Genomic DNA, 72,089 nt, shown 5'->3' with positions numbered 1-72,089 from the left:
GACCCCCAAAATCTAATCAGTTAATATTTACATCATTATACATATCTGTACAAAGTTTGAATTAGATCCCTTTAGCCATTCTCAAGTTATAGACCTATTACAGACTTTGACCTTAACCTTTGACCTCTTGAACCCAAAATCTAACCCGTTAATCTTTTCATCATTATACATACCTGTACCAAGTTTGAATTAGATAACTCTAGCCATTCTCGAGTTATAGACCTATTACAGACTTTGACCTTTGACCTCTTGACCCCAAATTGTAATCCTTTAATATTAACTGCATTATACATAACCGTACCAAATTTGAATTGGATCACTTCAGCCATTCTCAAGTTATAGACCTATTACAGACTTTTACCTTTGACTTATACAACAAACAACAACAGGCATTTTAAGGCCATTTTCCATGCAAGAGCGGGGGTTAGCCTTGCGGTCCCCATGACAATGTTCTCCATTTTGCCCTATTTTCTGCATCTCCCCTTATTAACCCCCTTGCCCGCATTTCTTCTTCGACCATCTTTAGCCAAGTCTTTCTCGGTCTTCCCCGTCCTCTACTTCCTTCTACATTCATTCCCATCACTCTTTTCAACCAGTCACTTTCATCCTTCCTCAACACATGACCAAACCATCTCAACCTGTTTCTCTTCACAGCATCCATCACAGGCTCTATTCCCATCATCTTTCGCAATTCATCATTTGTCTTCCTCTCTCTCAACGATACTCCACACACCCACCGAACCATTCGCATTTCCACCCTTTCCAGCCTTCGTTGCTGCTCTACGTTCATTACCCATGTCTCACTCCCATAAATCATAACACTTCTCACACATGCAGCATACACCTTTCCCTTCAGCTTCAATGACACTCCCCTCCTCGTCAGCACGCCACTCAGTTCCCGAAACTTCTTCCATGCACATCTCACTCGAGCCACCGTTGCCGAGTCTGATCCACCTTCTCCATTCAGCATGTCTCCAAGGTAACAAAATGTTTTCACACCTTCCAGCTTCACGCCATCTCCAAGATCCAACTCAACATTTCCTCCATCTGCAGCTCCCTCTGTGCACACCTTACACTTGAATGTAGCTGCCACACTGGTTAATGACCCTCTCAAACCACTACATTTTATGAACCCACTCAGCGCACATTGTACATTGAATGGAATTCACTCCGACACCCTTCCTGCACACAGCACACGGCCACTTCCCAGTTCTTTCCACCTCACCACATGCTTTACCACTTGCCATCACCTTCGTTTTTCCGATATTCACCTTCAGACCTTTTGTCTCCATACATTCCTTCCACTTGTTCATCTTTTCCTTCAGTCCATCCATACTTTCTGCAATCAACACCAGATCATCTGCATACAACAACTCCCACGGCAAACCCTCCTTTACGTCCTGAGCCAGCACCTCCATCACAGCTACAAATAGTAGTGGACTTAGTACCGACCCCTGATGCACTCCCACCTTCACCTCAAACTCACCACTGTTCCCGTCCTTCGTCCTTACAGCTGTGCGCGCTCTTTTGTACATTGGCATCACTACTCTGATCAACCATTCCTCCACTCCTAACTTCCTCAATGCCCATGTCACTACTTCACGTGTAACCCTATCGAATGCTTTCTCCAGATCAACAAACCCAAGAAACAACTTCTTCCTCTTCTCCATATACTTCTCCTGCAACTGCCTCACAATAAAAAGTGCGTCTGTCGTTCCTCTTCCTGGCATAAATCCAAACTGCATTTCATCAATCTTCACTTTCTTCCTTATCCTCCTCTCCAACACCATTTACAATACCTTCATTCCATGCTCCAATAACTTTATCGCTCGATACGAGCCACAGTCCAGAGGGTCACCTTTCCCCTTGTATAGAGGGACGAGGGTACTCAGTTCCCAATCCACTGGAATGCAGCCTTCTTTCACCACCAGATTGCAGATCTCTGTCATTCTCTTCACACCCCAATTTCCCGCTGCCTTCAACATATCTCCCACAACTTCCGTCGGCCCTCCCGCTTTTCTACTCTTCATTGCTTTTATCGCTTCCTCAACTTCCTTCTCGGTTATCTTCTCTGCCGGTCCTAGAACTGGGTTACTCTCTATGTTGCCATCCCATTCATTCTCTGCATTCAACAGTATTTCCATATATCTCTTCCATCCTCCTTTAATTCCATCTGGGTCCACAACGATTTGTCCCACTTCATCCATCAAGCAACTCACCCCCATCACATCACACCTCTCTTTCGCTATCTGCTTTGCAATCCCGAATACCGCTCTCTGACCCTCTTCCGAATCCAAGCGTTCTCCGAACATTTTCCTACATGCCTCCTGTGCCTTTGCTACCTCTTTCTTTGCAGCCTTCTTGGCTGCCTTATAACTTTCATGCTCTGCTTTTTCTGCTCCCGTACCCTTCGCCTTCTGCCACTTCTTGAACTTCTTCCTCTTCTCGTCAAGCCTCTTTCCAACTTCATCATCCCACCACCATGTTTCCGAGTGCCTCGGTGGTCCTTTTGTCCATCCACCTACCTCACCAACGGCTCCCAACAGACTATCTTTCATTGACATCCAACCACGTTCAAACTCAACCACATCATCCTCTACCCTACTCAGCCTCTCTTTTAATGCATCCCTTACTGTCACCTCTTTCAACCTCCACACCTTCATTCTCGGTTGGTACTTCACCCGCCGAGCTCTCCTCGCACCTTTCACCCTTATGTCGCAGACAACCAAGTGGTGCTGTGAAACAGCCTCCTCCCCCGGGATCACCTTTGTGTCCCGGAAGTGCCCCCTATCTCGCCGACGCACTATCAGGTAGTCAATGGTTGTCGTCGACCCACCTGACGTGTATGTAACAAGCTTATTATCCTCTTTCTGGAACTGAGTATTACAAATCAACAAATCAGCTCCATCAGCAAACTCCAAAATCCTTTCACCTTCTCAATTTCTCACACCATATCCGTAACCCCCATGAACTCCCTCAAAACCGTCCATACTCCTTCCCACATGTCCATTTAGGTCTCCTCCTACCACAACAACTTCCTCATCTTTCACGTTTTCCATCAGCTTCTCTATAGCACACCAGAACTTGTCCTTCTCTTCATCGCTCCGACCAACCTGCGGAGCATATCCCGAGATGATGTTCACCAAGAGCTTTCCAATCATCATTTTCACCATCATCAACCTATCACTAACTCTAGTCACACTCACCACACTGTCTACAAACTCCTCAGAAAACAGGACACCAACACCATTCACGCCCTCCGTGCACCCTTGCCACTCAAACTTGTATTTCTGTCCCTGCCTACCCTTCACCATTCTCACACCACTTCCCTTCCATCTCGTCTCCTGCACACAACATATGTCCACTCTTCTTCTGACCAATACTTCCACCACTTCTCCTGATCTCCCTGTCATTGTCCCTACATTCCATGTCCCAAATCTCAGAAACCGATCTTCACGTCGGGCATCAGACGTTTCGTCGTCATAAATGGAATGATTTCCACCCTTGCTTCGATCGGGTTCCCCACCTTGAGTTTGACGAGAGGGAGTGGGGTCCCCCACGGGGTACTTCGGGCTGTACCCTGCCCATATGTAGTCGTAATTGTCATGTTTCTCTTTTTGAGGCAATGTTTTTATGGCCGGATGCCCTTCCTGACGCCAACCCTTTTAGTCGCCTCTTACGACACGCAGGGATACGGTGTACCTATTCTAAACCGGGGTACACACCGGGTTCACCTTTGACTTATGAGCCCAAAATATAATCACTTAATCTCTACAACATTATACAAACCTATACCAAGTTTGAATTAGATCACTTCAGCCATTCTCAAGTTATAGACCTTTTACAGATTTGACCTTTGACTCCAAAATCTAATCACTTTATCTTTACATCATTAAACATACCTGTACTAAATTTGAATTGGATCACTTCAGCCGTTATCAAGTTATAGACCTATTACAGATTTGACCTTTGACTCCAAAATCTAATCACTTTATCTCTACGTCATGAAACATACCTGTACTAAGTTTGAATTAGATCACTTCAGCCGTTATCAAGTTATAGACTAATTACAGACTTTGACCTTTGACCTCTTGACCGCAAAATCTAATCAGTTCATCTTTACATCATTCTACATAAGTGTACCAAATTTATTCAGAACCCCATCACTGGTTCACAAGTTATTGTGGTAACAGTATTTTACCTAACATGACCTCTGATCTTAGGCCTTTGACCTCGTGACCCCAAAATGTAATCAGTTGATCTTTCCCTCATGATACATAATTGCACCAAGTTTGAGTAAGATCCCTTTAGCCGTTCTCAAGTTATTTCGGAAACAAAACCCTATCACGGACGGAAAGACGAACAGCAGCAAGGACAACCTGAAAACATAATGCCTCGGGCGACTTCGTCGATGGAGGCATAAAAAGTAATCGGATTCTAGCTTTTGATTGGTGAACCAATTGGTGACCTAATATGCAAATACAGACTTGGCATTTAATATGGAATTTTTTTTTTTTCTTGACTTGGGTTTACTTTCTTAACTCAGTATATCAATCTGGTGAGTTTCTTTTACACTTTGGTGAATTATTTGTGAAAAGAACCATGTCACTGATTGTCTGTCACAGCAAGAAGTCAACAACAGGATTATATCACAGGTGGAGTGGCAAAATGTACGGACAGGTGCATTTGATGATTGGCTTCACAGTCGGGTATACAAGGGTTGTTGCGTTCTGTATTAGTGGAAAACAACTGCTGCACGTCTCCAAAAGTTATTGCCGCTTCCTCTGGAGATGGTTCGTCAACTCGACAATGCTGTTTGTCATGGAGTGGTGGCTTTACGAAATTACGGCATGAAACAGCGTGCTATTGCTCGGCAGTATGGCATCACTCAAGGTCAGGTGTCAAAGATCCTGAAACGAAATGCTCAGAGGGGTGTCCCTACTCCAATACCGAGACCAGGACGTCCCCTCAGAACCACAAGGAGGGATGATCGCCAGCTGCACCGGTTAGTCCGCAATGGCCGTACCAAGTCAGCTAATCGGCTTAGGGCTGAGTGGCAGCAACTGACAAATGTGCCTGTATCCAGAAGGCTAGTCAACCAACGACTGGTTCAAGCAGGCTATCGTGCCAGGCATCCCCTGAGAAAGCCACGCCTGACCAGACAACACCACCACCGCCGATTGCAGTGGGCCAGAGAGCACCGTCAATGACAGCCAGGACACTGGAATCACGTGATCTTCAGTGACGAGTCTAGATTTCTGGTCTATCGTCAAGATGGCAGCGTCCGAGTGCGCAGACAAGTGCATGAAGCCTACAACAAAGATTGTATAGTGCCAAGAGTCCAAGCTGGAGCTGGTGGGATGACCGTTTGGGCCGCTTTTCATGCAGGGGGCAAAACTGACCTGGTTGTTCTGAATGGAAACCTGAACCAGTTCAAGTACAGGGCCATTCTGGAAGAAACATTGCTTCCATTTGCTCGTGCAGCCTTTCGAGGAAACTTCGTCTTCCAAGATGACAATGCACGGCCTCATCGTGCTCGCATGATCCAACACTTTCTTGCTGACCGTGGTGTAGAGCATATGGAGTGGCCTGCCATGTCCCCGGATATGAATCCGATGGAGAACTGTGGGCAGAATTAACACGTCAAATCGACCACTTGGACCAGCAGCCGACCTCTGTGCGTGAATTGCAGCAGGCTATTGTCACTGCATGGCAAGCGATTCCTGTCCAAACCTTGGCAAATCTCGTGAACAGCATGCCTCAACGTGTACGTGCTCTCCTGAATGCTCGTGGGGGTTACATGAAGTACTGAACTGTAATTTTGCTGTCCGTAATCCCAGTCATAATTTAGCTTTTGTTTTTGTTGAATTTTTTTTTGCTTAATGTGCAAAATAAAGAGATGCTTCTGGAAAACGTACAGAAGTTTAACACAGTACTGTCCGTGAATTGAGTTCGATATCAGTTTACATCACTTTCAAGGATCAATTTATTTGCTTCGAAATGTCAAATGTGGTTTTTGTTTCTTTTAAAGGTCACATTAACAAAATCTAGAATAATTTCAACATAATTCCATTGAACTTGTGGTTCTAAGTCATCTTGAAAAGTAAGTTCACCCCCACAAAAAAAAATATTCCATATTAAATGCCAAGTCTGTAGTTAAAATTTCAGGTCCATTGGATGAAAATTGAGGATTTCATGTAACGCTGACCTTTGATCTTTTGATCAAATTATTAATTTGACGTCTCCATATTATCATAATAATGCTTTGTTGAAAATTGATGACAAAACTCAAATGGTAAAATGAAATTCTGTCAATTGGATGAAAATTGATGATTTTATGTGATGCTGACCTTTAACCCTTTGACCTGTTGACAAAATTATTAATTTGTCTTCTTCGTGTTATCATAGTAATGCTTTGGTGAAAATGTGATGACAAAACTAAAATGGTAAATTGAAATTTCACGTCAATTGGATGAAAATTGATGATTTTATGTGATGCGGACCTTTAACCTTTTTGACCTGTTGACAAAATTATTAATTTGTCTTCTTCGTGTTATCATAATAAGGCTTTGGTGAAAATGTGATGACAAAACTAAAATGGTAAATTGAAATTTCAGGTCAATTGGATGAAAATTGATGATTTTTGTGATGCGGACCTTTAACCTTTTGACCTTTTGACCTTTTGACAAAATTATTAATTTTCCTTATCCGTGTTATCATAATAAAGCATTGGTAAAGATTTGATGACAAAACTCAAATATTTAAGCAAGTAAGGACAAACACACACACACACACACACACACACACACACACACACACACACACACACACACACACATACACACACACGTGATTCCCAGACCCCGTCTCCATCTCCTGTTTTTAGGGAAGGGATCTCATAAAGGACACAGACGCCAGGCACAAATAACTAATGTAATGTGTTAAATGAGTTGGTGTAAAAGACGCTGCTTCAACGGCAGTAAGCTTCTCAAAAATTTTTTTTCTGTAACCTTTAAAATCGTTATTTTATTAGTCCCCTATTGGTTTCACCAGAGGGGACGAAAGGTTTGCTCTCCGTCTGTCTGCCCCACCTGTGGTTTTCCAGACTTTCCGGCCTAACCCTTTAACATATTCAAATGAAACTTGGTACATGGCTTTATTATGTTAAGTTACAGAAAAAGTTTGAATTTCAGGGTGTTTCGTCAATCTTTCAGAGTTATGCTCTCTTTGGACTTTGAAACGATCACACAGGGAGGTAGGGGACATGTTTTGCAAAGCAATTTTCCCTCTTGTTTCAATTGAATTATACACTTGAACATTGCAAAATAGTCCGGCAGCTAAGCTAAATATAGCATAACAATTGTGCATTTTGTGAGGAAAGCACCAAATTTGGCACACTAGTAGACTATCATATTATGAAAAGATCTGGATATTGGGCCATCTCAGATTCAGAGATTTGATTTTTCCAAGATTTGCAGATTTTGCAGATTTGCAAGCTGAGATTGCAACGCCAGGGACGGCCGACTCCTTCCTGCGAGCTGCCCACGTCACCCGCACAAGAAGAGCTCATCAAATCACTGCAGCGGCACTGCACATCCTGCAACACCGTGCGTATGGACGCCACTGTATGACATATGCTGATGATGCAGAAGACCTGCCTGAGTTCGAAGACTGGTGTCACCAGAGAGGAGAAGACATTCCCAACTTTCAGTACTGGGCAACTGTGCTGGAACTAGAGATGTTGGTACTGGTCTACGTGCGTTCTCTGCGGCAGGCTTCATTCACGATGTACCTTGATGCCCTGATGGAACTGGTCCCATGGTTCCATGCCTTAGACCACACACACTATGCCAGGTGGGTCCCTGTTCACCTGAGGGACACGGTTGCACTCCCAATGAAGCACCCAGATGTAGCCAGAGAATTCAGGGCTGGCAACTTCACTGTACAGAAGACGAAGAAGGTGTTCTCTTCGATCCCAATCGAATCGAAATCTTGCAAAAATCAAATCTCTGAATCTGAGATGGCCCAATATCCAGATCTTTTCATAATATGATAGTCTACTAGTGTACCAAATTTGGTGCTTTCCTCACAAAATGCACAATTGTTATGCTAAGTTGCCCCACTAAAACACAAATCGCCTTTCTGGCACTTTCAAAATCTTTCCGTTTTATCAGTACTTGGACAAAACATTTCGGCATTTTACATCATCTCGATCAATCAAATGTGCGCTCATAGAACCTTCCCATGTCATATTTTCTTAGAAGACTGCATGGAGGTAAGGTGTCCTATGAACTCTCTAGTTTTGTACTTCAGCAATTTACATTTGATTTGTTTTTTATATATCATTTATTCGTTCAGATATTGACGATATAAGCACATAAATCCAAAATCCTACAATTGAAAGGATATGACAATACAAAACTAGAACGGCACTCAGTAGAGAGCATACCCTCCGCCTGGTTGGCCATATCGCTCAATGGTGAAGAATAACTTTTTTAAAAAAATCTTCACCAAAATTGAATCGATTCTTCCTTGTCACATACACAACCTGTCCAACAAGTTTCGTCCAAAACGATCTATAACTTTTAGAGATATCCTGCTATGTATCGTTTTTGGCTCGATCTCACAATGGTGAAGAATCACTTTAAAAAATTTAATAATTATCATATCCGAATCCATATTCAGATCTTCACCAAATTCGAATCGAATCGTCCTTGTCAGACACCCAACCGGTCCACCAGGTTTCCTCCAAATCCATCCACAACTTTTTTGAGATATCCTGCTATGTATCGTTCTTGGTCAAATCTCCCAATGGTGAAGAATCACTTAAAAATTATACTAGCCGGATCTGAATCCGGATCTTCACCAAAATCTCATAATTTCGTCGTTGTCACACACGCTACATCTCTGCCAAATTTCGGCCGAATCCGTCCACAACGTTTTGAGATATTTTGTTCACAAACGGACAGACAGACAAACAGACAGACAGACAGACAGACAGGGGTGAAAACATAACCTCTATCCACCTTATGTGGTGGAGGTAATAAAACGGACAAAAGTACACTTCCCACAATAACATGTTGAACCGCATAATGGACAATGCTTCGGCAACCCGTTTTATCCGTGCATGGGTGTCCCGTATTTTATTTTCCTCAGACCTGGTCATCCTGAATGAATCCTCACAATCAGTGGCACAGCTCAGCACAGTTGAGATTTCTCTCCAAAGATATACCTGACGGTTGGTATTGGTGGTGGAGAGTTCTTTTGGTGTACCATCGACATCCTTATAGGTATTTTCCCATGACACCATAGCACTTTTACCATTGCACTAAACCCCACTCACTCTTTGTCTATCTTCCACTACTGGAGCCACCATATTGGCCCCAGCAGAGCTTGCTTCAACACCAGAGTTTGAGCTGACCCATAAAGATTTCAGTGTGGGTAGTTGAATGCACCTTCTATTGTGGAGGCTGAAAATGGTCTTCTGTGTTCTTGCCAGCCTTGGCATTATGAGGCAAAAATATAGACTTCTTGTCCAGCCATTAAGGGAAATGCAGGGTCATTGCATAAGCTTTTAGTGCAGTTGTTGCTAACAGAGGAGGAGCTGCAGGTGAGAATTAACATTCGCTGGATAGATTCTTCTGGTTTTGTTCTTTTACTTGAAGAGTTGTCTCTTCCATGTGCAATGCACTCCTACTGCTGCAGAGTACTGCAGGGAAGGGCAGTGGGGAGCAGAGGGGTGACAGGGTGGAAACTATCATGTTCTGAATGGGGGATGATCTGAGATGGTGGTAAACAGCTGGCTGAGACATTTGTGGGGAAGTTTGTCATCAAAAAGTTCAGAAGGGAGGAGAAAACCGGTCTCAAAGTTCACAGATTGAGTCGGTCAATTGGAGTTCTGAAAGTCCTTTGCTGAAGTGCCACAGTTGGTGAGATAGGTACCAGGACCCAGCCATTTGGCATGGTGACAAGTGCAAATATAACACCTTACTCCTTACTGCAGTCTCGAGAAACAAGGACACGGGCGGGGTCTGCGAGCAGCAAATTTTGATTGGTTGTGATGATGTAAATGCCGCTATATTTTGTCCAAGTACTGCAAAATGGAGTGCCAAAAAGACGATTTGTGTTCTATAGTTTTCAAGTATATAATTCAGTGAAAATAAAAGAAAGATTTTAAAGGTCGTAAAATAAAAATTAGGAAGTTTGCTGACACCATTGATGACACCATTGATGACACCATGACACCATTGATGACATTGATGACACCAAAAAAGACACCATTGATGTAGTGTCTTTTACACAACCTCACTTAACACGTTCCATTCGTTTTTCGTGCCTGTAGTTTGTGTCTTTTATGGAGTTTTTGAAGTTGTTCCTCCATTATAAACAGACGTTTGTACACAGACAGACAGACAGACAGATAAAGTGAACCAATTCCTTCACCCCGTTTTTGGGGTTGCTTCGAGGGGGTGTGATGAGGGAGAAGCTTTGAGGATTTGCAGTGAAGAGGGATATATTGGAGGGATGCTGAAGAGTGATGCATAGAAGAGTCAGAAGGATGTTGTCTTGCTGGAGATGTGGGGGAGGGTACTGACTTGGAGGGGTTCAACACCATTAAATTATCTGAAGGGTAATTGATTGTCTTGAGCAGGTTGTCGTCCTCTGTGTTGAATTTACTCTCTTCTCCGACATGAATTTACGACGCTAATCCTGCAACAAATTCATCTTTATGTGCAACCTGCCGTTTTTATTGATTAAAAAAAAAAATGTTTTGTATACAGCGTCAAGGCTCGTTTAAGAGCTAACACATTACACAGGAGAACAGGCACAGACCCATAAAACATACAATAAACAAGAAAAAGAGCAATCAGAGATTGCAAACCCTTGCCAGGATGTATTTTCAGTGGTTTTTAAGGCTTTTGTGTTAAAACAAATATGACGGCCGAACCACGTGACCGATGACGTCATCTTTTTTTTTTCTAAACTAATTTATTCCTAGATTATGCTCAATAAATTTCATCTTGATTGGATGACGTTTTGAACTTGTCGAATTATGATGTCATAATGGAGGGACCTATGACATCATCATTAACATATTTTATTCCCTATGGAGAGTTCTTTACAATGAGCCATGTCTCAATTTTTTCTATTCAGCGCTTTCCGAGATATAGAGGTGCAAAGTTTTTCGATTTTTCCAAGATGGCGGCCGAACCACGTGACCGATAACGTCATCATTTTTTTTTCTCCACCAGTTTATGCCGTCACGGCGTTCAATAAATTTCATCTTGATTGGATGAAGTTTTGTACTTGTCGAATTATGACGTCATAATGGAGGCACCTATGACATCATCATTAACATTTTATTCCCTATGGAGAGTTCTTTACAATGAGCCATGTCTCAATTTTTTCTATTCAGCGCTTTTGGAGATATAGAGGTGCAACGTTTTTCGGTTTTTCCAATATGGCGACCAGACCACGTGATCTATGACGTCATAATTATCATAAAAAAATTACACAGGTGGAGTTGCACCTATGGTGAAAATTTCCTGTCAATCGGACCAACGGTTGCAGAGAAAATCACATTTATTCTGTGCGGACAAACAAACAGACAAACAAACAAACGGACTCAAATGCAATACCCTCTCTTCTGGCGAGGGTAATAAAGGGGGCGGGAGACAAGAGGGGGAGAGAGAGAGAGAGAGAGGGAGGGAGAGAGAGAGAGAGAGAAAGAGAGAAAGAGAGAAAGAGAGAAAGAGAGAAAGAGAGAAAGAGAAAAACAGAAAAACATGCAAGCAAAACAACGGTTACACGGTATAAATCAAATTGACACAGCTCGGAATTTCAGGAAATAAGTTGGAGATTGAAAGAGGTGGATTTAGGGGTGTTTTAACAGGGGTAGAAAAGATCAAGGTTTTGGAAGGGGGAAGATAAGAGATGGTGGTGAACAGCTGTTTTAAAGACCTGGAGGGAGAAGTGGGATTGAAGAGAGTGTGGGAGTTTGTTCCAGAGGCGGGAGAAAAGAGGAATGAAAGAGTGAAGATGAGCAGAAAGTTTTGATTTTGGCAGTTTCACCATAAGAGGGTTGCAGGCAGATCTTGTGCGTCCTGCAGGAATATTTGGGGGACAGAGAACAGAGAGAGCTGGGGGAGCAAGGCCGGAGAGGAGTCGGTAGAAGACAGAAAGGCCACCAACCTGCCTGCGGTGAAAGAGTGAAAGGCCTTTAGAATCAGCTTCATTACTGCAGATACCAATGATTCTGAACGCTTTGGTTTCAACAGTGTGATGACGACCTAGATGTGAGGCAGGGGCACCGGCCCAGAGGGGAGAGCAGTATTCCATTGAGCTGCGGGTGAAAACTTTGTATGTGGTGAGGAGCTCAGAGGTGCCCAGAAAGGTCTTCGCACGACGGAGGATGCTCAGTCGGCGACTGGCTTTGGAGGCCAGCTTGGAAATGTGGTTTTCCCAGGACAGATCATGGGAGATAGTGAGACCCAAAAACTTGAGTGACAGAACTTCTTCAAAAGGATTGTTCAGAAAGTATATGGGAGGGTTGTGCATATGGTCTTTTCGGAGAGACATCGTAAGAGTGTGAGATTTGTCCGGATTGAAAGACATGTTCCACTTGTTTGACCAGTCTGTGAGTTTGTCCAAGTCTGCAGAGAGTGAAGAGGCTGCAGACTTCCGATCTGAGGGTTGAGATATGGAGCGGCAGAGAGTGGAGTCATCAGCAAAGAGAATAGAGGATTTTCCAGAGAGTCAGAGAGATCATTGATGAAGACCAGAAAAAGCACATATTTACGTCATATTTACGCCTCCACAGCTGAGGACCTGAGACATTATGTTTTTGGCCTGGCTATCTGTCTGTGCGTGCATCCGTCCGTTGTCGGATTTTCTCCCCACAATAACTTGTGAACCACCTGCCTTGTGCAGGTATGGACTGCAATAAATTGATGAAATGATTTGATTTTGAGTCCAAAAGGTCAAAGGTCTGATGTCATGTGACATTTAATTGAAAACCTTTGTTACCACGATAACTTGTAAACCATGGAACGTTTTTCAACCAAACTTAGCACAAGCAAAATTGTTTTATAATGATGAACTGCTTTGATTTTTGGGTACAAAAGTTCAAAGGCCAAAGGTCATGTGCACTTTCATTGAAAAATTGTGTTACTGAGATATTTTATGAACCACTGTAGAAATTTCAACCAAACTTGGCTTAAGTGTGGACTGTAATAGAAATATGAACTGATTAGATTTTTAGTTCAAAGAGGCAAAGGTCAAAGGTCATGATCCCTTGGAAAATATCTTTGCATACCTTAACTTGAGTTAGAAGCATCAGATATTCTCTCTTCCACTTGTCTCTCTTTTCTCTTTGTCTAATGTGACCTTTAAAATTTCAAATGACCTTTATTTGAGATTTGACCTAACAATGTGTTGCCATCTAACAAGGGCAGAAGCATATCCATATACACATAACCATAGACACCATATTTGGTGTCTTTTGAACTTCATTCTAAACATTGAATGTTTGAACGCAAGAAAATGATGCCCAATGTGTTTGAAATTTGCCTGGGAAGCACCTGGGATTCACTCCATTGCACGTTTATTTTGCTGGAACATCCCATGATTCTGTTAATCACTTGAGATAAATTGCCTGAGATTTGCCAGGAGGAATCACCTTGGGATTTGGCCAGCTTTAAGGTGTAATTTGCCGCCATCAACACGCACCTGGGGTGATCATCTCTGGACCATACTGTGACACTATGGCAATTTTAACTTTATACTTGCAAAACACTGATGGGATTCCTTTGTGCAAATCCTACAATGCCACCAGCATGTTGTTACTGTAACACCTGCTTGAACGTTTCAAGGTGAACATCAAAGGTACTGTACTTAATTTTCTCTTATAAACGTGCCAATGGCATTTTCCAGTTTATAAGTTTCCTTGACAAATGTCAATTTGTTTACCAGGCACATTCAGTTAAAGTTGATACAATCAGATGGCAAAGTTCAGAGTCAGACAGACAAATCTAAAGTAGGATTAGATTATAAATTTTGCATGCAACGTATTACAATCTATCCTTAATCCAGGGCCATCACCAAGAGCAGCAACAGGTCACCTGAGGTTTAAAATATATATATATATATATATATAATCCTCAATGGACTGTTCTCTTTCTCTGAGAAAACCGTAATTTCAGATCTGATCTTGTGAGTTTCCATGAAACAGGTGATTGCGAAGGAATGCAATCAAGAAGATAATTTATATTTGTTTTACTACCAATAGGCCTTTGGCATGGACCAAATCTTTGGAATAGAAACCCCTCTCCAAAAATCACTGTCATTTGGACAGCCGATGGTGCAATTATGGCAGAATAAACATTGTTAATTGCAATTGCTGTAATGAATCTTGTCCCGTAAGACCTGGAGCCTGCTTTATGCCATTTTGTTTCCTTCCTTCTTCTTGCACAATAAGACACAATGCTTCCTCTGCTGTAGATAAATAGCTAGAATTTAGGATAAAATGAGAACTGGGCCTGGGATGTCTTATTCGCTCACATACCTCTTAACTGCAGTGAATATACAACATGAAAATTTGGCTTATGGAATATGTGTTTCAGAAATGATCAAAAGTGTGCAACATCGTGGATAAACATTTCTCGGTTTACAATCATATGGCCGCACAATGTTGTAAAATTAATTGGGCGAGCAATATTATTGTGCTTTATCCGCCTACTACTTATTGTGCTTCATTTTAGGTGGAGAGTTTTCCCTGAAGAGGTTGCTAGCCCTTTGCAAGGTATATAATTATAATATACTATCAGAACTCGTTTAGCACAACCTTGTATTACGCTGTTTTGTTTAACGCTCAAGGAAAATATTAATTATTAAAACAAAAAATAAAATTAAAAATTAAAAATATTTAACATGTTAATCGCCAACACTCTTCTGTTCACTTTCTTTCGTGTTTAACGCTTAACTTAAACCAATCGTGTCTGGAAAACAGTCTGCGAGTGAGAGTGCTGGTAATGCTACCAAGCTGAAGAGGAACGCCATCAGTATTGATGTGAATATGCAAGCGATACTTTGGGTAAAGGCTGGACAGCATCAGACGAATTTGGCCGGTCGCTTGGTCTTGCTTCGTTGACCATAAGAACAATTCTCAAGAATGCCAAGAAGGTGTAAAGAACCAGTGAGAAGATGCAAAGAACTTCCTGCTCATGTCTGCTATTGTCGTTGTTGTTGTTGTTATTATTGTATATCCCCAGACAGTTCTCTCAAACAAGCCTGAGGCACGGAGGCAGCCGATTGATCTCCAGGATGGTGGACCCACACCTTCACGAAGTCAGGGCCAAGAGAGAGAGAGAGAGAGACAGAGATAGACGAGAGATAGACGAGAGATAGACGAGAGACAGACGAGAGACAGACGAGAGATAGACGAGAGATAGACGAGAGATAGACGATAGATAGACGAGAGGGAAAGGGGCGGTTTGTCACTCTGACCGGGACCGCACTGCCCTGTCGAATCTGGGCAGCAGGAAAGAAGGGGGAAGATTTGGCCCACGACTTCCATTGGAGGGTACAACCACCACTAAGAGGGTGCCTGGTAGTTGTCTCATGTCTCTTGACTTGCTTGGTTTATTCTGTTTTACACGTCCCATCAACATTAGGGTGAGTATATACATATATACAGTGTATGTATGTACTAACCATAATTCATGGACCATTGTTTATTTGTGTGTTTATTGTGCTACACCTCCTACAATACTGGTCCAATTACATTCAGACTTGCTACATCGGATCAGCATGATCCCAATTGGTGTGTAGGGATGTTTTAATCTTTGCCGGTGCTCTTTGCGGACGAGGAGCGGAGACACAAATTCTCCATGTAAATGTGTATTGTGTAGTACCGCCTTCTGGTGGGAGAGGGTATTCTTTCCCCTACCATTTACAGTACAGTATTCCTCTCCCACGTTTTCTAGTCCAGTGAGGTGTTTTGAATTATAAGCCATACGCATGTTTTTCCTTCATGCATGCAACCCGGGTTATTTTTTTTTTCAGGTGCAATTGAGGGAGCTGTCAGTTGCCTATACACTGCCCAAATAAAGGCATGTGTCAGAAGAATGTGTTGCATCCTTGGAACAAGACGCCAATAGGACGGGTACTCTGCTTGTCTCTATATGATAGATTCAATGTCTGTCTGTCTGTCTGTCTGTGTGTCACGTAACCCTCATAAACTGCTGGTCGCACCCCATTCTGAATGCTACCAAACAAATCGTCTGGGTCAAGAGGTTTGCACAAGCCCCAAATTTTTCACCCCACCCCTTAGGGGGACGGGGGATTTCCCCACAAACCCATTTGCTCCTGTTGCCACGGCAACATTCTAGATTGTGTTCCATTTCCGCCTCAGCATAGCTGGGCAGCGCATATCTCCACAAAGGGGGGGGGGGGGGAGTGCGACTGCGCTCATGCTGGGCCACGCTGAGCCGGCTGTTCGAATCATTTAGTCTTCGTGCTCTATTAGTGTGCTGAGCAACATTGTACATTATATTACAAATACCTTTTTCGATTACAAATAAATTACAAATAAATAATATCACCAATATTAGAAATAAATTTGTACAAAAAAAATGTTTGTATTATGATTGGTGTAAATCATGACAACGCAGCAACTCACATACTGTCAGATCATTATCCTCAGTTAATACAAGCCCGTGCCTCTACAGCGATGTGTGGTGAGGCTAGCGTAACGATCAGACACTCACTAGTATGTACTGTATACAGTGCCTATAGAAAGTCTACCCTCCTTTTTAATTTTTCACCTCTTGTTGTCTTATAGCTTGGAATTAAAATGCATTACATCAGACTTTTCCACCTTTATTTACACATTGTAACCCACAACTTCCAAGTGAAAGAAAATTCTACAAATTTCTGAAAATTAATTAAAAATACAAAACTAGAATATCTTGGTTGAATGTGTCCACCCCCTTTATGATAGCAATTGCTAATTAGCTCAGGTGTAACCAGTCACCTCCAAAATCACACACCAAGTGAATTGGCCTCCACCTATGTTAAAATGTCTTGATTCTGATTATTTCAGAATAAAATTAGCTGTTCCTGTAGGTTTCCTCTACTGGGTAGTGCATTTCAAAGCAAAGACTCAACCATGTGCACCAAGGAGTTTAAAGTCCTCCGGGATAAAGTTATGGAAAGGCACAGATCTGGGGCTGGGTATGAAAATATTTCAAAGGCCTTGAATATCCCTTGGAGCACAGTTAAGACAATCATTAAGAAGTGGAAGGCGTAGGGTACCACCAAGACCCTGCCTAGATCAGGCCGTCCCTTCAAACTGGATGACCAAGCAAAGAGATTTATCAGAGAGGACAGCAAGAGGCCAAAGGCAACTTTGAAAGAGCTACAGGCCTTTATGGCAAAGACTTATCACTGTGTGCATGTGACAACACTATCCCAAACACTCAACAAGTCTGGACTGTACGGTAGGGTTGTAAGAAGGAAGCCATTACTCAAAAAAGCCCACCTTGAGTCCCATTTGAGGTATGCAAAAAAACACTCCGGAAAATCTGAAGCCATGTGGCAAAAAGTTTTATGGTCTAACAAAACCGAGATGGAACTTTTTGGCCGAAATGCTAAATGTTACGTTTGGCGCAAACCCTACACAGCACATCACCCAAAGAACACCATCCATACTGTGAAGCATAGTGGTGGCAGTATCATGTTATGGGGATGTTTCTCATCAGCAGGACTGGGGCATTTGTAAGGATAGAAGGGAAAATGGATGGAGCAAAATATAGAAAAATCTTAAAGGAAAACCTGCTGCCCTCTGCAAGTAAGTGGAAATTAGGACAGAAGTTCATCTTTGAGCATGATAACGACCCGAAGCACACAGCCAAAGCTATACTGGAGTGGCTCAGGAACAAAAACATAAATGTCCTTGAGTGACCCAGTCAGAGCCCCGACCTAAATCCAAACGAAAATATGTGGCATGATTTGAAGAATGCTGTCCATCAACGCTCTCCACTCAACTTTACTGAGCTTGAACAGTTTTGTGCAGAAGAATGGGCAAATATTGCCCAATCAAGGTGTGAAAAGCTGGTAGAGACCTATCCCAACTGACTCTGAGCTGTAATTGCTGTCAAAGGTGCTTCCATCAAGTATTAACTCAGGAGGATGGACACTTATCCAACCAAGACATGCCAGTTTGGTATTTTAAATTAATTTTCTGAAATTTATAGAATTTGTTTTTCACTTGGAAGTTGTGGGTTACTATGTGTAAATATAGGTGGAAAAGTCTGATTTAATGCATTTTATTTCCAGGCTACAAGGCAACAAAAGGTGAAAATTTTGCAAGTGGGTGTGGACTTTCTATGGGCACTGTAATAATGGCATAATAAGAAGGTGGATAGGGGAAGGGAAAATGTTAAATATTCCATCATTTTAATGAGGTGATGAAGAAATATGTAATGATGTAAGAATGCCCTCTTGCTTACAAGAACAGAAAGAATGTTGTAGAGAGAGAGAGGAAGAGAGAAGAGAGAAGAGGGGGGGAGAGGGAGGGGGAGAGAGGGAGGGGGAGAGAGGGAGGGGAGAGAGGGAGGGGGGAGAGGGAGGGGAGAGAGGGAGGGGGGAGAGGCAGGGGGGGGGGAGAGAGAGGGGGGGGAGAGAGAGAGGGGGAGGGAGAGAGACGGGGAGAGAGAGAGAGGGGGAGAGGGGGAGAGAGAGAGGGGGGGAGAGAGAGAGAGGGGGAGGGAGAGAGAGGGGGAGAGAGAGAGAGGGGGAGAGAGAGATGGGGGGGAGAGAGAGACAGGGGAAGAGAGAGAGGGGGGAGAGAGAGAGAGGGGGGGAGAGAGAGAGAGAGGGGGAGAGAGAGAGGGGGGGAGGGGGAGAGAGAGAGGGGGGGGGAGAGAGAGAGGGGGGGGGAGAGAGAGGGGGGGAGAGAGAGGGGGGGGAGAGAGAGAGGGGGAGAGAGAGAGGGGGAGAGAGAGAGAGAGAGGGGGGGACAGAAAGAGAGAGAGAGGGGGAGAGGGAGAGATAGAGAGTTGGTTTTGGGAATAGAAAGGACAGAGAGTTGGGAGAGGGAGGATTAGGCTTTGGGTAGATAATGGGGTGGTGAGGACTAGCAGTGGGGGAGGGGGTTGTGGACCTACAGTCGGGTAAGGAACAGTGGGGGTTGAATATTTTGATTGGGGAGCAGATTGAAGACTTTAGGTTGGTTGGGGGGGGGGGGGTGGAGACTTGGGGTTGAGAGTGGTGTCGAGGATTTGGGGTTGGGCAATGGGGTTGAGAACTTTGGTTTTGGTGGGTTGAGGGGGGGGGGTGGGGGAGCACTCGGGGTTTGGCGGGGAGGGGGTGTGGGAGGTGGGACCTTGACTTTGGGGGGCAGTTGTGGACTTTTAGGTTCAGGAGGGGGAGAGTCGAGGACTTGGGTTTGGGGGTGGGGGGGTGGACTGGGGAGGGGGAGAGTTGAAAACTTAGGGTTTAGAGGGTGTGGGATTTGAGACGTGGGGTGGGGTGTTTATTAAGTCAAACAACATCTTTAGGGAGCACGTAGCTAGGTAAGATTAGGGAGCACAATATTATATACATGGTATTTCACTCTTTGTTTAATATTGTTGAAGTCAAATTTAATATTGAAGGTTGAAGATTGAATTACATGAATTTTCATGGGTACCTGCTTGTGAATTTATATTCTCCGGTAATTTTTCCTCATGTCCTTGTTCTGTGGGACCCTTAATCAATGTTGGTTTTATTTTAATTTTACATCGTTGTAATCCCCCTTAGATATTGAAGTGTGTGCTTGGGTTTGAGGGATTTCTTGACGATTGTTTCTGTGTTGTACTGAACATCACGTCCCACAGAAACGCTGACTTTATTAATTATTTCATCAAAAATGGCTGAACAGTGCTCACAATAACATCATCATCATTGTCATCATCATGATCCGCATGGTCTTCATCATCATCATAGTAATGCCCTGTTGAGATCTCCCCTTATTTATGTCACCTAAACTATAGTGAGCTTCCAACTAAAAAAACTTTGTGTGCACATGTGTTGGTGAAGGAGAGATGGGCTAAAGGTAAGATAATTTAGATTTGTGAAATAAATAGAAGGGAGGAAGATCGGAGCATGTGGGAGGAGTATGAAGAAAATGGAAAGGAATTGTGTATGAGACAGAAATGAGTTAAGTTTAGAGGAAGGGTGTACATCTGGAACCCACTTGGATGGTGACAAATTTCTGCCATATTAATAACCTCTTGATTTGGAAGAAAAATAATAAACAATATCTGATTGTTGTGAGTGCATGTTCTTTATGGGAGCATTTAGCTTAAATGATCAAAACAGAAATGACAGCGTCAATCGGTGGAAAAGAGGAGGATCAGGAAGTGGTATATCTCCATCACCAAGTCCAAAGGGAGTACAGTACCTTTTATGTTCACCTAAATTCTTCACGGTCAAAGTTCTCAAGCTGCGGAATAAAAAAAAAGAAAATTCTGCCCTTATGAAGATCCGTACGTCTAGGAGGACAGCGGTGGCACTGTGTCTGCACAAGCGCAAGGAGCCCTGCACTGTGTTTATTGTCTGGGAACGTGGGGCCCCCGGGGCCTGCACAATCGTGAAGGATTGCCCGCCCGTTCCCACGTCTCGTGCAGCGGGGCCCCCACAATTTCTGGGCGCTCCCCGTAAACTCGCCTTTGCCCGCTTGCCGCATCGAGACAGATTCATGGCTCCTGCTCAATCATACTTTTTCATTAGAAAAACAAGGATACGGTGAGGCATCACAGCAGCACAAAAAGGAAGCTCAGACTCGTTCAAAAAAAAAAGAAGCCACTAGAAATCAGCTGAAAATGCAAAGCCCATCCGCGTCAGTTTGTATCCAGTCGTCTTCTTCTTCTGTATGTTCAAAAACACGAAAACAGTTTAAAAAAAATACAAAATGCAAATTGATTATTTTATGCAGCTTTGATCTTTGGGCTTTAGATCTAAAAAAAATAATTAGCTTCTAGCTTTTGATTGGTGAACCAATTATGTGACCCAATATGCAAATTCATAAAACTTCAGGTTAATCGGATGAAAGTTGCTGATTTTACGTGACACTGACCTTTGACCTTTTGACCAAATTATTAGTTTTCCTTCTCCGTATTCTCATAATAAAGCTTTGTTGAAAATTTGATGACAAAACTCAAATGGTAAATTTAAATTTCAGGTTAATTGGATGAAAATTGATGATTTTATGTGATGCTGACCTTTGACCTTTTGATAAAATTATTAATTTGCATTCTCCGTACTATCATAATAAAGCTTTGGTGAAACTTTAATGACAAAACTCGAGGGTAAATTTAAATTTCAGGTCAATTTGATGAAAATTGATGATTTTATGTGATGCTGACCTTTGACCTTTTGAAAAAATTATTAATTTGCCTTTTCCGAAATAAAGCTCATAATAAATAATAGATAATAAAAAATAAATCTAATAATAAATAAATCTATTATAATTTTTTTTAAATAATAATAAAAAATAATAAATATAATAAAGCTTTGGTGAAACTTCGATGACAAAACTGAAATGGTGAATTTAAATTTCAGATCAACTGGATGAAAATTGATGATTTTATGTGATGCTGACCTTTGACCTTTTGATAAAATTATTAATTTGCATTCTCCGTATTATCATAATAAAGCTTTGGTGAAACTTTAATGACAAAACTCGATGGTAAATTTAAATTTCAGGTCAATTGGATGAAAATTGATGATTTTATGTGATGCTGACCTTTGACCTTTTGAAAAAATTATTAATTTGCCTTCTCCGAAATAAAGCTCATAATAAATAATAAATAATAATAAATAAATCTAATAATAAATAAATCTATTATAATTTTTTAAAAATAATAATAATAAAAAATAATAAATATAATAAAGCTTTGGTGAAACTTCGATGACAAAACTCAAATGGTAAATTTAAATTTCAGGTCAATTGGATGAAAATTGATAATTTTATGTGAAGCTGACATTTGACCTTTTGATAAAATTATTAATTTGCCTTCTCCGTATTATCATAATAAAGCTTTGTTGAAAATTTTATGACAAAACTCAAATGGTAAATCGGTTATGGCCTAGACAGACACAGACACACAGAAGTGATTACAAAACCACGTCTCCTGCTATGCAGGGGGCGGGCTAAAGATCTCTGTCTTGAGGTTGACATTTTCGCACGACGTGCGAGAGACAGACCCACAGCTTAAACTTCACCTCTGCTGTGTTATTTTCATCACAAGCATTTTCTAAACTGCAGCGTGTCTTGCAGGTAGCTTTCTGGTGATTGCCTTGAAATTAGTGCTTCTGATGTCTTTCAACTTTGTTCTTCTCTCTCTCTCTCTCGCCCCCTGCAGGCCGTTTGTGGTGGGCGTGGCGTCATGGCGGCTGTGAGCAACTGCTCTGTGTTTTGGTGAGGCCGTTGTGAGTTTTTTCCCCCTCTCCTGCCCTCCCCTGCCCCCCCCTCCCTCTCCTTTTCCATCCTGTGTGCTTCGGCATTGTGTTTTCATCCGTTCTGCACCCTTGTCTTCGAGAGAGAGAGGATTGAGAGCGAGCCCATTTTGGGTGCGGCCTACTGGCTTTGACGATGCTTTGTAAGCCATTTTTGTGCTTATAATGCACGTTTATTTTTTACTTTAGTTCGATTATTTAGGGTTGATACCTTCTTGTCCGGTTCGGACGGGGGGGGGGGGGAAATTTCGCTGGTATGCATGCTCTCGTTACGAGACATTCGAAAATTTAACGCGTAAGCATGCATTCGCATGTGTTCCGCCTGAAGGAGCTCCTACTGAGGACATTATCCTGGCCGTGGGATCCATCATAGGAGACGGTAATGTTCGTGCGGCATCACGAATGAACCAGAAATTTGTTGTCTTCGTGTCAGAAGAAAAACTCGTTCATGACGTCGTTAGTACCTGTCTAACCATAAAAGGGGGTCATTACGGTATCCCCTATGGATACGCCAGCGACCAAGATAACAATATCCAACGTTCCACCGTTCATGCCAGGCGAGAAACTCCTATCCGTTCTGTCTCGTTACGGTAAAATTGTCTCCCGAATCTCAATGATTCCGCTCGGGTGTCGCAGCGATCGTGTCAAACACGTAATGAGCTTTAGGAGGCAAGTGTACATGATTCTCTCGGATCGCGGAGCCGATACAGGTTTAAATATATCCTTTAAAGTATCGTTGGATGATCGGGAATACCACATGTATGCTTCCTCAGCCTCCTTAACTTGCTTCAATTGTGGAGAATTCGGACACGTTAAAAGATTCTGTCCTAGGGCCTCTTGTCCGAAGTGTGGTGAACCGGGACATAACGAAAGGGTTTGTAAAAAGGCCAATCTACCGTGCCTCCCTCCACCGAGGAGGTGGAATCTACCGCGCCTCCCTCCGCGCCTCCCTCCATCAAATAAAGTGGTATTCGGGTGGTTCCGGTATTTGGGACCGCAGGGACGGAAAGTGCAGGTACGGGGTGCCAGTCACTCCCCAGCCGGCCCGCTCTGAAGGTTCGGATCGGGACACCGGGATTCATTCCGGTCGCCAGGTCGGCCCGTAGGTGGGGGTGCGGGGCCTGTCACGGAACGTCAAAACAAACGGCCTGCCGGGGCCGCCCAAAAGTCGGGCGTGAGGGGCGCGTCCACTAATGAAATGCCTCTCGCTTCCCAGATCAAGGGCCACGTGGTCAGGAGAACCTCGTCCCTTCTGGTTGCCTTGCCGTCCCACCGTGAGCGCTGGTCAGGGTGTACTTCAAACTAAGCTTAAGTGTCAAGTGTTAAGTTCCTCCTTGCCCTCGCAAGGGAAAGGCTAGGGTCAAGCTCTTCCAAATTTCCAAACACTAGAAATTGGACGTCTCAAATTAATTAATTAATTTGTTAATGCATCTCAGTCGCCCGCGACCTCTCTAGCGCGGGTGTCGAACCAGTTCATTTCCGGTGCGGCCGGGCCGAGTATCGACCTGGCAGTGGCCGAAGCCGTTGGTTCTGCCATAGCACGCTAACGCGTAGGCTCGCGCGTCCCCGGTCCGCCGGGGCTCCGCGGGTGTCCTACCGTGCCTGGCGCCGCTATTCTCTCCACTTCCGGGAGTAGGTGCCGGCGCCCGGGGACGGATTTCGCTGTCTAAACATGGTAGCGCTAGGCCAGTGGGACCGCCGGGACCCACGTGCGCTCACACGTTGTTATGCGCGTGGGCGGCAGTATCAGACCGGGGCACCCAAACGCTCCCCGGCTAAAGTTCATCCTGATGCGCCCACATTGTGCGGACAAACCCCACCAAGTCGAGGGCCACGTGGTCAGGAGAACCTCGTCCCTTCTGGTCACACTGTGCCTATCGGCCGGCCTCGAAGACCGAAATTGTGTCGGCTACCGATCCTTCGGGTTCGTAACTATGCCACCCTGAAAATATGCCACCCTCCAAATATAACTATGCCACCCTCCACCATCCCTCCACCGCGCCTTCTGACACCCCGACCATGCTCGCTGACACCCGGACCGTATCTCCTGTTACCCCTACCATACCTTTCGTCACCCGGACCGTATCTCCTGTCACCCCTACCGTACCTTCCGTCACCCGGACCGTACCCTCTGACACCCTGACCGCACCTTCGGACGCCCCGACCGTACCTTCTGACAGCCCGACCATACCTTCTGACACCCCGACCGTACCTTCTGACACCCCGACCGTACCTTCTGACACCCCGACCGTACCTTCTGACACCCCGACCGTACCTTCTGACACCCCGACTGAGTCGTCTGTCACACCGGTGCTTTCCGATTCCAATGTGATGACACCCACCGATGTGAGTGACACAACTAGCATTGCCCCCTTTCCCGAACCCATGAACGAAGAATCCATAGTGTATGCTAAAAAGCGAAGAGCACCAGCGCCAAGCAATTTCGCTGGTGCTGCAAAGAAGGCGGTCATGGGCGGCACCATTTCCGGTGCACGTGTCCGAGTGTCCCTCTGACATTCCCTCACTAACTGAGTACATGAATACCGTTGTCAATGACACCAGCGAGTCTCATTATGTAAATGAGCCAAAAAATAAAATTTGTACCTCTCACCTGGATGTTTCCGAGTGCGAAACCTCCAGTGAAAGTATTACCATTTCCGAGCTGGGAAATGTTTTTCTGCTTGTCCCCCCTTTAAATACCGAGCAGACTAAGGATTCAATAAACGTTCCCACTGTACAAACGGGGCCGGTAAATCTGAGTTTGCTGTGATCTCAAACCCAAGCTCCGACCCCAGATACAAATATCCACCAAAGTGTTAACAAGTGCTCTCGGGAACACCTTGGGAAACTTGTGAAGGTGCCTCCAGACAAGACCGCGGGGGCAGCGGGTAATACCCCAGATCCTGACGACATGTTATCTGACGTGTCTGAGTTCGAAGATCACATTGAGGCAACCGCGCTGTCACAAGCGATGACAGGTCACTCGCAGGTATCCCCTCAACTCATTTTTACCTTCCTTAACGAAACGTATCGTCACCGCAACATTGCCATTAAAGACTATTTCCCTGACTTGGCTGCATTCATTTGCACCGCAAAGTCAATAATCAAAGCGCGTGAGGATTTTGACCTGACGAAATCTCAATTCCACAGGTTAAGAAAGTTTGTTACCCGAGCAGGTACGGAGTGTTCCCAAGCACAGGGCGATTTCATTACCACGGAATGAAAAACATTTCCTTTGCGACCTTAAACATGAATGGTGGGGGTGCAAGTCACCTCCGTCAGGCCCAAGTCAAAAACTTGTTTGATCGTAAAAAGGCAAATGTTCTTTTACTGCAAGAGACCCACATCACACCTAACGTGGAACATGACTGGTGCCAAACTTTCAAAGGGCAATGCTATTTTAGCAATCTGTCAGCCTCATCTGCTGGGGTTGGGTTTTTTCTAAAGCCAGGTCTAGCTTTTGAGTCTTGTCATTTTCAGGAAGTCATAAAAGGCCGGCTTATATCCCTTCAGCTTGCACATCAAAACTTCCGCTGTACCATTTTCAATGTGTACGCACCTAGTGAGAGCAGGGACCGAAAGGCCTTCTTCACCTCCATGGTAAACCACCTGAAATCAGTTGATCTCGACCAATGTGTGTGCATTGGTGGTGACTTTAATTGCACCTTTGACCCTTCGAAGGACAGAAATCTGCAGAACCCCACCCCGAGTCACATGCGGACCTATCCCGTTTCTTTAAGACGGCCGGTCTACTGGATGTTTGGCGATTGCATCACCCCAACATAGTCCAGTATACCTGGTGTCGATGTGCCAATGGCCGGGTGTCTTCGGCAAGACTCGACCGCTGGTACATTAATGTACCCTTTAGGAACGTCGCGGCCTCTTCAGGTTGTTTTCCGTCATTGTTTTCAGACCACCATATGGTAACCTTAGATCTTTCTTTTCCTCGACCCACATGCAGAAATAGTTACTGGAAGTTTAACGTTAAACTTTTAGAAGATAGTTTATTTACAGACTCCTTTCGTGATTTCTGGGCTGAAATGAGTACTAAAAAAATCTTCTTTCTCCTCAATTAGTCTCTGGTGGGATAACCTAAAGGCCCAAATTCGAGTATTTTGTCAACAATTTAATTCGCATTGTACCAATGTAAAACATATCACGATGGCTTGCTTGGAAGCAGACATCTTAAGGTTAGAGGGCAAGTTGGCCAATGAGAGCAACCCAGTGAACTATCGGTTGCTACTCGAGAAGAAGGCCCAATTAAGGGATTTGATCCATGAAAAAGCAGCGGGCACACTAGTTAGGCTAAGAATACAGAATATAAAGGTTTCAGATACCCCAACTAAGGCTTTCTTTCACCTAGAAACTGTAGAGAAACCAGCACGACTTATATCTTCGGTTTTGGACCCAGGGGGGAACATTCTAACAAATCCGAGTGATATAAGAATAAATGTAATCGATTTCTTTTCTGAACTTTTCAAGGCCAAAACAGTTTCTCACGAAATGATGAATGTTTTGACCTCTCATCTTCCTTCCGTGGCTGAGGCCCAACGTCTGGAACTGGATGCTCCAATTACCCTTCCAGAGCTAACTGGAAATTACCAGAGCAAGATGCACTTGCTGAGATGGAGTCGGGAAAGGCCCCTGGCATCGATGGCCTACCGGCCGAATTTCTTTCGGCATTCTGGGACATTTTGGACCCAGAGCTGCTCAATGCTCTGGATGCATCTCTTTTATCCAGAGAATTACCGCTCAGTTTTAGAAGAGCAGTACTCTGCCTACTACCCAAGACTGGCGATCTCCGACACCTGTCAAACTGGTGTCCGATCTCTTTGTTGTGCACGGATTACAAACTGTTTTCCAAGGTCCCTGCGAACCGGTTGAAGACAGTAATTGGGGACCTGGTGTCACCTGATCAAAGTTGCGGCATCCCTGGCAGATCCATCTATGACAACATATTCCTAGTCGGAGATTTGTTAACTGGTAAATGTGTCAAAGAGGATTTTGGATTGGTGTTTCTTGACCTTGCAAAGGCCTTTGATAGCATTGATCATGAGTTTTTGTGTCATGTGTTACAAGCTTGCGGGCTCAGCACTAATTTTAGAGCCTACATAGCTTTGTTATATGCAAACATCTCCAGCTTGATCAAAGTTAACAACGAATTTTGCCCAGCCATAAAGGTTCAGAGAGGGGTAAGGCAAGGTTGTCCACTTTCAGGTCTATTATTTGCCCTCGCCTTGGAGCCCCTCTTAATCGCCCTCAGAAAGGATATCCCTGGACTTGTCCTTTCTCCAGGACACCCACCTTTGACCCTGTCAGCTTATGCCGACGACCTTTGTGTCATTATAAAAAGAAAATGCGACAGTGACGCCATGGCAAAGTGTTTTTCGGACTTCAACCTTGCCTCATCATTAAGGTGTAATTGGGGGAAAAGCAAGGCTCTGTGGACCCCCTTTCCAAAAAATGACTTACCTATGCCACCGTTATTACCACCACCTCCCCTTCCTGCAGAGCTAGTGTGGGCAAACGATGGCATCAAGTATTTGGGCGTCTTCCTCGGTCCTCCTCAGAATGCCCAGAACAATTGGGACAGGATCATTGACCAGGTAGATGGGCGTTTGAGCCGATGGAAAAGAGCTCTACCCCACCTTTCCTATAAGGGTCACGCGCTAGTTGTCAACAACCTCGTCACTACCCTTTTGTGGCACCGGTTCATCTGCCTGCAACCACCGGAAGTTTTGCTCCAAGCTATCCAGAGGAAACTGGTGGATTTTTTTGGGGGAGGCTACCACTGGCTTCGACCCAGCGCCATATGTTGTCCCTCGGCCGAGGGTGGTCATGGCCTAGTCGATGTGAAATGCCGCCTGTTGGCCTTCCGGCTCCGCTCCATCCAACGCTTGCTTTATGCAGAACACCTACCAGGAAAGCCCTTAGCCTGGCTTTTATGCCATTCTTCAACGAGCTGGGAGGCTCGGATACGGACAGGAACTTTTCCTGACCAACTGTCGATACATCTCTGCTCCCAGTCTTTTATCAGAGCCTCTTGAATGCCTGGCAGGGCGTTTCGATAAGTCGCCAAACAGACTCGTATGGCACTCACATGTATGCACACGAGCCTTTATTTTTCAACCCACTTTTCCCCGATATCCCGAGGAGTCGCGACTTCTGCCAGCATTTTATAGTGGCCAACATCCTGAAAGTGTGTCATCTCCGGCACGACTCTGGACAGGGATGGAAGCCTGCGAACGAGCTGGCGGACCTAACAGGTGTTCGGTCCAGGAGGCAAATCGGGAACATACTAAGAGCGGTGACCCGAAGGGGCCACCAGCTAGGCCTACATTGGACGCAGGACGCAGAGGTTGAGCCCACAGTCCCAAAATTAGGTGTCGCTTTTACCCCAAACGAGCTGCCCCCCATGAGCGCAGGGTCACCCCCCTTCCATGCTATGAGCAGCAAGAGTATTTATAGGTCTTGTGTGAAACTTCTTCTTGGGGACCCACCTCTAGCTGGGGTTACCCGGTGGAAAGGACTCTTGCCTCCCGGTCCCCCCTCTGAGCCTTTATGGGATACAATGTATGCTGGACTTATTTCTAAAAGAACAGGTGACCTTCAGTGGCGTTTGGCCCACTGGATATTTTTTTTTTTTTTTGTGTATACAAGATCGAGGCTCGTGAAAGAGCGAACATTAATCACACAGAAAGACAAACAGACACACAAAACAAATAACATCGGGAGCGGTAGACAAGATGGGGAGAGAGGGGGAAGGACACAAACACAACATTTGAGAGCAGGGACCGAGAGACATGGAGACATCGAGAGAACTGTGGGAGGGAGAGGGCTTTGGGGGAGAGGCATGGGAAAGGGGGGGGGGGGGGGAGAGGTATAAAACATATGGACACTGCCAAGACTTCCAGGAAAGAAGTTGGAATTTCAAACAAGGTGGATCTGGGGTGAATTAGTGGGGGTAGAAAAGATCAAGGTTTTGGATGGGGGAAGATAAGAGATGGTGGTGAACAGCTGTTTTGAAGACGTGGAGGGAGGAGTGTGATTGAAGTGAGTGTGGGAGTTTGTTCCAGAGGCGGGAGAAAAGAGGAATGAAAGAGTGAAGGTGAGCAGAGAGCCGAGATTTTGGCAGTTTAACCATAAGAGGGTTGCTGGCAGATCTTGTGCGAACTGTAGGAATATTTGGGGGACAGAGCACAGAGAGAGCTGGGGGAGTAAGGCCGGAGAGCATTTTATAGTGGCCAACATCCTGAAAGTGTGTCATCTCCGGCACGACTCTGGACAGGGATGGAAGCCTGCGAACGAGCTGGCGGATTGTTCCTTCCAATGCTGTCATTCGTTTTTTCCCCCCCATTTCCGGCTGTTGCCCCTTTTGTCCGGTGAGGGAAGATTTGTTTCATGCTTTCATTAATTGTGAAAGACTTTCTCCTTTGTTTCATTGGTTAAATTTTATTTCCCATAGATTGCGGGTTACCTTTTCTTTGAAAGCTTACATCTTTGGTTTTCCTCCCAAAAAGGGAACCACAGCTATTGTATTCGGGTTCCTAACCGCTACCGCTAAACTGGCCGTATACCTGTCGCGGACGGCGAAGCTGGGCGGCAGACCCATGCAGGAATGCAGTATTATGGTGTTTTTTTAGTTCGTTGGTGTCAGCAAGGCTCAAGCTTGAATTTGGCTGTGTCCAAACTGCAAACGACCTTGCAAATTTTGTTGCGACCTGGTGTGTTGGAGGGATTTGTGAGGTTCAAGATAACAAATTGTTAATTTCTGTATAATACAGTGCGGGTGTTTCTTATACACTGTTCCATGCTTCTCCTTGCCGGCGTTTTTCTCCCCCTGGTCTTGACCTACTCTTTCTTTCTTAAGTCTCTCCTCAGGGTTGCAGATGCGATTGTAAATTTGTACATATAAAATTATGCCTAGTTTAGAAATTATGCCTAGATTTTCTCCTCGGGTTTTTTTTGGTATTTGCACCTTTTCTGTCGCTTGGTTTGCAGTGCACCGATTGTTTTTTCCTTCCGGGATTGCTATGATTTTACTGATTTTCCTGGATGAATTGCTTTTGGTGGTACTCTTGTTTTATACTTTTATAATAAAAAGAGTTTAAAAGTCAAAGTCTCTCTCTCTCTCTCTCTCTCTCTGTCTCTCTGTCTCTGTCTCTGCCTCTGTCTCTCTCGCGTCCTCTCTCTCTCTTTCTCTCTCTTTCTCTCTCTCTCTCTCCCTCCCGCTCTCTCTCTCATGAGTCGCATCATATTCAGTTGACGAGCCATCTAATAGAATACTTTAGAAATACACTGCAACTCTGAAGGGTCTCCATGAATTTGCCTGATTTTCCCGCCTTCTTCTGACGAAGCAGAAAGTGAGGTCTGCATTTTGGCACTCGCCCAACGACCGTGATGATCAGTGTGCCTCCGCAGAAGCTGGCGTTGTTATTAAGTTCCACTAATGGCAGGTGGCCAGGTAGCCCTGTGGCATTCGGTAAGCCAATCCAGTGATGTGGTCAATACCTTCTGTTCTCCTCGAAGCAGCAGATGAATGTGATCAGAACAATATGCGCACCTCATACGTTCTACTGATCACCATATGTTGGCTTAATTGCACAACTCAAAATCTGTGACACACAGACGGACGCACGCACACACACAGGGCTGCAGCACCAGACGCTCTTCGATACAATGATGGCGCCCTTGCCTGACTCAGCAGAATTTTGTTTTTTTTGCCGAGACTTAGCTTTGACTAACATGATTGGTTTGATGAGGCCACGTCATGGAACTGTCTGTCTTAAGAAGTCCAATTTGTTCGAATTTTGTATTTTGATCATCGTGCATCCAGGTGAGCATACCGACGTTGGCGGATGCTCCAATTGACCTTTCTGACCTCACAACATCAGTGTGCTTTTTGTGGGTACCTTCTACTATAGAACCCTGTTTGCTATTCGTATTTGTACCCACCTATCATGTTCCAACTTATTATGTTAAATATGTTGCAACTTATGGATCAATTATGGTAAATAAATAAGTATCTGCATTATGATGTAATAAAGCTAAATATTTAACATTACTGCAGTGCAGTATATTTGGTATACAATGAAACTTGCAGTTTAGTATTAAAGGTTAAATATGGAGTCATTTGAAATTATATGTATCTAAATTTGATGTGAAGTGGTCGCATTGAACACTTTCATAAAGGATATTTTACGATTGGCCAAAACTTTTCTCGAAAGGTTAATTGATTAAATGCCATCATGGTACAAAAACCAGTGTTTTTGTCATAAAAGAATCGTTGGTATTTTTTCTACTTGGTATTTATTTATTTATTTTCGATCATCATTGGAATATTCTAGATGGCGGTTCTCATCAACTTGATATTCGTGAAAGAAACAATGAACATGCAACCATTGTTTTGATGAACTTATTTTACCCCACAGTATTGTAGTGTTATTACGTGCTGAATGTGTACATCCAGATTTAATGGTGGTGGTGGTGGTGATGTGTGTGTGCATGCGTGTATATGTGTGTGTGTGTGTGTGTGTGTGTGTGTGTGCATGCACATGTGCGTGAGTGTGTGTGTGTGTATGTGTGTGTGTGTGTGTGTGTGTGTGTGTGTGTGTGTGTGTGTGTGTGTGTTTGCAGCTGTGTGTGTGTGTGTGTGTGTGTGTGTGTGTGTGTGCGTGTGTTTGCAGCTGTGTGTGTGTGTGTGTTTGCAGCTGTGTGTGTGTGTGTGCGTGTGTGTGAGTGTGTGTGTGTGTGTGCCTGTGTGTGTGTGTGTGTGTGTGCGCGCGTGCTTGATTGCGTGTGTGTGTGTGTGTTTGCATCTTGTGTGTGTGTGTGTGTGTGTGTGTGTGTGTGTTTGCATCTGTGTGTGTGTGTGTGTGTGTGTGTGTGTGTGTTTGCGTATGTGCGCGTGTGTGTGTGTGTGTTTGTGTGTTTGTGCGTGCACAGGTGTGTGCATGTGTGTGTGTATGTGTGTGTGTGTGTGTGTGTGTGTGTGTGTGTGTGTGTGTGTGTGTGTGTGTGTGTGTGTGTGTATGTAATGGTCATTGCGCATTGCTTTTGTATCTCCGTATAATTATTTGAACCTTTCCTCGGAATAAAATGGATTGTAGATTGAACTTTTCCAATGAAAAGTAATGTCACTTTGATGATCAAAGTGGGACTGACCTTCCTACCCAGAGGAGACAGGTTGCAATGGTCAAAGACTTGGTCAACATTGACATATTCTCAACTAATGGAAGTATGCCATTTTGTTCATTGAGGTGATGCCCGTTTATTCAATGGAATGCTCTCAGGGTCAACATTGGGATAACAGCGCACAAATGATGTATCGATTCAGAGGAAAGCTTAGGGTGAAACTTTAGACAGCCTTTATCGTAACATCTATTTGCAGGCATTCTCCACTCCTCACCGAAGTACCTTTTAGCCTCAATTATCACTATATATTACTTAAAGCAAAACATGTGCAGTGGGACAGAAATGAAAGAATGCTGAAAGGGTGGAAGGGTAGAAGGATGTATGGCCAATATGAGGAGGAAGAAGGAGGTGGGAGGAAATTATTTTTCCATATTTGCCCACAGTATGTACATGTTGCTTTATCTTGTGCATTCTTACTCAAGTTCTCTTCTTCAAAATTTCTTTCACAAAGTCTTGATTCGTGTTCCCACATGGACAAATACCTCTTAATGTTGGGAACCCAGGTTCAAATCCCATTGGTTGAGTACAGTCTCCAAATGACCTTTTAGTTTATTTAAATATATATGAGAAGTTTTTAAAAAGTTTTATGAAAGAGATACTCCTAGTCGAATGAAATGTTAAGGTTTAAAATTTTTTTTCCCACATATAATAAAAATATTATTTCTTACAAAATTAATACACTCTTCAATTGAAAAAATAAATAAATAAAAAGTTAGTGTTTTTTTGACCATCATGAATACCTGCTTTGTTTTACTATTGAAATGCCTATTGAGTAACATCTTGTTTTGCCCTTATTCTGCATGTCAATCAAATATGTAGCATAGTGTTTGTAAAGTGTTGGTACTGCCAATCATTTTATGGGCAGGAGCTGCTGATGACTCCACTCTCTGCCATGACATTCCTCATCCTTCAGACAGCTTCTTCCCTCTCTTCAGACATTGACAAAATCACAAGCTGGTCAAACACTTGGAATATGTCTTCAAATCCTGGTAAATCTCACGCTCTCACTGTCTCTCTAGGAAAGGACCAGCTGGCATACCCTTCCATCCACTTTCTTAACAATCCTCTTATGGAAGTTCAGTCATTCAAACTCCTGGGTCTCACTTTCAGCCATGATCTTTATTGGGCAAACTGGGTCTATTGGACGATCACTTTCACTTCGGAGACAGGTCGGTGATCTCTCTGTCTTTTAACACTTGCTCTCTGGTCTTGAAACCTCCCCCCGCCCTCATCCAAAGCCATGATATTTTCATCCCCCCACTCACCCTGATCCCTCCCCAATCCCAATCCCAATCCCACCTCCTTCAAAACCTCCAGTATTTTCCTTCTTGAGAGTTTGCTTCTGTATATACTTGTCCACCCCGTGCATCCTTCCCTACCCTTAATTCCTCCCCACATGCCTTATTTGTCTTAGTCTCCCTCCATTTTGTCTTTAAACCCTGCTATTAGTGTTTTCCCCATCCTTATACTGTTCCTTTTATTCTGTTGCATCCTCATCTCTTCTGTGTTTTTGCTCTTACACGAGCCTTGACTTTGTATACAAAAAATGTTAGGTGGTTTACCATTGCTTTACCATTCAGGGCAGGGATTTGTCATTTATTTATGGTGTCACGTGATAACTCACCTGCTCTTTGCAAAAGACACTTTGGGATCTTTACTGTCCACCACCAACCGGTGCTGTACGACAACCCAATGCTGGACCACAACCACTGCTGGCGGATGGATCCTCCATTTAAATATCCATCGGTGGGACCACAAACACATTGATGCCTCACCTGTCTGTGCAACACCAGGATGACAGTTTATAGCTGGGTTGAGATTCACACCTAAGATAGACAACTCAGAGGTGTTGTGCCTACTTCTAGGACCTAGGCTATGCCGCCAGCCATGTTCTGCAATTCAATTTACATAGCAATACCACGAGCATTGTTTGGCGGCATAATGCATCAGGCATGTTGGAACTAAAATGCTCCAGGTGACTCTTTTTGGCAGTCACATATTTGTAAAATAAAATTTGTGAGATTCTATAGAATAAGGAGTTTCAAAAATAAAATAAATCCTTATTAAAATGAACTGAGTTTGAAGATTTGATTGTTAAATTATTTTCACTTTGATGGATTCATTTAGTGTGAATCTGAATTGAATCTAGATCTGAATTCATTCTAGATCATAAGTTACATCCATTGGATATGAGCACGCTATTGGTGGTGGTGGTTCTACGCAGCCTGCAGTTGCTTGGGATGCAACATTTTTCTGGGGGCGTGGCCATGCCACTGATGCATTGCTCCCCATTACCAGTCAGCTTGTACTCATTTTGCCCACCTCAGAAGAATTACAGGCTGAGTCAACCCAGCTGGTGTTAATTCAACGGGTGACAGGGGCTCAAACTCAGGACCCTGAGATCTCAAGCCAGCCACCTTAACCGTGAAGCCAACACCAGGTTTACACTTGCACTACTGATTTTACTTCAGATATTGCATGTTGTAACTTCTGCACTAATATTATTTCCAGCTTGTGCACATTATTAGCCCCTGTCGGACTTAATCCAAAACGGGGGCTTATGGATTGGGTCTCGTCCATATGTCCTTCCGTCCGTCCGTCCGCAACCCTATCTCGGAGATGTATGGACCGATTTTGTTCATGCCTTGGCACAAAGACGATACATGATGGTATACATATGCACATCATTTTGTTTCGCGATGCAATCAAAGACGGCTGACTGGCAGCCATTTTACTTGTAAACGAAGTTTAGCCCGTGCAGACGGACGGACGTACTACTCGATGTTGAACACGTCCTCAACCATTTCTCAGACATGCATTCAAACGTGCCATATGGATAATGAATGATGGCTTACGTATGCACATCATTTCTTGGTGGGATAAAATCCAAGATGGCTGACCGGCAGCCATTTTGCTACGTAAACGTGTCCCCAACCATTTCTTGAACATGCATTGTCTGATTTTGTTCAAACTAGGCACAAGCACAGTACATTGTGTCATACACGTGCACTTCACTTTATTTTGAAATCTAATCAAAGATGGATGACTGGTAGACTGGCAGCCATTTTAGTTGTAAAAGAAAACCCAATATTTAACACGTCCTCAACCATTTCTCGGACATGCATTTACTGATCTTATTCAAACTATGTACAGAGATAACGAATGATTACTTACACGTAAGATTACTTACACGAATGCACGTAATTTCCTTTCGCTATCCGATCCAAGATGGCCGACTGGCGGCCATTTTGTTACTTAAAACGTGTCCCCAACCATTTATTGACATGCATGGACCGATTTTGTTCAAACTTGGCAAAAAGATAATACATGAGAATATACATATGCAGAAGATTTTATTTTGTAATCCGACAAAAGATGGTTGACTAGCGGCCTTAACTCCGTACAGCAAAATTACTAAAACCACGGGGACTTTGACATTTTATGTCTTTTTCTTCTTGTTTTATTCTATTTATATTTTTCACAACTTTGCTACTGGTGACCACATTGTGCACCTCACATCAAAGTTGTATTGTCTTCCTGTGTGTCGAATAAATCTTCAGGAAAGTCAGCAGCAGTTGTTGATCAATCGCTTTTCCAACAGGCAAGAAACTTTCCCAACTTGGTATTAGCCTCCATCTTTCTGAGGGATAACAAGACATAGCATCTTCAAGATGAACGGATTCATACTCAAAGCTAATACGGACGGACAAAGTTAATCCAAGAAACAACAATACCTTGAAATCTCATTGTACCGCTTGCATGAGTTCACCTGCATGTCAATCAGAGAGCAATGCGATTTATTGATTGGCCAGTTGTCAGAATCAGAAGGGATGGAAGAAGAATCAGAAGAATTCCCTTTGGAACTCAGACAGCAGCCTCAAAGATGCTTCATGCCAGGCAAAGATCCAAACAAGGAAATTCCATCATAATTCACTTCACAGAAAGATTCTCAGCAAATGTGAAGAAGAAATATATGAAGAAGTGAAATGGTATGTAGTGTAAGAGAAGGTAAGGTGGATTATTTAGAGAAATGGGATTACCTACTGTATACCTGTACATAAAAATAACTCTGATTTTGAAAGTAGTTGATTTTTAGAGGCGGAGGTGGGAGGAGAAGAGAAAACAGACTTTCCACCTGTAAAAAGCAAGATACTTCCCTTGAAGAAAACATTTTGGTAAATAGGTGTTTAAGTTAACGGGTAATAGTAATGCACAACCGTAACGGGTTCTCGGGGGGAAAAAGGTAAAATGTTTTGCAACACCCCTTATAAATATGGCGGTTGTGGCTCACCCAGTAATTTAGCAACAGCCAGCTTGTTCCTGTGCAAATGGAGGTTCCATTTACAGACCAACCGGCTTCAGAGGACCTTGGCACCCATCCAGGTAGGTTATTTAGCAACTGTGAGATTCCATTGACCTGCCAACCTGCGACAGAAATCAAACCTGATTGATTCCCTTCCGATTTGAGGGTGGGGGTCATGTGGGCGGTCGGTGTGCTGGAAATGCCAAAAATGCTTTTCAAGTCTGTGTAGGCCAACCTGTCCTGTGGTTATATCAATGTCGTGGCTGACATGGAGTTTAGCATGGGCAGTTATGTGTTGGTCAGAAACTGCAACTTAGAAACGACTTGCATTTTAACACAAACCTCATATATGCCATATTCATTGAGTGAGCCATGTTAAACTTTTAAATTACTGGGGCATGTTTCACATGTTGGATATAATAAACTTTGATGTTTATAAACAATATGAATCCGAGCCAGATCGACAGGGTTTTATAGGTTATATTACTCGTACTGCTGTAAAAATGAAAAAGACAAGTACAGATAAATTCAGAGTACACCGCCCCCCATGCCAAATAAATAAATAAATAACATATCCTCCAGCGCGCAACATTGTTGAGGGGTGGGGGGGGGGCAGAGAGGGAGAGGGCTACGGTGCCCGGCGATGCCGCAGTGCAGCACATAGAGACTGTATTGGGAGGGAGAGATGTACAATAATATGTTGATTGATAAATTGCGTAATTAAAGTAAATAAATAATAATCGTAAAATAATTAATTTCTTAATCAATTCGCTAAAAGCATACCGAAACCACCATTGTTTCATCCGAATGTGTGACTTTTTGAAAATTAATTAAGTAATTAATTAATCAAAAAATTAAGTAATTAATCGATTAATCAATCAATAATAAATTACACTTTATAGCCAAATCACTTCGTCTCTGTCATGTCCAAATATCAGCTGCCTTGCTCAAAAGATTTCCTAGCTTAATAATAATATACAATAATATAATTATATTTATTATTACGTCTAATATTATACAATAATAGAATTGTATTAATATGATAATACAATAATATTATTTATTATTAACAATACATTAACACATTATTGCAAGGTGACGCAGGGGAGATCTTGTAATAATGTAAACCCGAAATTGGATAATTTGGGTATTTTACTGAGCAAGATTTTTCGCTTTGCTTGCTTTATCTTTTTGTTTCTTCCGCTTAGCTGCACCACTCTCCATCTTCCAGAACATCGTCGCTGCTTCCGGAACGAATGAGTGATTATACAGAGAGAGATGCCTAGTTTTTCTGGGAGCGAAGGGGGAAATAGATTTTTTAAATGTATAAATCATCACAATCATCATTATCATCATCACCGTCATCATCATCAGCAACATCATCACAATTATCATTATCGGCATCATCAGCATCATCAGCATCATCATTATCATCATCAGCAGCAGCAGCATCACCATCATCATCAGCATCATTACCATCATCAGCACAATCATCATTATCATCATCAGCATCATCATCACCATCAGCAGCAGCATCATCAGCATCATCATCATCATCACCATCAGCATCATCATCACAATCATCATCAGCATCACCATCACCAACATCAGCACAATCATCATTATCACCATCAGCATCACCATTATCATTAGCATCATCATCATTAACATCATCAGCACAATCATCATTATCATCATTATCATCATCACCATCACAATCAGCATCAGCATCATCATCACCATCAGTATCATCATCACCACCGTCATCATCATCATCATCATCATCATCATAAGATACGTGATTTGGCCTACTGTTCATAGCCTAGTCAAAAAATCTGAAAATGTGCCTTTATAGAATGATTGAGGCATTTTTGAGTAAAAGCAAACAAACCACTTTTTCTGGGGTAGTTTTTCATGCTGAATATGAATCTGTTGTTTGCCAAGCCCAAAAATGCGTAATTAGGTCACTACTCAAGGTCAAAGGTCAATGAGTGCAAAATTCAATTTTTTTGAAAAAATGCTTTATTTTACATCCCCTATCTGTACATTTCAATTATTTTACAATATTTTGTCTAGTAAGGTTGCTAAAGCTTTTCAAAATCTTATTTTTAAAGGAAAACGTGAGGACACATCTATGCTCATTTGCCTTTATCTCTGTAAGGGGCGACAATTAGTTTTTGCGTAATTTGCTTGCAGTTTAACCTCTAAATGCACAATGGGGCAGAGTTTTTATGCTCCTATTGATGGTCTAGAGATAGATTTTATAAAGACAGAATCTAAATGTCACCGGTAAACAACATAGGTCAAAGGTCAATGAGTGCGAAAGTCTTGCAATGACGTAACAGTTACTTGCACTTGAAACCATCCCTTTCACTCAACAGTGAAAGTGGCTTCATCTTTCTGACCCCAATGCATTTGCCATGTTTGTCAAATCATTTCCATTCAGACAGAGCAGGGTGTTCTTCAATAGACCCTTAATGATGAAGAATGAATCTAATAGCCTAGCATAAGCCATCTAGTTCGTACCCTAGGCATCAGGCATTAAACATTTCAGGAGTACAGGTAAGGGTCTTTTTAAGATTGTTAAAAAATGAAATATAAAATCAAATGAAAGTAAAGGAATGCATTCTTCTTTGGTGAGATACATGTACATACAAATGTGTAATGTATGCTTGACATCTCACATCATAGGCAGGCCTACATACATGTACATTTACCTAACAGTAGTAAAAAGACAGGCAGGGCATGGGCATTGACGATGAGTGCCTAATGCATCTACCACTAATGAATTAGTGATATCGGTTAGATGTTTTGTCTTGAAGAAGCTTTACTTTGTGTCTTTGAGAATAAGATTAAAACCCGGGCCAACACTGCCTGCGCTTATTCGATCATTTAAGGGCTGTTGCAGTATATCATACAACGTTGTAGTTTTCATGGTCAGAACATGCGTGCCTGGTGCTTAGTTTGGTTTCTGTTTCTCCCCTCAGGCCAACCATGGAACCTATTGCCAGCCTCAAGCGACAGCGTGAGGATGTGTCGTTTGAACTTTGTATCATTTGTCAGGGAACTAGCCAGGTCAAAGATACGATTTTCAACCAGACAAACCAGGGTATTGCTGCCATCAGAGAGGCGACCGAGCTCCGATGCAAACTTAGACACTATGAATTTCGATCAGCCATGGACAGGCTTTCGACTCGCTCTGCAGAGCCTCCAGAAAGTCTCCCCAAACTTAAATGGCATAAGCTATGTTACTCTGCATACACACACAAGGGGAAAATAAATGCTAAGCTAGCCAAGGAACAATCGAAAAACGAAAAAGATCCTGAAAGAAAGAGTGTTTCGGCTGAAGCATGTCCGTTTTTATGCAGTAGTACTACTAAGATGAACTGGACATTGTGTATGTTCTGCCAGAACTTTGACAAGAAGCAGAAGACAAGTCGTGTCACAACCTTCAAAATGAGTAATGAAATTACGGAAAAAGCTAAATTTGTACATAACATCTTAGTCCGTACTGCAAATGAGAATGATTTAATCTCAGCTGAGGCATGTTACCATGTTAACTGTCTTAGTAAATTCTTTAGGGATGTCAAAAGGGCGGAAACTGAAAGCAAATCAGCAGACATGGCGATATCATGGTTGTGTCAAGAGCTGCGTCACTCTGCTGAGAAAGGGCACGTATTTGAACTATCTGCAGTGTTCGAGAGGTACAAAGAGTTAGCCAGTGAGTGCGTCGGCACAATTCCTACATCGTATCTTAGTAGACTGGGGACTTTTAAAGAAACTTTGTCGAATTGCATTGGGGACATTTATGAATTTCTTGTGCTAAGAAATTTGGCGCCTTCAGAGAAACAAACTTTGCTTCTTCCACGACATTTCAGTCACATACCTCTTTCAGAAATGGTGTGCGGTCAGAACAGTGCAGACTATATTCCCATATTTAGACAACAGGATGATCATTTTCTGTCTTTAGTGCACGTTGCTCTGCAACTCCGCAGTGATATCATGTCACATCCTGCATTCGAAGGTTGCGATGTAAGCGAAAAAGCAGAGTTGGCAAGTGTACCACCATCTGTACTCATGTTTGTGAATATCTTGCTTGGAGGCCAAAGTAGTGTCGATGCTGAGTTTGACGAAAGTGAGATGTCTGAAACTGGTTGGGTGAAGAAGACAAGGGTCCTTAGCATTGGACAAGACATGGTCTATGGTGTATGTGGAGACAAGAAGGCACCGCCTAAACACGTTGGAATGGGTATGACGCTGCACCAGTCAACTCGATCAAAGAAATTAGTTGAGCTATTCCATAATGCTGGGCACATAATCAGCTATAACCGGGTTCTTAGGTATGACACTGCCATGGCTGAAAACACTCTGAAAGCGCTTGATCAAGAAACTGGGGCAGTTGTTACCAGCAACCTGGTTTCGGGACGATTTGTGCATTTTTCTGGCGACAATATTGACATCAATGACTCTACCCTAGATGGCAAAAATACATTTCACGCTACTCAGTTAGCTGCCTGGCAGAGGGGGCCATCTGCTGAAAGCGGTCTTGGAGACATCAAACCATCCAATACGTCAACGTTGGATATACCAACAGCAGTTGAAAAGATCCAACAACAGCAGTTTCCGACACCATCAAAGAAGGTCACAGAAGATGCTGAAAAGTTCATTTGCCATATCTACAAGGAACCATCTGAGAACTGTAATCAAGCCCGCATTAAACTGTTCAACAAATGCCATGCAACGGAGACCCTACCTCCATCTAGTGATGCAGCAAAGTTCCACATAGAGCGTGCAAACTACCAAAGTTTCATTTGGAGAGAGGCCAGTAATCCAATGACAGATCTGCCACCGCCGACTGATTGTGGATGGAAACTCGTTGATGACAAGTTGTCACCGGTTCTTACAACTTTACCGTCAATTCCAAAGGGATGCCGAGAACTTACTCAGTGTGGTTGCAAGAAAGGTTGCAGTTCTGATAGTTGCTCTTGTCGGAAGTGGGGGAAACAGTTCTGCACTGAGACCTGCAAGTGCAATGCCAGTGAAACACCATGTCGAAACAGGCCAAAGTAGGGGGGGGGGGGGTCAGAGCTTACACAGTTAAGCTAATTGGCATTCCCCTGGATGGCTCCTCCTTCCAGCCAATCAGTCTGACAGACTGCAATTGATTCAGGATTAATTAAGAATACATGTGATAATGATCAACTGCCTGCACTCCAAACATGTTTGCCATGAAGTGCATTTTGCGCCTTGTGCCATGTAAGTGCACTTTGCGCCTTGTGACCGTTAGCCTTAATTAAGTGGCTAATTAGTCAAATATTGACATTTAGTGTAGAAAACAATCTTGCTATTATATAGGACTCAGGTAAACCACTTCACTGATGGTATTTAAGGCAACAATTCAAGTGAATTAAAACAGTATGTCAAAAAACGAAAAGTTGCTTCATTACGGATATATTCACAAAAATCTGATTTTTTCCCTTCACAATTCCCTTTACTTTCATAATTGTGAAAAGCTGTAGTAACCTTACCAGACAAAATACTGTAAAATAATTGAAATGTACAGATAGGTGATGTAAAATAAAACATTTTTTCAAAAATTTTGAATTTTGCACTCATTGACCTTTGACCTTGATTAGTGACCTAATTACGCATTTTTGGGCTTGGCAAACAACAGATTCGTATTCAGCACGAAAAACTACCCCAGAAAAAGTGGTTTGCTTGCTTTTACTCAAAAATGCCTCATGAATTCACGTTTCCCAGAAATTTGACTAGACTATCAAAACAATTCTGCATTGTTCGTGGTTGTGTGATTGCGTCATTTTGACGTGATGATGCCGATCCGATCCGATCCATAAAAGGTCATGTGACTCGTTTGTCCAGAATTGGTTTGGCTTCTAAATTAAACGTTGGGATTATTATTTTAGATTATTTTAGATCTTGAATTCCCGTCTCCCGTCTTTGCTAACTTTGAGACAACAAGGGAATAAATAATAGAATCTTTATAAATAAATTAATGTATCGTATGTTTTTCGTGTGCCCCCTGGAGTTTGGGCCCTGGATAAATGTCCCGTTGGTCCTCCCCTAAGTCTGGCCCTGGAGGTGCGTTCAGAGATGCTAATTGCAGTGGGATAAGTCGGAGTCAGTTGGATGACGAGGTTGTTGAATGTAGGTATGAGAGAGGGTTTCATTCCAGAAAATGGGAGGACAAGGCTAATTGTGCCGATATGGAAGAGGAATGGGGGTGTTCAAGATCTGGGGAAGTGCAGGGGCATTACACTCCGTCATGTCATGAAGGTGCTGGACAGGGTTCTGGATGGGAAGATAATGAAGTGTTGAGAAGGATATCGGCGAAGAGCAATAAGGGTTTTGGAAAGGGTAGGGGGACGACAGATGGGATGTTCGCGCTAAGACAGGTAACTGGTGGAGAAGAGGTTGGAGGTGCAAGGTGAAATGGCATTGGGATATGTGCATATGGAGAAGGCCTATTACACTGTCCCAAAAGAGATAATGATGGCGACACTGAGATGGATGGAGTGCTAGAACCACAAGCTTGGTTGGTGGAATTGATGCATAAGGGAATGAAGGGAAGAGTTTTGGTTGGTTCTGGGATATCGGAGAAGTTCAACGTGAACATCAGTTTGAAGCAGGGAAGCTCTCGCAGCTCACTCATGTTTATCATGGTGATGGAGCTAGTAAGCAGAAAGGTAAACATGAGGGGAGAATTTGTGGAAGCATGGAATATCAGGTTAGAGGGGAAAGAGGTCAGACAGGGAGATAGGGCTGAATATCTGGGGGATGGGGGGGGAAACATTGATTAAGGATGGTAGGTCAGAGGCACGGGTCGGAGGAGGATTGAGTTGGGTGTGAATGCATGGAGGAGGTTGGAGGAATTGATGGCAGAGAGAAAGGTATGAAGGAAATTGAAAGAGAAAACTCTGGTGCCTTGTGTAATGACAGACTACCTTTATGATCTGGAAATGGCGGCACTACAGAGAGTCAACAACAAGGCTGTATATCTGTGAGAACAACTGGGTCAGGAGGCTTGTGGGAGTGAAGAGGGTGGATAGAAGCAGGATGGATGAACTGAGGGAGAGATTGGTAAAATGCCGGCTGAGATGGGCTGCTCAGGTGATGCGGACGGGGAAGAGAGTATGGAAAAGAAAGTGAATAGTTTGAGGAAGCAAGAAATGAGGAAAATAGGTAAACCACGGCTGAGATGGGGGGATTGTGTGAGAAGAGATATCAATATGGTGGCGATGGTTGGAGAATTGAGAGAGTTGGTTGAGGACATAGAGAATTGGAGGAGTATCGTGGCCAAGGCAGAACACAAGATTGGTACCATTGGACCTCACCCCTTATGAGAAGGGAGAGAATGAGAAGAAGATGAGGAGGAGGAAGATTCTGAGAGTGGAAGATGTATGGACATGTATGTGTGTACTGTGGTATTTTTTTATTTAGCAGGCTGAGGTTGATTGGTTGTTGTTCTTTTTCCAGCATTTATTTCTGGTGCATTGGATTCTGGGAGTGAAGGATTATGGTTTTCGTTAGTGTGGTTGCTGTCCTCACTAACTGGGAGTGGTGGTTCATATGTATCCACATTTACTTACTGCATGTGGATTAATATTTGCCTCTGCTGTTCCACCTCGGCAGATGATATTGAGGTTGAAGGGTCGAAACGGGATGATACTGAGGACTTTGACTGAAGACCCAATCAGGGAGGAACACTTGTGGCCCAGGTGTGTTTTTTAACTTGTGTATTTATAAAAACATTGGTGTGTTTTGTACTGCGGTGAGACATAGAAGTAATTGACAATGCCCTTCATATGTTATTGAGATTTAAACAGACCAGTGATGTTTCCCTTTCTGAGGCCTTTTACTGTAGGCATATTTGTCGTGAAAAAATAAATTCGTGTATTTTTTTTGTTAAAAGCAAAAACTCACTTGATTTTGTAAGAAGGTATCATAAGCTTAAAAAAATTTAGGGTGGCATTTTTTCTGAACATTCTAACGGCCTGAAATCCAAGATGGCCGCCACCATAGCAAAACGCCCTAAATTTGACGCTAAAATTAACTTAATGTGGTTTAAATATTTTTGTTTTCAGCATGAACTGCTTGGAACTTGTATATAGAGGTGACTATAATAACAATAACTTCCACCTGACTACTAATCTTTTTATTTTGCACAATTTCAGACAGAGGCTGCCTTTTTTATTTCACTGCTCACCTTCACTCTTTCATTCCTCTTTTCTCCCGCCTCTGGAACAAACTCCCTCACTCCCTTCAATCCCACTCCTCCCTCCAGGTCTTTAAAACAGCTGTTCGCCACCATCTCTTATCTTCCCCCATCCAAAACCTTGATCTTTTCTACCCCCACTAATTCACCCCAGATCCACCTTGCTTGAAATTCCAACTTCTTTCCTGGAAGTCTTGGCAGTGTCCATATGTTTTTTTCCTCTCCCACCCCCCCCCCCTTCCCATGCCTCCCCCCAAAGCCCTCTCCCTCCCACAGTTCTCTCGATGTCTCCATGTCTCTCGGTCCCTGCTCTCAAATGTTGTGTTTGTGTCCTTCCCCCTCTCTCCCCATCTTGTCTACCGCTCCCGATGTTATTTGTTTTGTGTGTCTGTTTGTCTTTCTGTGTGATTAATGTTCGCTCTTTCACGAGCCTCGATCTTGTATACAAAAAAAAAAAAAAAAAAAAAAAAAAACATGGCGGCCGGAAAATTGACGTTCGAGTGTTGGGCTAGCAGCTAGGGTGCCGGCTTAGGATCCTAGGATCCTGGGTTCTGAATCCCGGTCGATCGCTGAATTAACGCCAGGACTCAGCCTGTCATCCTTCCGAAGTCGGCTAATTGAGTACCAGTTCACTGGTAATTCCCTGTTTGTCGTTAAAGGCGGCAAAAAGGGTTGGCGTCAGGAAGGGCATCCGGCCGTAAAACATTGCTTCAAAAAGGGGACCAAAAAACAACAACAACCACGGTTCCCGAAAAAGGCCAACCCCTGCTTTGCGGGGAAAAATGGCCTCTAAAGGTGGTTTTTTATATAGTGTTAAGGTTCCACTTGTCCATTTTATGGTGTACTATTCCAATATTCTTTTCTTTTTTTGCAGGCTGCAAGTACCCACAGCAACCATCACCCAGGATAACATAGCTTAGAGACCTTAGATTAACCAAAATGGCAGAGTCTTCATCTAACAAGAAGTCAAAAACGGTGGATTTTGGACTATGCTTTATTTGCCAGTTGAGCAGCAAGCAAACAGATTATACAAACTATGTGCTTCGTCCTTCTTTGCCTTCAGTAGAGAAAGTAATTACAACAACTGATGTTCGATGTTCATATGGGGAAACAGAATTCTCTACATTAAAGAATCGCATAAAAGGTTTGTCAGCCCATGAACTGTTACAGAATGGTTTTTCATACCACAAGACATGTTATAAGGATCTCACACATAAAACATGTGTTACAGACGCGGCTTTTAGATGTTATATTGACCGAGCGGTGGTGTATTTAACCACGTCCGAACAGTTACTCCCCGATTAAAACCCGATTCCACCCGAACGTTGACTAATCGCGCTACAGATATTCAATTGGGAAACCTCTAAAGCGACCGAAAGAGAAGAAGAGAGAAGAAAGACAGAGTTTGGGGGAAGAACAGATTTATTATACACACACAAGCAATATTTTAGAGCGACCAATATTATTTACAGCAATAGATGGAAAAGAGCAGTCACACAGTGCATTGTTAACTTATTCTATTTCATTTACTTAATCCCCAAGACAAACGAGTAGGACAGGACGTTCACACTCACACGGTGGATATTGCAGGCAGATAATGGCTCGAGGTTGATTGCTTGAGAGGAAGGCAAGGTCGGAGGCAGCAGCTTCCAACCCCTCGCGGTTTTGGCGGGAAAACCTCCGTCGCGTATCCGCGGCCGTCACGCGCTGGCTCGGCACACCTGCTCCTCTTCCTGGGGTGGAGCCGTCTCCCTCCGTTCAGCGCGTCTCTCCAACGACAGGGGATATTGCAGGCAGGTAGGTAGGTAGGTAGGGCTTGCGGTGGATTGCGCTCCTCTTCCAGGTCATCCCCCAGCGTATCTCTCAAGGCCTCTCTGTCAAGCAGTTCCTTACATTCCTTTTTATCACCTCCGGCGGAATTAAGCCGCCGGCTCCGAGGGCACGCCTACCGGGTCACTCACCGCGGTGTTGATTGGCTGTTAGGGCCGGTTCACTCCTGCCCTCTTCTGACGAGGTGGAGCCACGCCTTTCTTCTCCAACCTTACCTCGTGGCCAATGGTGGTTGAAGAGAAAAACCGACCAAAATGCGGAAGGCAAATGGAAGGGAGGTTTTGGGGAAATTGGAAGGGCCTACGCTTATTTTGTTTGATACAATGCAAAGTCAATCTAGTGGAAAACACATACTTAGCCTACATGGAATAAGGAAATACACTATTTAAAAGATATATCGTGACCTGCGTGTATGTTCTATGAAATTAATTAGGAGGACGGCTGCGACCATTATTTACATTACCAGGATGTTACCATACCAAAACCATACTCTTCACATCCGTTACCCTTCCTCCAAAATTGTTACACTCCTCAAAACCCGTTACACTTCCCAAAACCCGTTACACTTCTCAAAATCGTTACACTGCACCCTCCTTTCTTCAGGCACGTCCTCGGGCCTACTAGACTTAACTGAGTGTGACATGTAGGTGTAATTCCCTCTACAATTAACCTGACCCTGAGTGTGACAATTTTAAAACACAAATAAGTATGTCCCCCTATTGCATTGCATCCTGTCTAACAGACTCAAGCCCACAGCTAACCGAATTACGGAATTATTCTGAAACTATACATTTACGGTGGGGAGCATTATTTACAATGACGTGATTTCTTATTTACAACGCAACCCAGGACCTGTGTGTTTTTTTCTTTTTCTTTTTAGGGAACAAGAGAAAGAAATTCCTGTTGGGAGGGAGGAGACAGCACGCATTGCATCGATGCACCAGTACCAATACCACCAAAGCACCCAAAAGCACCCAAACACCACAAAGCACCCAAAAACACCATCCGGTGCGGTTACCATGGTTCATAATAAACACAACAAAACAACTGGTGGTGGTCTTCTCCTTCTCTGCTGGGCCGATGTTCTTCCCGACGTCTTCTGGCTTCATGCGGCCTATTTGGACATACTAAAAAAAGCACAACTTGTGTCCATTTTTATTTAGGGCCTCAGGGGCCAACTAAGGGTGGTCCACCTGTTTGGCATAGGTGCCACCTTACCGAGGTCCGCAAGCAAGATTCCCTGGCCACTATGGCCGGTTTCCAACAGAGGTGCCCTGCCCCAGAACCTGGGGTCCATCAAGTGGTACTTGGCCGCCGAACAGCGGTCCATAAAGTGGTACATCAACGCAATGCGTGCTGGTTCTGGGAATCTCGGGCGCACAATGGCCACCTCACGCACGCTCCCCTCGGCACCCAATGGCGCACAGGTCATGTGGGAGACAAAAGAAAGACAATTGAGCGAGGGGTAAGGTCACAAGGGTACACGTCAAACAAGGCAATGCAAGGTGAAATGCGTACGGAGGGCGAAGTGAGAAAGCTCGTCCCTACCGTACGTCACCCCCCTGTCACCTACACTACCCTTGCTCTTACCCCATATTTACAAAATCTACCCATTTACAAATTCGTCACTACTGTCACGTCTTCCCCATATTTCCCTTATACCAAATTCGTCACCACAATCCCTCGACTTCAAAATTTGCCATCATCAAATTCATCATCAATCCTCATAAGGAGGCAGAGATGGAACATCAAAGCACAATGTCACACCCACGTCATGATGCGTCTCACAACCCAAACATTTGCACAGTAAAAAAATAATCAAACATGGCATGGTGTGGAGTACCTGTCACCTCAGGTGAGTGGATGCAGATGGTGTGAGGAGATCCTTCATCCTAACTATCCTCTAAATGATTTTAACACACTTTACACTACCCGGGGTCTTTCCCTGCCAATTCATTGGCCAACTTACACTATGGGTTCTAATAACCAATTCCCATTGGCCAAACTGTGGTGCTCCTCAATTTTGGGGTCTCACTCCCCCGATTCATCTCCCGGTGCTCTAGCACAATTTCTGGGCTGCGACGTGTACCTCTCCCAACAGGTCTACCCACCTGCACACCTCCACCACTGTAGTTGCCACCCGAGCTTACCTAGCTCCTCACCCTAACCTATCTAACTGGGGGCAGCCCCTCTCCTGGCTCTGTCACCCCTTGGTGCCCTCTGGCACTGGGCTACCCGGGTCCGTCCTCCGGATCCTCGGGCCCCATCCACACAACTACTACCGGCTCCCAGAGCCCACCTGCGGCCTCACCTGGCCGACATCCTTACAGTGGTGGAGTGCCCAAACCAACTACACACACTAACAGGCTACACGCCCAGCCATTTCCACAACACCAACGCACCCATCCACATACCATTCTGTCACCCGCACCACAGATGCCAATATCCAACTACAATTTACCTATACCCTCTACCTAACACTTACACTACCCGCCCCGGGTATCCGTGATGGGGGTCCACTCTTCCCCCATTCACACCTTCGCACCATCCACTCCACTCCACAATTTCCACCATACTCACTCCACGACCATCCATTCCAATACTCCATACCATTTATTCCATACACCTGCCCTCCATTCACCTGTCGTTGCACACCTGTGCAATCTCACCTGGTGCCACCTGCACCCTCCTTTCTTCCTGGACCACTTGGTCATCACAATACACAATCACCATCACTCACTCATACACTGCTCCATCCACCTGTTCAGTTGCACACCTGTGCAATCACACCTGTTCAATCACTCCCACACACGGCATCATCTCAGCTAACTCCTCCCCTCTGAAACTTGCGCTTCCCAGTCGTCCCTTTAAACTATTGCGCTCCCACGTCATTATCAACCACACTAACCTACCTGCGTCCCCACTACAGGTATCAGTCACTAACTAACCTTATCGTTACCTAAGGTCATCTTCGCTAGATCCCTATCATTATCCAAGCCCTCCCTGGCTCGTTTTCACTGCCATAAACCCCATAATCTATAGCGCATTTGCCCCACTGGTGAGGGATGACAGAGTTGCCATCCCCCCCACAGCGGGGCATCTCCTACTACCATCCCCCCAGTCCTCTGACGCTACGAGCCCCCGTCGCAAGAGGTACTGGGTCCTGCCTCGGCATCTAGAGCCGAGGCGATCCATGAGGGCGCCTGCTCGCCGGCATAACGTCTTATCCGGTCGGCATGGACGATCCGAGGGGGGGTCCGTGGCCCCATTTTGATCTTAATGACCACGTCACAGATTTGCGACAGGACGACTCCTGGGCCTTGCCAGGGGGAGGTGAGTTTTGGGCACCTTCCCTTCCGCCTCCGGGGATTAAAGAACCAAATCTTCATCCCCGGAGCGTATTGACTCCCCTGGCTCCGGTCGTCGTACCTGCGCTTCATCTTGGCCCCCGCCAGATGGAGCTGGCGGCGGGCGAAGGCATGGACCCGCTCCATGCCTTCCTCCAGGTGACGTGCGTACCCCTCCCTCGGCGGTGTATCCGTGGTGTCTGGCACGGGACCGCATAGCAAGTCGGCGGGAGCCCGTAACTCCCGCCCATACATAAGCAACGCTGGACTGCATGCGGTGGCCCCGTGCTGGCTAGTTCGGTAGGCCATCAACAGGTACGGGAGATGTTCGTCCCAGTCATCCTGACGGGTGGTGGTGAACAATGCCAGTTGTTGGATCAATGTTCGATTGAACCTTTCCACCATCCCGTCAGATTGTGGCCGCAAGGGCGTGGTCCTGGTTTTCCGAATTGACAGGAGTCTGCACACATCTTTTAGCAATTGGCTTTCAAAATTTCGACCCTGATCGGTGTGCAGCTCCTGTGGAATCCCGTGCCGACATACAAATCCTTCTACGAAGGCCTGTGCTACCACCCCTGCTTCTTGGTTGGGGAGGGCATAGGCCTCCGGCCACTTGGTGAAATAGTCCATTACAACGAGGATATACTTATTACCTTGGCGGGTGCGGGGCAGCGGTCCTAGAATATCCATAGCCACCCGCTCAAGGGGGGCCCCCACCTGATGTAATTGAAGGGGGGCCCTCATCCTCCGTGCTGGTCCCTTTTTGGCAGAACAGGCGTCGCATCTCCGACACCAGTCCTGTATGTCACGCCCCATATTCACCCAATAGAACCTCCGGCGGACCCGAGATATTGTCTTTGTCCTGCCCAAATGGCCGCCGGAGCGGGTACCATGCACCTGTTGCAATATGACGTTCTTGAATTTGTCAGGGACTATCACCAGCCAGGAAGTTCTATCAGAGGGAACCTCCACCCACTTGCGATATAAGATGTTGCCTTTCAACTCCAGGGTCTGCCACTGAGCCCAATATGCCTTTGTTTGCGCCCCGAGGGGGGTGACCTCTTCCCCCTTTGGCCTTTGCCCCAATTTGACCCATTGGAACACCGGCCCCAGAACAGGATCCTCCTGCTGGGCCGTGCTCCAAGCCAACTCTCCAAATTCCTCGTCCGCGGTTAGTGGCAAAATTGGCCCTCTCACCCGGGTTGCCCGGACGACGAGAATCGGGGCGGAATCGCCCAATTGCTCCCTCTCCTCGTGTCTCGCACAAAATTTACAGTTTTCCCCCAGACAAGGACGCCGAGAGAGTGCGTCCGCATTACCATGGGCCTTCCCGGCCCTATGGGCCACATCAAAATCGTACTGCTGCAACTTTTCCAACCACCTTGCAATTTGGCCCTCCGGTTCCTTGAACCGAAGGAGCCATTGCAAGGAGGAATGGTCAGTTCTAACCAAAAATTTCCGCCCGTACAGGTACGGGTGGAAATGGTTCATGGCAGCCAGCATGGCCAATAACTCTTTGCGAGTGACGCAATAATTTCGCTCGGGCCTACTTAAGGCCCGACTATAGTAACCAATCACTCTCTCCACGCCCTCCTGTGTCTGGGACAAAACTGCGCCCAATCCTTCCTGGCTCGCATCCGTGTCCAGGGTAAATGCCCCGTTACTAGTGGGGTAAGCTAGAAGGGGTGCGGATGTTAGACACCCCTTCAATTTCTGGAAGGCCTCGTGGCACTCCGGTGTCCAATTAAATCGCGTCCCCTTCTCCGTAAGCCGGTGGAGGGGACGGGCCAACTCCGCAAATTTCGCCACAAAGCGCCGGTAGTAGGAGCAGAGTCCCAAAAATCCCCGCACCTCTTTGATGGTACATGGTGCGGGCCACTCCTCTACCGCTTTAATTTTGTCTGGGTCCGTTTTTACCCCCTCGCGGCCGATCACGTGACCTAGATAGGCCACCTCTCTTGCAAACAAAGTGCACTTACTCGGGTTCAGCTTCAACCCTGCCTGTCTGAGGCACCCGAACACCTGGTCCAAATTCGCTACTGCCTGGGGGAACGTTTGGGCATGTACCAGGACGTCATCCAGGTACACCAGGCATGATTGCCATGGCATGCCGCCTAGTACATGCTCCATCAATCTTTCAAAGGTGGCGGGGGCGTTACACAAACCAAACGGCATCACAGTAAACTGGTACAGTCCCTTACCTGTGGAAAATGCCGTTTTCTCCTTCCCTGCCCTATCCATCTCCACCTGCCAATACCCACTCTTGAGGTCCAAAGTTGTGAACCAATTTGAGCCCGCAACGGCATCGAGGGTGTCATCAATCCTTGGCAGGGGATATGAGTCCTTGAGTGTCACGTTGTTTAGCTGGCGATAGTCCACGCAGAACCGCGTGGTCCCATCCTTCTTTTTGACCAGCACAACAGGTGACATCCAAGGACTTCCCGAGGGCTCGATCACGCCTGCGTCGAGCATTTTTTCAACCTGCTCGTCAGCTTCCGCCCTCTTGCTCCAAGGGAGCCGTCGGGCGGCCTGACGAATAGGCCGGGCCTCACCGGTGTGGATCTGATGTTTCACCAGGCCCGTACGTCCAATATCCTCGGTGGACAGGGAGAAGAGGTCCAAATGGGACCCAACCAGTTTGTGTAAGGCCTCCCTCTGGGTACCTCCCAACTCTACACTACTACGATTTACCATCTCGCAAATGGGATCGGGCCAATTCCTAGAACTTATTGAAGGCTCCCCCTGGGGCCGGCTCGGCTGGACGTTCTCGCCCCTCACTGACGCGACTTCTCTAACTGGGGTGCAGCCAGCTACCTTCGTGCCCCTCACTATAGTGCGTGGTTCTGTGCTAATATTAATTACTCGGACGGCCACCACCGGCCCGTCCGTTTTTACAAGGGTACGGCCCACGATTAAACCAGGTACGGATAGCGCTGCCACCGGTTCGACCAGGCCGCAGGATTCCTGCCATGTCGGGCGAGCTGACCATCGGGCCGGCACTACGGCCTCGGCCCCCGGAGGGATGGTCACGGCCTCAGGAGCCTCCAGCTCCACCCTCTCGGCCGTGCTCACCCCCTCCAATGGTAGCTCTTCCACTCCCCATCGCAGGATCCCCCGACTCAAGTCGATTTTACAACCGCTGGCAGTCAACAAATCCAACCCTATTAAGCATGGGTCGCACACCTCCGCCACCCAAACCTCTATCTCTTGCTTTACCGATCCCAACTTGAGGGTCACAAAACCACGCCCTATGATCGGAGCCGTTGCCCCGGTAGCCAACTGCAAACTATGATTTTCCAGACGCTGGATTTTACCCCAGCCGTCTGCACTCGAATTAAGGACCACGGGGCTGATGATCGTGGCGCTGGCTCCCGTGTCCACCACGGCGTCTACCCCCACGCCGGCAATTTTGCACCGAATTGTCAAACTACCCGTCCCAATTTGGCCACAATGAATGACCTGTCGCGTCAACGAGGGCTTCTCTCCATCCCCTACTGCCGAACACCGCCCTGCATGCCCGGCACGTTCTAGTTTCCCGGGCCCTGGCGGGGGGGTGTCTGTGGTCGGCTAGGCCGATCGATACTGGGCGGAGTTGAGGGCATCGGTTGGCGGGAAACGTCCCGGCGCGGAGCTCGACACTCCCACGCACGGTGACCCATCCGAGCACAGTTATAGCACCTCACCTGGTAAGGTGCTTGCCTCCGGTATTCCAAATTCCCCCCCCTGTATGTCCGAATTGGGGTACTCTGTCGGGGACTACCGGGTGCCACCGCTGGGGCCGCCTGCCATGGTCCAGGTCCCGCCAGGCGCCGATCCACTAACCTCTGGACCATGCTTTCCAGATCAGGGCCCCCGTCGGGGGCGGGCCCCCTTGGGGGGCCGCCCCCCATCACGGGCCCCATCTGACGCACCGCCACTGCATGGCGCTCGCCTCCCCGGGCCAGGGGCCTCGCTGCTTCCCAACGGGCTGCAGCGTCGGCCGCCTGACTCATGGTCTGCGGGCGCCACATGGCGAGCTGTTGTCGGAGCTCCAGATCCGGAAGGGCCTGAATAAAATGATCCAGCGCCAGGCTTTCCTGGGAACTCGCTGCCATGTCTGCGTGTGCAATCCCTACTGCGCGGCGAATATCGTGAGCAAGTTCCCCGATGGTCTCCTGGGGCTTGCGTTTACGCTGCGCAAGTTGAGCTTTAACAAGCTCGCTTTGCTGCTCGATACCGAAACGGTTAATTAAAGCCGCACGGAGAGCTGGCAGGGTGAGAGCACCCGGTGGTAAAGCTGTCAGCACCTCCGCCGCCGCACCGCGCAGTGCCCCCACCAGGTGTACTCCACCTTCGTCCGGATTCCAACCGTTGCCTTTACACACATACTCAAACTGCGCCAGGTACGCCCTCAAATCACTCTTGCCGTCATACGGCGCGAGTGGGACCTTGTGGGCGCCCGAAGGTCGGACCCCGCGCGTCACTCCTTGCGGGATCAACGCGGGACCAACCCGTTCGGGCTCCCACAGTACGCTATTCCCGGGGGGCTCCCGCGCATCCCCCGTCCCTCCAAACACTACCCCTCCCGGTGTCGATGCCTGGGTCGCCCCTCCGCAACCCGCTACCCACGCCATACCCCCACAGCCTTGCTCACCAGCACCCCCCTCACTTCCCATAGCCAAACCTCCTTGCACACCTCTTCTGTCCATACACTCCGGACCAGTCATACATCTTACCATTGGTCCCTCACGAACACCCGGGTCTACACCACCCCCCAAGCCGACTGAATCTCCCCTCACATCATGTACATTGCCACTCACCTCCGTACCTCGTCGCACCTCCTCTGCCACCTGCAAACTTTTTATTTGGTTAGTGAGCACCGCATCATGATTTGAACACAGACCTTGTACATATTCCATGACTTCCTCCTTTATCTCCCTCTTAGCTTCCCTCCGTCTCTTCTTAATTTCACTCACCCCTTCTTCCACCTCCTCTAATTTTTCCTTTACCTCTTTCAGCTCCCGGTGCGCCCCCTCGATTTCTTCCTCCATTGCTACTTTAACCGTTTCTATGTGCGTCCTTACCTCCCGGTCCTTCGTCTCCATTACTTCTGTCACCTCTTCCAACCTCTTCGTCAATCCCTCATGTACCATTTGACATTCCTTTTGTGTCGCTATTAATTCATTTTTAATGTCCTTTTGTGTTGCTTTTAAACCCCCGATGATTGCAGTGTTCTTTTCCACTTGGTCCGCTAGTTCTTTTTGTCCCACCGTCAGCTGTTCTACTCCTTTCGTCAGATCTTCTATTCCCCCCTGTAACTTTACCGTATTATTTCTCACCTCTTTCTCGATACGCTTTTCGCCTCGCTTTACCTCCTCGCGTAGCCCCGAGACCTCCTCACTCATCCCTCTTCGTATTTCCTCCATCTGGTTCCCCATCTGTTCGATTTCCCGGGCGGATTGTTCCCCCATTTCCCGCAATTTGTCCTCCATCCTATTTTCTAACCCCATTAACCCATTTTTCACCCCCTCTAACTGATTCTCTTGAGCGGCCATTCTGTTTTCTACCCCCATTAACCCATTTTTCACCCCTTCTATCCCATTGTCTAATCCCTCAAATTTCTTGTCTAACTCCTTAAAATTATTGTCTAATCCCTCACCGGTACCCCTCGCTTCGTCCCTCATTACCCCCAATTGCTCACTCTGAGCATCCATCCGGTTCCCCATTACCCCCATTTGGTTTCCCATCCTGTTTTCCATCCCTTTGAAATTATCGTCTGTTTTTACCATAAAGGCCATCATCTGTTTCATAAACAGGTTCCAATTCATTGGCATCTCGGGTTCGGCTACCGCGACCATGGGCGTGGCTAAATTTGGTGCCGCAACAACCATGTGCGCGAGGACGCCATCTTGTGCACCTGATACACCCTCAACCGCCTCCTCATTGCTCTCCTCCTCCCTTTCTTCCACATACATTTCCCCTGGTTCCTGGGTTACCCCTAACCCGTCTATCTCCCCCACCGACATCCGATCGCCTTGATTGTCCATGGCGCGATCTCAAAATTCGGGTTTTATAAAACAACACAATTTCGGCAGCTCGTAATTTTGACCAAGATTTTTTTTTTAAAAATTTGGGCCTAACAAATTTAGTCCCGGGTCCGAATCCGACTCCTCGACACCAATTGTTACAGACGCGGCTTTTAGATGTTATATTGACCGAGCGGTGGTGTATTTAACCGCGTCCGAACAGTTACTCCCCGATTAAAACCCGATTCCACCCGAACGTTGACTAATCGCGCTACAGATATTCAATTGGGAAACCTCTAAAGCGACCGAAAGAGAAGAAGAGAGAAGAAAGACAGAGTTTGGGGGAAGAACAGATTTATTATACACACACAAGCAATATTTTAGAGCGACCAATATTATTTACAGCAATAGATGGAAAAGAGCAGTCACACAGTGCATTGTTAACTTATTCTATTTCATTTACTTAATCCCCAAGACAAACGAGTAGGACAGGACGTTCACACTCACACGGTGGATATTGCAGGCAGATAATGGCTCGAGGTTGATTGCTTGAGAGGAAGGCAAGGTCGGAGGCAGCAGCTTCCAACCCCTCGCGGTTTTGGCGGGAAAACCTCCGTCGCGTATCCGCGGCCGTCACGCGCTGGCTCGGCACACCTGCTCCTCTTCCTGGGGTGGAGCCGTCTCCCTCCGTTCAGCGCGTCTCTCCAACGACAGGGGATATTGCAGGCAGGTAGGTAGGTAGGTAGGGCTTGCGGTGGATTGCGCTCCTCTTCCAGGTCATCCCCCAGCGTATCTCTCAAGGCCTCTCTGTCAAGCAGTTCCTTACATTCCTTTTTATCACCTCCGGCGGAATTAAGCCGCCGGCTCCGAGGGCACGCCTACCGGGTCACTCACCGCGGTGTTGATTGGCTGTTAGGGCCGGTTCACTCCTGCCCTCTTCTGACGAGGTGGAGCCACGCCTTTCTTCTCCAACCTTACCTCGTGGCCAATGGTGGTTGAAGAGAAAAACCGACCAAAATGCGGAAGGCAAATGGAAGGGAGGTTTTGGGGAAATTGGAAGGGCCTACGCTTATTTTGTTTGATACAATGCAAAGTCAATCTAGTGGAAAACACATACTTAGCCTACATGGAATAAGGAAATACACTATTTAAAAGATATATCGTGACCTGCGTGTATGTTCTATGAAATTAATTAGGAGGACGGCTGCGACCATTATTTACATTACCAGGATGTTACCATACCAAAACCATACTCTTCACATCCGTTACCCTTCCTCCAAAATTGTTACACTCCTCAAAACCCGTTACACTTCCCAAAACCCGTTACACTTCTCAAAATCGTTACACATGCATTGAACGAGCCAAGACCCGATATGAGAAAGGACAAGCGACAGGCAGCGTCAGTTATATAAAACAGAAGACAAAAGGACGACCGAAAAAACCTGATGCTGCATCTACAAGTGCTTCCACATCACAGCGATCTACCAGAAGTCAGGCTTTCGACAAGGAGATGTGTGTCATTTGTCAGGAAGACAAAGCAGACAAATTGCACGACGTCTCAACTGAAAACATGGGAGCTCAGCTCAAAGCCATTGGTCAACAAACAGACAGAAAACTTTTGAAAGTTAGACTGAGCAATGTTGTAGGCTCATCTGATCTTCTTACAGCAGTTGCTGAGGACATGAACATCTAACATGAACATCTAACAGTTCACCTTCTGTGCTTAGGCCATGCAAAACGAGACATAGAAAAAGCTAACACACCTCCAAAACAGCATGTTCATTTTGCACAGTTAGTGTCTGACCTGGAGATGCTCGACATGTTGGAAACTGAAATCAATGACCCATCTAACAGTTCAGCTTTGAATATGAACGACATTGAACAATCATATGTTGGTTTGCTAGAAGCCAATGGGTTCCCTTTACCCGACAATCCGCGATACAAACCATACTTAAAGCAACTGATTTTGGACAACATCGCTGATGTGCACTTCACAAGGCCTCCAGACAAGGAAACCTGAGCAAGTATTTTCTACAAAATCCAAGGAAACCCTGTTAGCTGGTGCGTTAGCCTCCGATACAAAAGACCTAAGAGAAGATGTGAAAGTCCTTCTGAAAGCATCTAAAATACTGAGAAGAGACATTGCAAGCGCAACCCCCATGGAAATTTGAAGGAACATTTGATAATTATGAACCACCTGCTTTGCTTCAACTCCTCTGCAAGCTTGCTATCCAAGGTTTACATCATGTTAAAACAATCAGCAGGGCCGAATCTATGAACCAAAGTGCATCTGTGCTGGCACAACATTTCGTATGTGCATACAAGTCTGATCGGCAGGTCACCTATGAAACAAAACATGAAGATGTCACTTTCAAACACCGCACTGAGACTCCCTTTACCGTCGGCTTAGCTCTGGATGTGCACAAAAACACCAGGTCCAAGGCCCTTGTGGAGACATTAGGCAAACTAGACCTCACTGTCCCGTACAACAAGGTAATGGAAATAGAGACTGCCGTCGCAAATGCTGTTCTTGAAAGGATAAAATCCATTGGAGGAATTTATCGACCACCTTGGTTGGTTAATGACATGTTTTTTGGTTTGCAGTGGACAACATAGATTTTCTCGAATCCACGCCTTGTGGCATGAACACACTCCATGGCACTGCCACCGCTATATATCAGACTGCATCTGACAAATCCCCAGCAACACCACTTGATATCGATCGGTCATCAAGGTCTCAAACATTAGAGGAGGCTATTCCATGTGAAATACTATCATGTGACAAACCAATACCAACAAACAAAAAGTGTGTTTGCACACTGAATTCCTGCAAGTCCAGCTCACAGTCAAACAAAGAGAAGGATATGGCATGGATTATTGGCTGTTTGGACTTCAACGAAAGTGAAGTTGAAGTAAAATCAAGCTCTACTTCTCCAGGAACATGGGGCGCCTTCAACTCTCTGTTGTCTCCATCTGGTTCCAAGACAAACATTGCCCTTGTACCACCACTAATACGATTGCCACCAACAGAGTATGACACCCTGTTCACAGGTCTGATGAGAGCACGTGCTATCGCCACTCATGTCATGGGACCAGAATCTATCACAGTCGTGACTCTTGATCTTCAGCTATACGACATGGCCATGAAGTTGTGGATGGAGCGTGAGGACATCAAGAAGCAGTTCTTGTTTCAACCTGGCGAGCTGCACATCGTCTTCTGGGCACTGGCTGCCATGGGTAAATATGTGGAAGGGAGTGGTATTGACCAAGCATGGGTCGAAGCTGGACTTTACTCATCTACAACCGTAAGACAAATACTCTACGGAAAACACATGTATCGAGCACTGGCAGCTCATACAGTTACCTTGCTTGCTTTGTACAGTTTGTACTTCCGAAAGTTCCTGCAACTTCAGCCTGATGAAGAAGCTTTCTTGAAGGAAACATCCACTCTTTTGGGAGAAGCCTATCAGCAAGACATCAATACAGACTCAGGAAGCAGACACAAACTCATTGATGCCGTTAAAAAAACAATCGAAATGTTCGAATCCAGGGACTTCTTCCAAAAGATCAAACAATCTGAAGGCACTGCAAACAAGATTCAGCGTTTCATCGGAAAATACATGAAGCAGTTCGAGACCATCCTCCTATTTGTTCGAGCCACCAGACAACGAGACCTATTGCTGCACATGCAGAGTCTGGAATCACTCATGAAGTACTTCTTTGCCCATGATCATTTAAACTATGCATGCCTTCTACCACTGTACATTTCTACAATGCAACAAACAGAAAAGCAGCATCCTGAGATCTGGGCAGAGTTCATGAAAGGGAACTTCTGCGTCACCAAAGGTGTTTCTGGATTCACATCAATAGGCCCAGACCATGGGATTGAACAAGAGAATCGTGAACTGAAGGTTATTGGAGGCATAGTTGGAATCACACAGAATGAAAAGTCACTGGACAAGTACTTTCTTATTGCACCTGAACTCTCAAACTTACAACATGAATTTGAGAAAAAGCACTTCACTGGCAGCAAGGCGAAGAGAACACAGCACCATGAGCTCACAGGGGGAAAGCTCTCCCGAATAACACAAAATGCTGTCAAACTCAGTGCAGTATTTCACGAGCATGGAAACCCATTTGAATCAGCTGATGAGGATGAGATCTACAACCTGCTCACCAAAGCAGTTATGAATGAAACTGCTACCAACGACATCCTTCGGCGTGATGAGATTGGGCAACAGATGTTTGAAGGTTTCGTCACTGAACGCCTAATGGAAGGAAAACTTTCTGTGTGGGACAAAATGACCAAAAAGAAACTGGGTACCTTAAAAAGTGCCAATGCAATGGCAGAAATCCGAATGGGAGACAAGGTGGTCAAAATCAAAGAAGAGCGAGGACTGTTGCAACGGTTCATTGTTATTTCAAGAAGTCGACCAGAGCTGAATCTCAAGGAATGCATCGGAACTTATGAGTTTGGTGTGGTGCCTCAATCACTATTTGCTTCAGATGGATCCCTCCTCCTGGCATACGATAAGGCATCAATACTTCATCATCTTGAGAAGCTGGACAGTAACACACAACATGTTCAAGCTGACAGAAATGAGGCAATCCAAGCAATCCAAGTACCCTTGCAGGTGGCAGACACAGCAGTGGAACATACAAATGTTGACCCAACAGATGAATCGTCAGCACACCGAGTGATCATTATTGATGGGATGGCTGTGGTAAATTCAGTTATCAAAACGGAACAAATGAAAACATGCCAAGACTTTGCAGATGCCTTTCTCCAGATAATCTGTAACATGGCAGCACAATATGATGAGGTCAGATTGGTGTTCGACCGGTACATCAAAACTTCGCTCAAGGAACAGATGAGGACAAAGAGGACCAAGGGAAAGTCAACATATTACCACGTGAAGGACAACACTTTAATCCAATATATTTCCCTGAAGGACTTCTTATCAGATATCCGCGCCAAAGGACAACTGACCGAGTATTTGGCTGACAAAGTTGTATGTCACAGCAAGAGCTCCAACAACAGACTGAAACAACTTATGGTGACCTCAGGAACACAAACCAAGGGCAATGTTGATATCCCAGACTCGCTCCTCACTCACAGCCAAGAAGAGGCAGACACTTTGATTGTACTGCATGCTCTAACTGTTCTCAATGAAGCAGAACTTGTTGTCAGTTCCCCAGACACAGACGTCTTTTTGTTGCTTGTCTACATGTATCCAAACTTACCAACGTCTACAACCTTCCTTACGGGAAAGGGCAGGCTGAAGAGGAACATTTCTGTGCGGAGCATATACAACAACTTAGGACCAAAGTGCGCTTCTGCACTGTTAGGTTTTCATGCTCTGACAGGTTCCGATATGTCTGGTAGATTTGCTGGCAGAACCAAAGACTCGTGCTTCAAGGCATTTATGTCTTGTGATGATGAGATTCTGGATGCACTAGCAATGCTCGGGAATGATGACATTGATCTGCCCGCTGATGCATGCTCTCAGTTGGAACGCTTTGTCTGTATTTTGTATCGATCCAAAATCTACACAAAAGTGAATGAGCTCCGTTGGTTCCTCTACTCAAATCGTGCAGCCGAAGGAGAAAACCTACCACCAACTTCTGGTTCACTGGACTTACACATTCGTCGGGCACATTACATATCCATGATTTGGAGAAAAGCTTGTAAAACTCACCCGTGCCTCCCAGCACCAGCTGCATTTGGTTGGACATTTGATGCAGTTTCAAGTCACTTCTCTCCAGTTCGCTGTTTGAATCCACCAGCTCCTGAAGCAGTATTGCACCTCATAAAGTGCGGGTGCAAACGTGGATGCGAAGGAAGGTGCAGCTGTCGCAAGAACAATATCCCATGTACGGAAGTTTGTGGATGCTGGGTTTTCCGCTGCAACAACAAAACTGTCCAACCAGGGATAAATGAAGACTGTGAAGATTGAGGTGTTACTTTCTATGACATTCACAAAATTATAATTCACTTGATATCCATTGTTAAAAATACTAAATGAAAGCCAGGCATTTAATCAGTATGACTTTTTGCATCTTCCTGTTTAAACGATTTAAGAGATTGAACAGTAATTCAAGTATTTCATTTTATTTAGATCTGTTTGTTGGCTTGTTAACTATGTATTCTTTGTGAAAAATACATGTCTTTAAATCGATACTTTGTTTGTAATTACATGCGAAGGGAGAAGGTATAGTTTACATTGCGGGTGCGCGGTGGCCATTTTGGAATTTGGCATGTAGATCATACATATAACATAAATTTGATGATTCCATTCGATTCCTGGTCTCAGAAAACATATATTTAGACACTTTATTTGTAATTGCATCACATGTACTTGCGAAGATATCGCATTATTAGTGTTCGGCGGCCATTTTGGACGCCATCTTGGATTTCATAGTCTTAGAATGTTCAGAAAAAATGCCACCCTAATTTTTTTTTAAGCTTATGATACCTTCTTACAAAATCAATTGAGTTTTTGCTTTTAACAAAAAAAATACACGAAATTCCAAATATGCCTATACTATTTGCTGAATTCTTGTGTGAGCAGCTGATGTTCAGGTTGAAAGTTGAACTGTGTAAGTCTTTTTTGATCCTGAACTACCAACCTTTACACATCTGAATGAATTCGAAATGTATTTTTGGTTGTGGAACTTTATATAATGCTTTACATAATTGGAAGGAATCCGACCATTTAAATAATTATTATTCAAGGAAATTCAATTGCATACATCTTTGACATATTCATTCAGAATCATTCGTAAATGATCCTTAATAATCAAAATATTTTGCCTTATTTGAGACTACTTTTATGTCTCTGCAGTCAAAGGCGCCGGAGGCATTATATTTTCAGGTTGTCCGGCTTTGTGTCTGTCCATCCGGCATACGCAGCAGATTTCGGTTAACATGACAACTTGTGAAATGCTAAAGGGATTTCGACTAAACTTCGTTACAAGTATTTAAAATGATGCAAAGATGAACTGATTCTGTTTTGGGATCAAAAGGTTAAAGGTCTATGGTCATGTGACCTTAAATTAAAAATCTTTGTTATCAAAATGAATTGTGAACCACAGAAGGGATTTCAACCAAACTTGGCACAACTATGAACTGCAATACAAAGATGAACTGATTCAATTTTGGGTTCAATAGGTCAAAGGTCATGTGGCATTTGAAAATCGTTTTTCATATCATAACTCGAGTTGGAAGCGTCTAATATTTTCTCTCTTCTACTTATCTCTCTCACACTTTCTTTCATGTGACCTTTAATTTTTCATGTGACCTATAATTGAGATCGAAGGTAACAGTGGGTTGACATCTAACATGGACAGAAGCATATAGCCATTGACACACTGGCGTCAAATTATATTTTCTAGTTTTAAATAATTTCACAATAATCTTTGAGATTATTACCTTTGCCAGAGGAGAGGGTATTACATTTGGGTCCATTTTTTTTACTTGCGAAAATCAAAGATTTTCAAGTGTATTGGTTGGTCCTGTGCGTTATTCTGTCTGTCTGTCTGCTTGTCTGTTTGTTACTTGCCGGAAAAAATTCCGGCAAGTATGTTGATCTGTTCGTTTGTTTGTCTGTTTGTCTGTTTGTCTGTTTGTCTGTCTGTCTGTCTGTTTGCAGCACTGCGTCTACACCGTTGCACGTAGAATCGCCAAACTTTGCACACATATTGGTCTTGCCCTGGAATAGACTGTGCCCAATTGATGATGTCATCGGTGACGTGGTTCGGCCGCCATCTTGGAAAAACCGAAAAACTTTGTACTTCTATATCTCCGAAAGTACTGAACAGAAAAAATTGAGACATGGCTCATTGTAAAGAACTCTAGATGGGGAATAAAATATGTTAATGATGACGTCATTGGTCACGTGGTTCGGCCGCCATCTTGGAAAAACCCGAAAACTTTCTATATGTAGAATCTTTCTATACGTAGAATAGCCAAACTTTGCACACTTATTTGTCTTGCCCTCTAATATACTGTGCCCAAATGATGACGTCATCGGTCACGTGGTTCGGCCGCCATCTTGGAAAAAATTTGCACCTCCATATCTCCGAAAGTGCTGAATAGAGAAAATTGAGACATGGCTCATTGTAAAGAACTGTCCATGGGGAATAAAATATGTTAATGATGACGTCATCAGTCACGTGGTTCGGCGGCCATCTTGGAAAAACCGAAAAAATTTTGCACCTCTATATCTCCGAAAGTACTGAACAGAAAAAATTGAGACATGGCTCATTGTAAAGAACTCTCCATGGGGAATAAAATATGTTAATGATGACGTCATCAGTCACGTGGTCGGCCGCCATCTTGGAAAAATGGCAAAACTTTGCACCACGAAATCTCCAAAAGTGCTGAACAGAAAAAATTGAGACATGGCTCATTGTAAAGAACTCTCCATGGGGAATAAAATATGTTAATGATGATGTCATATGTCACGTGGTCGGCCGCCATCTTGGAAAAACGGCAAAACTTTGCACCACTATATCTCCAAAAGTGCTGAACAGAAAAAATTGAGACATGGCTCATTGTAAAGAACTCTCCATGGGGAATAAAATTTGTTAATGATGACGTCATATGTAACGTGGTTCGGCCGCCATCTTGGAAAAACCGAAAAACTTAGCACCTCTATGTGTCCAAAAGTGCTGAATAGAAAAAATTGAGACATGCCTCATTGTAAAGAACTCTCCATGGGGAATAAAATATGTTAATGATGACGTCATCGGTCACGTGGTTCGGCCGCCATATTTGTCCTAAATGGCGGATAAAAAAGTACATTCCGGCAAGTCCTCGGTCTCTGACCGATTTTTCATTTGTCTGTTTGTCTGTCTGTTTGTCTGTCTGTCTGTCTGTCTGTCTGTTTGCAGCACTGCGTCTACACCGTTGCACGTAGAATCGCCAAACTTTGCACACATATTGGTCTTGCCCTGGAATAGACTGTGCCCAATTGATGACGTCATCGGTGACGTGGTTCGGCCGCCATCTTGGAAAAACCGAAAAACGTTGCACCTCTATATCTCCGAAAGTACTGAACAGAAAAAATTGAGACATGGCTCATTGTAAAGAACTCTCCATGCGGAATAAAATATGTAAATGATGACGTCATCAGTCACGTGGTTCGGTCGCCATCTTGGAAAAACGGCAAAACGTTGCGCCACGATATCTCCAAAAGTGCTGAACAGAAAAAATTGAGACATGGCTCATCTATCTATAATTCCAGTAATCTCTGTGTGTATGTGTGTGTGTATGTCTGTGTGTATGTCTGTGTGTATGTCTGTGTGTTTGTCTGTGACCGCTGTTTCTCGACAACCACGGGTCCGATATACTTGAAACTTGCCAGGTATATTGCTGGGGACCTGAGGATGTGCCTTTTCAAGGTTTCATATTAATCGGAGAAGTAGTTACCGAGCTATGGCGATTTAGCCGTTCGCCGTTCGCTTTGGCTTTGCGAATGGACCAAACCATTCATATGTAAATAGAGGGGGGGGTTCTGTGGTCGTTGCGAATGGACCAAACCATTTCATGTAAATAGAGGGGGGGGGGGGGGGGGAGGTTCTGTGGTCGTTGCGAATGGACCAAACCATTCATATGTAAATAGAGGGGGGGGGGGGGGGGTTCTGTGGTCGTTGCGAATGGACCAAACCATTTCATGTAAATATAGGGGGGGGTTCTGTGGTCGTTACTGCCACGTGGTTTCAAAGTTTTTTTTTTTTGTTGTTGTTTGCACGCATGTTTTTTTGCACGCACGTACGGGCACCCACGTACGGGCACGTCCTAGTTGTAAAGAACTCTCCATGGGGAATAAAATATGTTAATGATGACGTCATATGTCACGTGGTCGGCCGCCATCTTGGAAAAACGGCAAAACTTTGCACCACTATATCGCCAAAAGTGCTGAACAGAAAAAATTGAGACATGGCTCATTGTAAAGAACTCCACATGGGGAATAAAATATGTTAATGATGACGTCATCAGTCACGTGGTCGGCCGCCATCTTGGAAAAACGGCAAAACTTTGCACTACGAAATCTCCAAAAGTGCTGAACAGAAAAAATTGAGACATGGCTCATTGTAAAAAACACTCCATGGGGAATAAAATATGTTAATGATGATGTCATATGTCACGTGGTCGGCCGCCATCTTGGAAAAGGGCAAAAATTAGCACCACTATAACTCCAAAAGTGCTGAACAGAAAAAATTGAGACATGGCTCATTGTAAAGAACTCTCCATGGGGAATAAAATTTGTTAATGATGACGTCATATGTCACGTGGTTCGGCCGCCATCTTGGAAAAACCGAAATATTTTGCACCTCCATATCTCTGAATGTGCTGAATAGAAAAAATTGAGACATGGCTCATTGTAAAGAACCCTCCATGGGGAATAAAATATGTTAATGATGATGCCATCGGTCACGTGGTTCGGCCGCCATCTTGGAAAAACGGCAAAAACTTTGCACCACTATATCTCCAAAAGTGCAGAATGGAAAAAATTGAGACATGGCTCATTGTAAAGAACTCTCCATGGGGAATAAAATATGTTAATGATGACGTCATCGGTCAGGTGGTTCGGCCGCCATCTTGGAAAAACCGAAAAACTTTGCACCTTCATATCTCCGAAAGTGCTGAACAGAAAATATTGAGACATGGCTCATTGTTAATAACTCTCCATGGGGAATAAAATATGTTAATGATGATGTCATATGTCACGTGGTCGGCCGCCATCTTGGAAAAACGGCAAAACTTTGCACCACAAAATCTCCAAAAGTGCTGAACAGAAAAAATTGAGACATGGCTCATGGTAAAGAACTCTCCATGGGGAATAAAATATGTTAATGATGATGTCATATGTCACGTGGTCGGCCGCCATCTTGGAAAAACGGCAAAAATTTGCACCACTATATCTCCAAAAGTGCTGAACAGAAAGAATTGAGACATGGCTCATTGTAAAGAACTCTCCATGGGGAATAAAATATGTTAATGATGACGTCATCGGTCACGTGGTTCGGTCGCCATATTTGTCCTAAATGGCCGATAAAAAAGTACATTCCGGCAAGTCCTCGGTCTCTGACCGATTTTTCATTTGTCTGTTTGTCTGTTTGTCTGTCTGTCTGTCTGTTTGCAGCACTGCGTCTACACCGTTGCACGTAGAATCGCCAAACTTTGCACACATATTGGTCTTGCCCTGGAATAGACTGTGCCCAATTGATGACGTAATCGGTGACGTGGTTCGGCCGCCATCTTGGAAAAACCGAAAAATTTTGCACCTCTATATCTCCGAAAGTACTGATCAGACAAAATTGAGACATGGCTCATTGTAAAGAACTCTCCATGGTGAATAAAATATGTTAATGATGACGTCATATGTCACGCGGTCGGCCGCCATCTTGGAAAAACGGCAAAACGTTGCGCCACTATATCTCCAAAAGCGCTGAACAGAAAAAATTGAGACATGGCTCATTGTAAAGAACTCTCCATGGGAAATAAAATATGTTAATGATGACGTCATGTGTCACGTGGTCGGCCGCCATCTTGGAAAAACGGCAAAACTTTGCACCACTATATCTCCAAAAGTGCTGAACAGAAAAAATTGAGACATGGCTCATTGTAAAGAACTCTCCATGGGGAATAAAATATGTTAATGATGACGTCATCAGTCACGTGGTCGGCCGCCATCTTGGAAAAACCGAAAAACCTAGCACCTCCATATCTCCGAAAGTGCTGAATAGAAAAAATTGAGACATGGCTCATTGTGAAGAACTCTCCATGGGGAATAAAATATGTTAATGATGACGTCATCGGTCACGTGGTTTGGCCGCCATCTTGGAAAAACGGCAAAACTTTGCACCTCCATATCTCTGAAAGTACTGAATAGAAAAAATTGAGACATGGCTCATTGTAAAGAACTCTCCATGTGGAATAAAAAATGTTAATGATGACGTCATCGGTCACGTGGTTCGGCCGCCATCTTGGAAAAGCTTTGCACCTCTATATCTCCGAAAGTGCTGAACAGAAAAAATTGAGACATGGCTCATTGGAAAGAAATGTCCATGGGAAATAAAATATGTTAATGATGACGTCATAGGTCACGTGGTTCGGCCGCCATCTTGGAAAAACCGAAAAAATTCGCATCTCCATATCTCCAAAAGTGCTGAATAGAAAAAATTGAGACATGGCTCATTGGAAAGAAATGTCCATGGGGAATAAAATATGTTAATGATGACGTCATCGGTCACGTGGTTCGGCCGCCATATTTGTCCTAAATCCCCAATGAAAAAGTAAATTCCGGCAAGTCCTCGGTCTCTGACCGATTTTTCATCTGTTTGTTTGTCAGTCACCTGCAGGTCACAATTTTAAACCGATCTTTACGAAACTTCAACAAATAGTAGAGTTAGTCATAACGAGTAGGCCTATTGCTTTTGAGGTTAAAAGGTCAACATAGGCCAAAGGTCAACAACTTTGTCAAATCTCTAAAATCCTCAATTTTCATCCGATTAACTTGAAATTTGAAGAGGATTTGCAAATCTCATCAATGAATTCAACCACCAATTCTTTTTGAGGTCAATTTAGGCCAAAAGGTAAACATAGGCCAAAGGTCAACTTATTTTGGAGGTTTCACAAGTATGGTGCTATGCACGACATATTTCTTTGTTTGTTTGTCCGTACAAAACATGAGTATGTGTATTAATTACATTAGACCCTTTCAAACCCGAAGACCCTTTACAACCCCCAAGACCCATTACAACCCCCGAAGACCCACTCAAACGTTTACAACCCTTGGTGCTATTGGACCTCACTTGTGAGTTGTTAGGGTTAGGGTTAGGGTTAGGGTTAGGGTTGTTTCTTGCACACAAAGAACCTAAGGACCATGAAGTCCCACAAATAACCTAAGACCATTAAAGCTCTTCGGACCCCTAAGACTCTATAGATCGCGAAAAAAAACAATGATATTTGTATATATATATATATATATACATATATATATATATAGTTGCGGATACGGGGACGGCGCTTCCCCTTAGCGGGGGGGGGGGGGGCTTAATCCCCCTTCTAGTTGCACTGGCCGTCTCCACTCCTGAAGCTGCCCAGCTCCCTCTATGAGGCAGGTGAGCAACCTCGTTCGAGACCGCGGACAAGATGTTATTTTGCCGAGCGGATTAGCAGCCCGCAGCTCAAACCATTAGCAATACTACACCCGATCCTAAACGTTGGCCAAATCGTGCCACAGGTATTCAATGGGGAAATCACAAAGACAATCGGATGTGAAGTAAAGAAGAAGACGAAGGTAGGAAATAACAGGATTTATTATTACTAATTATGTACAAAACCAAAGAAACCAAGGAGAAGGAAAGAAACTAAAATAATTTACCAAAGAGGAAGACAGTGCAATTCTACTTATCTATACAGTCTTACTTATTCCCAGGGACAACACGGACAAACAGACGACAGTCAGACTTACACGGGGATGATGACAGGAATGGCAGGAGGTGGATGGCTGGACGGATGAGGAGGTGGGACCACAGGGCTGGAAGGTTCAGCTGGACGCAGGAGAACGGCCGAGCCGGGAGTGAGCAGCCGCCGACTCTCCACACTTTCGTTCGCACGGCGGCGTTGCTTCGCGGCCGCGGGTCGAACCGCCGTTAAAGCTCAACTCCACCCAGCTGCGGTGGACTCAGCTGTGGTTGGTTCAGCTGCGGTGGACTCCTTACTCATCTGCTGTGGGGGGCTTCCTCGGTCATCTGCTCCAACTGGACTCGACTCACAGCTCCTCCTCAACTGGACTGGACTCAACTGGGCTCCGGTGGACTGCGTGACGGGTTATATAACCACGCCCATGGAACTTTCGCGAACCTCCTCGAACGCTCTCTCGCCGCCCTCTCAGGCCGAACCCCTCATCCTTGGTTGGTTGATCGGGGGCTGGCTCACTCCTCCTTCTCATGACGAGGTGGAGACATGCCTTTCTTCTCCGAGCTGACCGCGTGCGTAATGGAGGTTGGGGTGAAGAAAACCGCCCAAAGCAGTAGTGGCGAGCGCCGCAGAAAACCGCCCAATGTTACTGGCACTTTGAAGAGGCCATGGGGGTGTCGGAGGGATCTATCTTATGTCATTTGGTGCAATGCAGAGTCAACTAGTGGGAAACAGAGCCTTAAACTAACATAGAATAAGAAATAACTATTTAGAAGGGTATATGATTTTGTACGTGCATGCGATGGATTAACTAAGGGGACGACCTTTGATCTTTACACTTAACGGGGGTATTTACAAGGATCATTACATTTACACAGGGTGATATTTACAACAATTACAGGATTCTCCAATCCGCAACAATATATATATATATATATATATATATATATATATATATTGTTACTGATCGCGGTTTAGATGGTATGATGGGCCGAGCGGATGGTCCAACCGCGACCGTTACAGGATCCCCGACTCACCCGATTCACCCAGAACTTTGGCCGTATCGCACCGCAGCTGCCCAATCTGGAAAACTCTAAAACGACGCAATGCAAAGAGGAAAAGGAATAAAACGAGAAGACGGACAGAAGAGTAATTGGATTTATTGTACACACAGGCAAAAAGGAAGCAATCAAGTTTATTTACAACACATAAGACGCAGGTGACACAATGCAAATACTAGCTTATACAGACTTAATTAACCCAGGGACAGAACAAACAAAACAAACTCACGTACACAAGAAGGGTGGAAAGGCAGGAGGTGGATGGCTGGAGGGAGAGGAAGGTCCAAGGGGGTCCTGCAGCACGATCGGCGCTTTTAGCAGCCGCCGTTCCTTCACGGCCTTGCTCAACACCGCCGTCCAGGCCCCAAGTGGCTGTTGTGGCTGCTGTGGACGTCGCGTGCTTTCCCAGGACTTGTCCGACTCGTCTGGTCCAAACCCTCAACTCTTTCTTGGTCCACTCACTCTTTACCACCGACTCCTCACCGCAACCAACGCAACCAACTGACCACCACCACCGACTCCTCACCGCAACCAATGCAACCAACTGACCACCGACTCCACTGACTGACTCTCACTCACGCCACTTGCGCGCGCGCCTTTATAGCGCCTCTAGCGATCAAGCCGCCGGCCTTCAGGACACGCCCATCGGTGTGCTCACCTCGGCCCTGGTTGGTCATGCGACCCTCTGGCTCCGCCCTTGATGACGACGGGCGGGCACGCCTTTCTTCTCCGACCCGAGCGCTTGTTCTTTTGGAGGGGAGGTAATTGCCAATCGAGGCTCGGCAATGACGAAAGGGGATGTAAAAGGAAATGGAGATTTTGGGGATGGGAATGAAAGGGGATCTATTCTCTTTCACTGGTGCAATGGAGTACTTCAATTAATGGGAGACACAGCCTTACCCTAAAACACAGAATAAGAGATAACTATCAAACAGGGGTATTCTATTATTTGGCTGACGTGTATGCTTGTGGACTAATTATGGGATGCCCTTTCACCTTTACACAGCTCCGGAGGCAGGGGGCGCAGAATAAACAATAATAATAATAATAAAGCACACAATCAAAAAAATACAGTCCTCATATCCGCAACAATATATATATATATATATATATATATATATATATATATATACACACACACATATATACAAAGATTTGCGGTTGGGAGTAAATCCAAATGACTC

Source organism: Myxine glutinosa, chromosome 11, assembly GCF_964187855.1.
Source record: "Myxine glutinosa chromosome 11, kmMyxGlut1.1, whole genome shotgun sequence".
Taxonomy (NCBI): Eukaryota; Metazoa; Chordata; class Myxini; order Myxiniformes; family Myxinidae; genus Myxine; species Myxine glutinosa.
Note: the sequence above shows the minus strand (reverse complement) of the source record.